The sequence below is a fragment of the Coptis chinensis genome, chromosome 1, assembly GCF_015680905.1.
Source record: "Coptis chinensis isolate HL-2020 chromosome 1, ASM1568090v1, whole genome shotgun sequence".
NCBI classification, from domain to species: domain Eukaryota; kingdom Viridiplantae; phylum Streptophyta; class Magnoliopsida; order Ranunculales; family Ranunculaceae; genus Coptis; species Coptis chinensis.
The window spans coordinates 26624685-26696330 of NC_141456.1; the positions used below are offsets into that span (position 1 = coordinate 26624685).

General features: G+C 39.3%; 5 protein-coding genes and 1 pseudogene across 10 annotated transcripts; 5 read left to right on the forward strand and 1 right to left on the reverse strand.

Annotated features, from left to right (window-relative positions):
• The first annotated feature begins 6527 nt into the window (after positions 1-6527).
• POL{LAMBDA} (DNA polymerase lambda (POLL)) lies at positions 6528-14146 on the forward strand. 4 transcript variants are annotated; one of them, XM_086597791.1, is made up of 14 exons: positions 6528-6753; positions 7350-7484; positions 7641-7991; positions 8125-8266; positions 8360-8490; positions 8826-8888; positions 9670-9849; positions 9951-10004; positions 10775-10863; positions 11747-11837; positions 12290-12370; positions 13280-13347; positions 13739-13823; positions 13900-14146. In XM_086597791.1, the coding sequence occupies exons 1-14, from the start codon at positions 6622-6624 to the stop codon at positions 13996-13998; spliced, it is 1701 nt and encodes a 566-aa protein (XP_086453917.1). In that variant the 5' UTR covers positions 6528-6621; the 3' UTR covers positions 13999-14146. The 4 variants fall into 4 exon arrangements, with proteins under 4 accessions (XP_086453917.1, XP_086453921.1, XP_086453927.1 ...); XM_086597795.1 differs by having other exon boundaries at positions 8188-8266; XM_086597801.1 differs by having other exon boundaries at positions 7641-7826; positions 8188-8266.
• Positions 14147-21801: 7655 nt separating this feature from the next.
• Positions 21802-23670, forward strand: PRIN2 (Serine/Threonine-kinase). The gene is made up of 3 exons (XM_086597815.1): positions 21802-22177; positions 22248-22343; positions 23190-23670. The coding sequence occupies exons 1-3, from the start codon at positions 21941-21943 to the stop codon at positions 23385-23387; spliced, it is 531 nt and encodes a 176-aa protein (XP_086453941.1). The 5' UTR covers positions 21802-21940; the 3' UTR covers positions 23388-23670.
• Positions 23671-23810: 140 nt separating this feature from the next.
• On the forward strand, positions 23811-28835 carry LOC147523195 (uncharacterized). 2 transcript variants are annotated; one of them, XM_086597820.1, is made up of 3 exons: positions 23811-27391; positions 27538-27717; positions 27982-28835. In XM_086597820.1, the coding sequence occupies exons 1-2, from the start codon at positions 26968-26970 to the stop codon at positions 27606-27608; spliced, it is 495 nt and encodes a 164-aa protein (XP_086453946.1). In that variant the 5' UTR covers positions 23811-26967; the 3' UTR covers positions 27609-27717; positions 27982-28835. The 2 variants fall into 2 exon arrangements, with proteins under 2 accessions (XP_086453946.1, XP_086453951.1); XM_086597825.1 differs by having other exon boundaries at positions 28417-28835.
• Positions 28836-29376: 541 nt separating this feature from the next.
• On the reverse strand, positions 29377-31761 carry LOC147523196 (Putative thiol-disulfide oxidoreductase DCC). The gene is made up of 3 exons (XM_086597810.1): positions 31452-31761; positions 30583-30750; positions 29377-29783 (listed from the first exon to the last, which is right to left on the reverse strand). Exons 1-3 carry the CDS (start codon positions 31720-31722, stop codon positions 29560-29562), a joined length of 663 nt encoding a protein of 220 aa, XP_086453936.1. The 5' UTR covers positions 31723-31761; the 3' UTR covers positions 29377-29559.
• A 37-nt stretch (positions 31762-31798) lies between these two features.
• LOC147523197 (putative methylesterase 11, chloroplastic) lies at positions 31799-41573 on the forward strand (annotated as a pseudogene). The gene is made up of 8 exons (XR_015200694.1): positions 31799-31858; positions 32318-32401; positions 34630-34766; positions 34950-34992; positions 36673-36909; positions 37803-37946; positions 38495-38621; positions 40809-41573. The product of XR_015200694.1 is annotated as a putative methylesterase 11, chloroplastic (transcript).
• An 8658-nt stretch (positions 41574-50231) lies between these two features.
• LOC147523198 (uncharacterized) lies at positions 50232-50864 on the forward strand. Its single transcript, XM_086569769.1, has one exon. The coding sequence runs from the start codon at positions 50232-50234 to the stop codon at positions 50862-50864; it is 633 nt and encodes a 210-aa protein (XP_086425895.1).
• Positions 50865-71646: the final 20782 nt, after the last annotated feature.

A 71646-nucleotide genomic window follows, 5' to 3' on the forward strand; every position in this document is an offset into this window, starting at 1 on the left:
AGCTTTCTCACAATCATTAGTCCACATAAACTTCACATCTTTCCTAGTTAACTTGGTGGCCGGAGCTGCAATAAGTGAGAACTTCTCAATAAATCTCCGATAATATCCATTTAACCCCAAGAAATTTCTAATCTCTCGTAGCGGTGGTTGGTTGTTTCCATTCTTTCAACTGCAAAGAACCTTCTCGGTCTACAGACAATCCCTTCACTAGATACCACGTGTCCCAAGAAACAAATTTCTTCTTCCCAAAATGGCACTTGCTAAACTTAGCATACAACTTCGTTCTAACGCCACGCATCACTATCTTCAAATGTATCTTATGTTCTTACGTGTTTTGTGAATACACTAAAATGTCATCAATGAAAACAATCACAAATTTATCCAAAAAGGGCCTGAAAATACGATTCATCAGGTCCATAAAGAATGCAGTGCATTACAACCCAAAAGGCATCCACGAGAAAACTCATACAACCCATACCGAAGTTCTAAATGCGATCAAAGGAATACTCTTCTCTTCAACTCCCATCGATAATAACCGGTCCTTAAATCAAACTTTGAAAATATTTTAGCCCCTTTCAACCGGGTCCAACAAATCATCAATCCTAGGAAGCGGATACTTATTTTTATAGTCACTGGTTCAAATCCACGAAGTCAATACACATCCTCAAAGTACCATCCTTCTTTGAAACAAAAATAGCGGCACCCCATGGTGAGTTGCTCGGTTATTATGAACCTAGTCATACACACCTTAAAAGATTCAAACCCATATACTCAAAAAGATATGGTTAAGCCAAAAAACAAAATCATTAAACATTAAACTCTTACCCCTTTTGAGTAATTCCTCGACTTGCACTTTCATTTTAGATCAATAGCTTAGGTGCCAACTGTAAGCCCGACTTTGAAACCAGTGCGGTCCCCGGTAACAAGTCTATCGAAACTCCACCTCCTCTTGGGTGGCAACCACGGAATCTCCGAAAAACATCTTGAAGTCTCTCACTACTTCCACATCAGCGATATCCCTCGTGGGTATCTCATAAAGCACGTGAAACTAGACATCACCGAAGTCCTCCTTACTAACACAGGTGTGAATCAACCTTGGCATGCCAGGTGTATTCACTATAACCTCCCTCCTCGCACAATCCAAGGTAACATGATAACGCGTCAACCAATCTATACCAAGTATGAAATGGAAACCCTCAAACCCCAAAACGATCAAGTCTACCATAAAGACACGTTCTAAGAAACATAACTTAAAACCTTTGCACTCGTCATACAAGGTAACAGAACCTCCTAACGGTGTCTCAACACACAAGGGCTTAGATAAAAGGGTAGTTTTAAAACTTTCTTTCTCAACATACTGACGAGATATAAAGGAATGTGAAGCACCTGAATCAAACAAAACTCTGAATGTAAACTGAGATGAACTAAAGGTACCTTCAACATTCCCAGGTCCTGGCATAGCTGCATAGGCTCTAAAGACGAGTGACCGTCTTTGGTGCTCGATTCTGCGATTTCCACTGCTTGGTAGGGCAATAACGAGATAAATGCCCCACTGCTTACACTCGAGGAAGCCCTTTCAGCGGGAACTATGGCTCGAGCATTGGTCTTTGGTGCGGGGTAAAAGTAATCTTCTTCGGTCGATCACGGAAGAAGCGGAGCTCGACCAAGCCGGGACCCCGCCACGCCATCGATTCCCCTCGAAGTCTATAGCCTCGATCCGCCCGGTGGCCTATAACCATCCTGGCGATGAAATCCTCCCGGGGTCGATATACCCTGGCGATGAAATCCTCCCCGAAACCCCGGGATGGTGGTCTGCGAAACGGACCCCCGAGGTATATTATAAGGCATAAACCTATTCGGTTTTTTTGCTCTCAAAAGGCCTAGGACCAACAACCGGTATCTCACCAAACTTCCTCTTCCCCTCGACTCTCTTGGGGCTGCATTCTCGCTCCTCATATCTCAAGGCCAAGTCCAACACACGATCAAAAGTGTCCCCATCAAAAGGAATCAACTTGCTTGGGACAAGTGACTCTCTAACCCACGATGAACTTTTGGGTTTTCTTCTTGTCGAAGATCCACAAGATAGGGAGCAAACCTCGATAACTCATTAAACTTGGTCACATACCGGCCACCGACTTCCGTCTTGAGTCAACTCAGAGAACTGTTGAGCCAATTGCTTTTTTCGCCTCCGGAATGAACTTACTCTCAAATCTAATCTTGAAGTCTTCCCAAGTCAAAGTTCTAGTGTCGGACTAGGGGTGAGAGCTTCGCCACCAAAACCTAGCAGCGTCATCAAGTTGGTGAGTCCTTGACTCTCGCTTCGAATCTCAAGAGTGCATGATACGCCAAATACATTTTCACAACTTTGAATCAAGACTCTGCAATCGATGATTCCCAACACCGAGAAATCGGCTGCCCACCAAGAGTACCAAACTCCTTATCAAGGCTTAGCAAAAGGATCTCCTCGAACATGATGGTTATTCGCATAGCCCAGAATAACTGATTAATTTGTCCTCGACATCTATCTTTGGAGTGTTCACTGCAGGTCCAATAGTATTACCATTACGTGTCTCAACCATGATCTACAGTTCAAACAAAACTCCCATTAATATTCACATATATCTAAAACTCTCAATACTATAATCCATATTCCACATCCGAGGATCACTTAGACTTTCCAACACTAAGCTAACCTAGGCTCTGATACCAAAATGTCACAGCCCGAATTTCTAAACAATAACAAAGTGAATATTTGAAATATAAATATCTCAAACATCACTAGGTTCACTTGTTTAAAAACCCAGACTATGACGGAGGATACTACACATACAAACCCTAATAGCCATGTCATAAAAGAAACAACTTAAAATAAAATAATCCTAATAATTATCCGCAACTTCTTTATTAAGATAACATCCTTCCAAATAAAATATCAAACAAACTCTCAGAATAAAATTCTTCACTACCATGTTCTCATGCCATGAAAAAGGCAAAACTACGTTATTACATCATTCCAATAGGAATCAGACCTAAAAGAAAACTAACGGACTGCTCCAGGGAAGAATCCCAATCACACGCCACGGTTCCACTGCCTTCCACCTATGTTCCCAAGAACACACCCACGTTGCCAAAACAAAGCAAACATGGGTCAGCAAAATGGAATTTGCTGGTATGAGTAGACTAACTACATGTAAACATTTCAAACTTTACTTATCCAACTAACACTTTAAATCTATCATAACCTAATCATTCTCAGCTTGGAAGACAGGTAGTTCCGTCATCTCAACCGGCATAGTTTCTTCCCAAGCAAAATTTCCATTTTATTAACTTCCATTTTATTAACTCATTCTAATAACTCATTTTAATATTTAAATAATTGAATTACACTTATCGATGTCCGCCGCTGTATAAGGGTAGGACCGCGTCCCTGCAAAAATATTATTAAGTCCTACCCTCCTGCAAAAGAAAGTTAGAACTTGTATATAACATATGTAGATATCCTATATGGATTCAAAAGTAAGCCCAAACACACTCGCATAATCAAATCAATTTCTCTTGTCAATTAATCAATTACTTTTCTTATACACCCACCCTTTAATACCTACTCCACGATTTGCACTCCACACATTTGCCAAATCACACATTCCTGTGTGCCTCTATCCCACCAAATACCACAATATCATAGCCATCTCTGGGCTTTCATACACATATTTCACAGCCTCTTTGGGCACGAAAACTCAGGTCATTCATGGCACATTCAATGAACACCTTAGGTCATTCCCGCCACATTCAAGGAATACCTATCATATCACTAACGGGCCATTCATGACACATTCAATGAATGCCCTGGGTCATTCCTGCCACATTCAAGGAATACCCAATCCTACATTCCCGTACACTCAAGGAATACAACTAACCCGCAAGGCGAATACCTTAGTTCCGCTTTAGGGCAGTCCAAACCATCTGGTCATTCACGGCACATTCAATGAATACCTAGGTCATTTATGGCACATTCAATGAATACCCTTATATAACGTTAACGGGCCATTTATGACACATTCAATAATTGCCCACCTAACATATGACTTCATCAGTCATAAACTCAATTCCAAAACTTGAGGCGTGGAGAGTTCTAAAAGGGTGCGGTAAGTTTTGTTTACGCATTATTGAAATTTATTGTATTTATTATTTCAGAGAACGAAAGAATATCTTGATTCAAGTATTTTTTGTTTACGCGTTATTAATTTCATGGATGTATAAGTGTCATAACGTGTGTATCGTAAAAGACTGAAAAATCACAAAGTAGTAAATACACGTACACAAGTATATTTACAAAGGTCCTAGCCTAAGTCAAACATGCTAATTGTCCTAGACTTATCCTAATAGACCGAATCATAATTTTAGGAAAAAGTCAAATTTTCGAGTCAACTGGTCAAAGTCAACTCTGGTCAACTGTCAAAGTCAACCATGGTCAAACTTTTCTAACCCCAAAAGCCCAAAGCCTAAAGCCCATAGTCTAACTTAAGCCAAAAATAAAAATCCAAAAGTAAAAAGATATTAGCACACCACGATTTTGGCCCAAGCCCAAAGTCGTTTTTACTACTGTTCATCTCATTCCTCTCAAATTTCCACCAACGCCTCCACCACCGATGCAGCCACCACCGGCCATCGATAACTAAAACAAACCCAGCGGTTTTCATCCCCACAAAAACCCCTACACACCTATCCTAACAATTCATGATTTCGTTATAATGCAAAAATCGCATCCCACGCCATTAACAAAGCTTTGGAGCTTCGACAGCTCCTCTCCAGCACCCAATCCACTGCCAACCCATTCACCTCAACCCAACAACAATGTCCCAACAAAATCCAAACAACAAAACATTCAAATAACACATTAAAAATCGGAACGGTTTGGATCTTGGTCGAACGCCATTACTGGCTGTTTCAAGGCTTCCCCTCACCCAATCAACCCAAACACCAATTCAATACCCAACTCTTCACTACCACAACCAAACATCATCAATAAACATTCAAAGTTTACAATTCAACATTACCACAAATCAAATAAAAAACCATACTTTAAAAAAAACAAAGAACGGTTTGGTGCTGCTGATGGCGACGCCATTAGCCACCGGTGTCCAGACTTCGACAGTTTAAATGCCATTAACAGAGTCGTCCTAGTTTATCTACTGCAGTGGTTCAAAATGGTATCTAACCATTAACAGAGTCGGCAATATTGCAATTAGAGAAAACGGCATTACTGATATGATTAATCGAAACCAATAAAAGAAATATAACATATTATGACTACTCACCGATTTAAAACCGAACTGCTTTCCGAAAGCGAAACCCCGAAAGCCCGACGTCTATTGTCACACGAAAAAATAATCTTCCTCGTTCAAAACTTTTCAGTAAAACTCTCATTTTTTTTTTTTATAAACCCTCGCTGTGTTTTTCCCCCAGAAACTCTCGTGAGAAAACTCTATTTTTTTTTCTAGTTTGTAAAACCTCCCAGAAAACAAGGGTTTTAGACTTATCTACTTACTTACGGGCTTTTATCCAAAACTACTGGATATCTTATCTCTGTTTTATTTATTTACATTATTATTATTATTATTAATATTAATATTATTATAGAAAAAGAAATTAAAAGACGGGGTGTTATAATATACACACCTTAAAAGGATCTTGTCTCGAGATTCAAGGTAGAGTGTCAGAGAAGAGCTCAGGGTGCATCTGTCTTATCTTATCTTCAAGTTCCCAGGTCACGTCATTTTCCCTTTCACTCCACTGCACTTTTACCAAGTTTACAATCGTCCTCCTAAGGTGTTTCACATCCCTATCTACTATCGTGATAGGCCTCACTGTAAAAGTTACATCATCGTTCAACTCTAGCTCACGGGTGAACAACCTCGATGGGATCTTTCACATTTTTCCGTAGCATAGACGTGGAAGACATCATGAATCATCGCTAAGTTAGGCGGCAAAGCAAGACGATACGCCAAACTACCAACGGAGGCTACTATCTCATATGGTCCAATATATCGTGGACTCAACTTTCCTTTCATGCCAAACCTCATAACTCCTCTCATAGGGAAACCTTCAAAAACACAAAATCGCTTCTACGAAAACTCTACCCGTTTTTCTCTTCAAATCTGCATAACTTTTTCGCCGCCTACTGTGTCTTAATCTTTAAATCCTTTCTAATGACTTTAATCTGTTCAGATGTCCCTCTCACTATCTCAGGCCCAAGCAATACTCGGTCTCCCACATCTGCCCAACAAGCAGGTGATTGACATAGACGCCCATACAAGGCCTCAAAGGGTGCCATACCAATGCTCGACTGAAAACTGTTATTATATGCAAACTCCACCAAAGGTAAATGCTCCTCCCATCCTCCACCAAAATCCATTACACAAGAGCGTAATATATCTACTTACTTACGGGCTTTTATCCAAAACTACTGGATATCTTATATCTGTTTTATTTATTTACATTATTATTATTATTATTAATGTTAATATTATTATAGGAAAAGAAATTAAAAGACGTGAAATATCGGAGTAGTTTGTTTTTTCAGTTAACAGAAAATGAGAAATAGTTTTGTTTGAAGTAGAAATGGCACCGAAGAAGAAGGGAAGAAAGAAGGAAGCAGCTAAGAACCCAAGTTTAGAAACAGATGAACATGGCATGTTTGAGGGTATGCTCGTTTACTTTGTTGAAAATGGTGTACAATCTCGAAGACTACAGGTCATTTTCTTACCCCCACCCAAATATGAAAATATCCACACTCATTTTTGGATGAAATTTGTTACCTTTGACTTGTTTCCATGTTTTTTCTACACTTTTGGACATTTGACTCAATTCATCTTGCATTCTTAACATGTATGAAAGCAATGCTTTACCACTTTTTTTTATGGTGTTTTTTTAGATTTTTAGAGGAGGGTGGATAAAGTTGGAAATGTATTGCGTTGTAGAGTTGTGTTGCTTATAGGCATTCTGATTAGAAATTTGGTCATAGGTTGAGTGTTCAGAAGATGATAATTTTGAGATGAATCATGTCAAAAGGTGTTGTAAAAAGAGAACCTAAATAAGTTTTGAAATTCATGTTCTAGGGAAGTGGCCAGGTTGTATTGACTGATCAATGAAGTGCGTAAAAGACTTGAAATTAGTGAGGATAAACACTTGTCACTGTGAGTCTGAAAACTAAAGTTTCTAAAAGAGCGAGTAGAAAGTTGAGATCAGGTGTAAAAGACACAATTTAGAAATAGAGAAGATAAAAACCATTTTGGCATCAAGACTTTATGTTCTTGAGTTTCACGAATTATCCTATTGTTTTTCTTTAGATTTGGAAAGAGAAGTTGGTGCTAATGGGAGCTACTGTTGAAGACCAAATCTCAAAGGTAGTTACTCATATTTTTGTTTTGGACTTAAAGACCCTTCTCCAAGTCGGTAACGAGCACCTGATGCGCTTCAAAGGAGTGAGTTTGCGTTCTTTCTTATGTAAGCTGATTCAAGTTTTTTAGTTGATCTTAAAATGTTTTTTGAGAAGTTAATGAAACACTGTTCAGTTTAGTAGCACATAGAGAAATTACGTCAAAATTGTATTCATGACTAGCACTTGATGGACAACGCAGAGCATTCTACTTTACCAATGGTTGGAAGAGAGCTTGAAATCAGGAGAAAAGGTCTCCGAGGGTTTATACAATCTAAAAACACAGATGGGAGGAGTTGATGAGCGAGGCAAATCATTGAAATATTTTTCTTCTGGACAGTTAAAGGAAAACCAATTTGATGATGATGAACTACCACATGTAAAAAAGGTCAGAATGTTTCCTGAGACATCACAAGTTGCATGTGCATCGCAAGGGGATGATAACAGTAGTAGCGCTGGAGATGAAGCACCAAATACTGGTACAGGATTTTGTGACTCTATCAGCAGTCACGACAAATCTAATCCAAATAACCAGAATTCTTTAGATAACAATGTACGGTTCGGCTACTAATGAATCATAATTATATCCTAAGGTTTTAAGTGCCATGTTCATTTCAATTTTTCACAATTCACAGTGTAGCATCTACTCTGGCAATGATTGACTGGTTTATTACTTTATTTGATAGGAGGTTTTAAATGCCTTTAAAATTTACTTTACTCATTTTGTTGACGGAGTACGCAATTTACAGCAATGCATGGCGTACAATCCACCTGACTTAAACAGCAATTTAACAGAAATATTTGGGAAGCTTGTTGGTATATATAGGGGTGAGAATGTATTTTCAGTTATTTAAATTCATAAATTTCTTAGTTTAGATTTCTAATCTAGATCTGATATCCATTATTATTTTTCAACAACAGCTTTAGGAGATGACCGTCGGTCATTTAGCTATTACAAGGCTATTCAGGTGATTGAAAAGTTGTCTTTCGAAATCAAAAGTGTGGATCAAGTCAAATGCCTACCTACAATTGGGAAATCGATGCAAGATCATGTAAGCTCCTCTAGACTTCCATCTCTCAGCGTAAGCTCTACATTGAATAAGTCACGTTTGGTAATGGCTGATTCTCACCTGATCCCCTGTTCTTATTACAATTGTATTGTACAGAGAGATTTCGTGATATCTATCTAGTGTTGTGCACTAAGGGTTTGATTCTTCTGTTGGTAACTTTTTGCTTTTCTCATGATATACCATGGGGATAGAACAAAGAGCTATATATTTACTTGATTAATTTGCAGCAAAGATTTAACTCTTAAAGTGATAAAGTCTGTGAAGTGTGAGAATGAAGGTTCTTCACAAGACTAACGATGCTAATGAATTTGTTTTAGATACACGAGATAGTGACTACTGGGAAATTATCAAAGTTGGAGCACTTTGAGACTGATGAAAAGGTGCATTCCTAAAATCTTTTACCAACATTTAATTTTCGGCATATAATATAACTTTAATGACCGGACATTTTACATCCTCTTCTTTCCTTTTATCTTATGCACAAATTGGATATTATTTTGGATCAACTAGAGCCTCAAACTCTCTGGTCACTTCAAACTGAAAGAAGTCTGGCTTACCTTTGTTTCAAGATAACAGTATGATTAATCTGTTCTTCGAAGCTTGTAGATGATAGATGTTGGATATATCCAATCTGGTGTGTCTAAGACCGCCTGGAACAACTCATTGAAATGTAGCTAAAGTTATAGTCCATATCACCATTTAGTGGTGATACTTGGATGCTTGGTCTTAATTTCTTAGGGAATATAGTGAATACATTTCGGACAGACTTTCTGCCGAATCATTGACTGTGCTACTGTAACCAATTGTAGAATGATTGTGGTATTTTAAGCGGAATAGAACAGAAGGTCCTGGATCCCCGATTAATATATGACAAGAACTGCCAGGTTTTCTAAGAAAATAACCCTGGCCGTGATTGAATCTAACATGCTCTAGATGTGAGGTTGATATTTGCATATGATCTCGATTTATTTCTCCCAGCTAAGTACGTACAGTTGATTCTACACTACCTCAACCGCTATCTCATTTTAGGGAAAATGAACACAATACTCTTAAAAAATAAGTTCGTTACATGCTGTGGATTCCCCTCCCCTCGTAATGTTCAATAATATGAACCTGTTCCATAATCATCTAATGTCTACTTCTTGTATACAAATTCTGAAGGTTCGGACTATATCCTTATTTGGAGAAGTTTGGGGGATTGGTCCTGCCACAGCACTGAAATTATATGAAAAAGGTCATCGGACATTGGATGATCTGAAGAGCGAAGACTCTTTAACAAGCCCACAGAGGGTGGGGTTGAAATATTTTGAAGATATCAAAGAAAGGATTCCACGTGATGAGGTTTGGCAACTTCTTTTCCATGGGCGTTTATACTTCAGATTTTAAATGCATAATACTTATTGTTTCTCCCAAGCAATTTATGCACTTTCTGGTGGGCGTAGGTTCGGCTTATGGAGATTCTTCTACAGAAAGCCGGAGAAGATATTTTGCCTGGGGTGAGTTCAGCATTTGAATTGCCTATAATGGTGAAATTAAACTATTAAGTCTGTGTTTGGAGGGAACTTCAAGAAATTATCACATCTGTCGAGTTTAAACTCATTTAGGCATATCTGTATATTACAATTCTATATTATTTTTGAAATCCTACTCAAGTCCTTGACCTCCCACTCTCAGGTTTTGTGATGTTTAGGTGGGTCATAAACTGAACTCCTTTCATAAATTTTTCGGGAAATTTCTTAATATGCATAGTTGAAATTAATTAGAAGTGAACTCCCTATTAATACAACTTATAACTACCAGAGTTAGTCCCAAAGACAGCTTTGGTAAGGCTGTTGCTTTCCATTCTTATTAAAATCTAACATCAAACGTAATTAGGATGACCCAATCATAGAGAAGAAAACAAGGTTGTTCGGGTGAGTAGCAGTTATATTATATGCCACTAATGGATTTAAGATGAAAGAGACCATAGTCATTGTTTTCTTGCCAAGTCTACTTTTAGATTTGGCTTGGGTTACGTAGCTTTTATATCTGTTTAGACCCACCTGGTCAACTTTGATCTCCTCTTGGAGATGCATGTCCTAAAAAGTCCTAGAACAATGAACAGAGAGCCTTGGACTCTTTGCTGTGAAAGTAGAAATCATAGAGGAAATAACAGTAATGTTATGCTTTTTGTTCTTGTTGTTTGGGGATTGACTATTCTTTTTGTTTGCAATTTGAGTCTCTCTTGTTGTATTTGCCTGAATATAATCTTTGCTTCTTCTTATAGGTAGTTATTGTATGTGGAGGTTCGTACAGACGTGGAAAATCTACTTGTGGGGACCTGGATATCATAATTACTCACCCCGATGGAGAAAGGTAGAAATTTATTCACATTGATACATGCTCAATTTCTTTTTAGTGGTGTACCCTTGTTAGGTTCCATATTGGTTGTGTTGCATACAATCATACAGATGGAGTGTGATATCTTTGTTATGTATATATTTTTTCTAGTTATTTATTGTTCTGTCTTCACTAATGGTGGTAGAATTAGAAGGCGTCCTGTGACCTACTGATCTGATCAAGCCTTGTGAGGTTGGCCCAAATGTCTTGGCATCAGATCCCACCTTCACCGGGGAAAACGTGTGTGTGTGTGGGGGGGATGTTGTGACAGTTAGAGGGGCGGAGGCAGGGTGAGAGATTGTGGAAAATAGTGATAGAAATGTAACCCCAGCCACTTGGATATTCGTCCCATTATGTACCCCCAAACTTCAAGTTCTTTCAGATAATTGATGAGACACGAAATTCTCTTATCACTAAGAATTCTTCGTGCATCTTTTTTGACATAGTAATGATGATCTATACTGAGATCAGCTTTTTAGTGCTACTGTTACTTTTTCAGGAATGACCATCCTTTAAAGTGTGTTTTAAGGTTCAAATACTTCAATATCTAAGTGCCCTTTTCTTCATCCCTAACTTCTTTATCTGTATAATATGTTAATGTTACAGATGACACAAAGAATAAGATGGAGATGCAATATGAATACTTTCACCATCTTAAAACGTGTGTGCACTTGATCTATCTTATGTCTTTGCATGATTTGTCTCCGCCTTGTTCTTGCTTGCATAGTTTTATTGGATGTTCGATTTCCTGTTGTAGTTTCTTTTTCTTTCTTATCGTAGTCCTTCCTTTTTTTCTCCTGACATGGGTTTAGGATGGTTAACCGACATTTTTTTTTGTTTTCTTTTTAATTTCCTCCAGCCATAAGGGTTTTCTAGCTCGATACCTGAAGCACCTAAAAGATATTATGTTTTTGAGGGAGGATCTGATAATCAGTACCCACAGTGAAGAGGTAATAACATTCTCAAGTGTTTTAAAGTTGTTCCTATAGGTTTCCTAGTATCATTTATTATTTTGAAGAAGTGTGATACATGTATGAATTCTTGATGAAGAGCAGTGCGTTCTCTTGATTTTAAGCAATCATAGCTGCATCGACATGGATATTTGGTTGAGCTACAAACAAGTTCTAATTGTTATATGTTGTATATATTCATATTATAACTTATTATACACTAAGCGGATTTCTTCTTACAAACTGAACATCTGCTAAGGCCAAACTTCTACATGTTTGATCTATGTTTTGTAATCCTTAGAGGTTTTTCTTTATTAATTATAATACTTATTATTCTTTGCAGCAGTTTTTAATATTTCACTAATTACCTCTCATACAAGTAGTTTTCATTCTATTGAGCCCATTATGAGTCATGGCTATTATCACAATTTACTCCTAGCGACTTTTTACAGGGTGCTGAGTCTGTAGTTGACACATATTTTGGTCTTTGCACCTATCCTGGTCGAGAGCTACGGCGTCGTATAGATTTGAAGGTGTTACTTTTTCTCTTTTATATTCTCTCTTGTTTATGTGCGCTTTCCTTTTCATTTTTCTCAGTCTTTCATGATTGAGTATCTCTATTGACTGTTAGATGAATCATTTTTTAGTTGTTGCCTTCTCTCTCTTAATGGTAAATCCAGTATATAAAATCTATAAACATGCCTCCCACAGATTTAATATCCCACTCAAAGCATGTCTAGTCCGAAAAATATGCCTGAGGGAGAAACTATCATTGCTTCCACTTGACCACTTCTACCTTTATGTTTTTTTAATATTATTTTCTGAACATTTCTGTGAGCATACTACTAATCAGTGTGGGTGCTAATTATAGTTTTTTTAGAATGTTATTACCTCTCAATTGTGAGCTGTGGGTATACATCCTCCCTCAAAAACATGATATCGTATAGGTGCTTTAGGTATATAGTGTCTTAGGTTCAACTCCCACTTTCATGGGGGAAAGGGATTTAAGGGGTTATGAAATAAAAGTTCCAATTATCAAAGGAAAAATATAGTAAGGAACATTTTAATGAATTGTTTATATTAACTTCAAGGAGATTAAAGACCTAAGCTGGTGCCACCTTGAACATGCTTTATGTTCTTAAAACTCATATAGATGTGTATTAGATAGAGCACTATGGAAGAACAGACTATGATGTTTTATTTGCTTTAGCTTTTTATGATCAACTGCAAGGTCTCTTTTTTGGAGAAGTAAAAATTGTGCAGTGTATACAGTAGCAGAAGATTTGTTTTTTTGGAATCAGTTACGTCTAATGATGGTTTCATCTTCCTTTCTCCCTACTCCAACTTCAGCCCCATCAGATGTTGACAAAGAACAATGGATATCACATCTACATCTGATTATTGCAATTGTGCTCTGACATATTATGATTCGTCTTTCCTAGGTATATCCAATGAGTATATTTGCGTTTGGTCTAATACATTGGACGGGAAATGATGTACTAAATCGGAGGTAGGTTTCTTTGTTACAATATAGCATTTCACCCTAGTGTTTCCTTGCATGATATTTACTTTCATTATATAAATGGCGAAAAGATGCAGAAAGCACTTGCTAGCATTAAAATTATTTACATAGGTGAGTTTTTTCATGGTTAGGTTTGTTTCATAAAATAATGATGTTGGTAAGGTTGGCAGACTACAATCTGAGATATGACTAGATCTTTGAATATTGTGGCATTGGTAAAGGAAGACTTGTTGTTGCTTAAAAACATGTAATGCAAACCATTAATTAGTCCTTGTGCCAAGGGGCAATCAAATTTCAGTTTTCTCCCCAGTTATTGCATGCTCTAAAAGGCTAGTGTATGAAAGAAGATGATATATATGCATATTCTCGTTGGTTTCAGGTTGAGGATACTTGCAGGATCCAAAGGTTACCGACTTGACGACACAGGGCTATATCTGGCTACTCAAAGTTCAGGCGGGAAACGGGTATATTTAAAACTATAGGTGCATTATTTCTGTTATTCTTTCCTCACTCGTTACTGAAATCTGTATTTGATTGCAGGGTTCTATAGCTAGTACAAGTTTGAGCTTTAAGACTGAAAAGGAGGTTTTTGATTTCTTGGGATTTCCTTGGTTTGAACCTCATGAGAGGAATTTGTGACAACATAATATACGTTTGTACTTGACTAGTTCTGTCTATTTTCAACGAACCATACCAAATTGTGGAGGTGTACTCGAAACCTGTTAGCTCTACTGCGGCTAAAAGCAGCTCTCTTATTTCTCTTTTATCTTTACTGCTTTCCGAACCCTTTCCACCTCTCTTCTTCTGATTCTTTCCTTGTCTTTTCTCATATAGGGCTCAACTGCCTACTGGTTGAGTCTGAGTAGAGGGGGTTTTTTTTTTTTTTTTTGAATCCCTGATAGTCTTCCTGTTTTTTTCTAGTTGTGTCTCCTATCATGGGGTCTCCACAGGTTGAAAGGGAGAGCCCCTCGAAACAAGATAGTTCTATTAAAACAAGAGTAGAAAAATTACAAGCTGAAATGCAAAATCTGTTCTGCACCAAAGAGAAAAGGGTGGTGACAATTGAAGGTAAGAATATGGAAGAAAGTACCTATGAAAAAACTACTCTGATGGGTAAGTTGTATGGGAGCAAAACCATAGCACTACAAGATCTTGCAGACGAACTACATCGATGCTGGCAAACAAGGGGCAACACAAAGGTAGAGCTGATCTCAAGGGGTTATTACAGACTGGAATTTGAATTAAAGGAGGAATACGAGCATGTGAGGAAAAATGGCCCATGGGTAATACAAGGGTTTATTTTCTCTGTGAAGAAAGGGATTCAGCCAACAGAAGTGAACACAACGCAGAAGTTCGACTTGGTAGACTTCTGGATTCAAATGTATGGAATCCCACGAGAACGCATAAATGAGGAAAACATTCGAAGAGTGGGGACTAGCTTAGGCAAAGTCACTATGGTCGATCTGTGTTGTAGAGCGGAGTTTAGAGTTCCAGTAGCCAGGGCGAGAGTTAGAATGGATATAAAAGAAAGGTTATTGAAAGAAATCGAGCTCCGAACTGAGGTAGGGGAAATGATCCCAGTTACGTTCAAATACGAAAAATTGGACATTTTCTGCTACTTTTGTGGGTGCATAGGCCACGATATCCACTACTGCAACCAGAGAGAAGCTTACAGCTTAGAGATGCGCAAGTGTGGAGGATCCCCCAATACCATTAAAAACAATTTTTCCTTTACCTTAAGAGCCACGGTGTTCTTCAATGGAGTTGCCAGCTCCGGACCAGACACAGTAACTTTTTCGGGTACCCCAAAGAAACCCAGGCCTGACCAAATTCCAGCCAGGAATAGGGGATCACCGATCAAAAGGGTATGGAAAGGGGCGGGGTTGGTGGCTACACCGATAAGCGAGGCTGGGGAGAGTGGAGCTGGCGACAGGCCTAGGAGTATGGAGGAAAGAGAGGGCTTTGTGTCAGGATTCAGAACGGCTAGTACAGAGGATGCGGATAGTGGCTCAGTGACCGTTGGAAATTCAAACTTGATGATAGAGGGGCTGGGCTCTCTAGATGGGTCGCAGAAAGGGAGGACTAAAGCCCACCAGAATCTAGCCCATAGGAAACAATCAGATGAAGGTGATGGGCCTGAGGCCCATGTGGGGGCAATGGTGGTTTGGACCTTAGTAACAGAGCCTGTGGGCATGGTGTTGGACGAAAGACCAAGGGCCTTGGACGAAAGACAAGGCCCGTCACAAGATAATTTGTCGGAAATAGAACAAGATAAGATAAAGGAAAAGGTAGGATGCTGCGCTGGAGAGCTAGAGTGGATAGCTGGGGTGGGTGGCTGCTTGGGGACTAGGGGAGATCTGAAGGAGGATCACGCCTCGCCGTTTCTTGGACTCCCAACCACCAACGCTGTCATTACCAGCCTTGAAAATATCAAGAGGGATGGGAGAGAGCAGACGCACCCAACAGGAGAGATTGCATCGTCTGTGTTTCGATTTAAGGGTTTATCGACGCGTGGAAGAGGTTACAAAACAAGTATGTTTAGAGGGTCGAGGAAAAGGAAAGCAAGGAGAGATAAACAAGGGCTACAGGTGGGAAACAAAAGAAAGAGCTCAACTTTGGAGGTTGACAAAGGCACAAGCATGGACGATGATAGAGAGAGTAGCCAGAGTTGGAGGAAGGCGGCAAGACAGTCAAAAAAAGTAAAGAGAGAGGCTGATGAGCTAAGGGCAAAGGGATTGGGACATTTGCTAATTCCATAAGACGCACCGATCATATCGATCTCCAGTGAGGCGCTGGAATCAGAAGAACCATCTTTTTCAAACCACTCCATGGACTCAAGTGTATATTCAGAGGGGAGGTGGGGGCCAGAAATACCAGAGGAGGAGATCCCTTCGGATGTATTCACTGATGAGGAAGAGGAATATCAGTCTGAAGAGGAAGATCTGAAAATGGCAGTGTTTAACATGGAGTCCCAAGAAGAGGTCTCAGTGGGTACTGCACCTTTGGACCTGAAACAAGGAAGCCAGGAGGAAGATGGTTATGAGTCTGAAAAAAGTAAGGCTTTGATATATCATGATCAGCCACAGCCTTTGGCCATCGATGATTCAACAGTAGCACGACCACCAGCTGGGAAAGGCAAGCAATCCAGTAAGGGGGGAAAGTGTAAGAATAAAGGAAGTGTGTCTAGTGGATACAGTGGGGATGCCAGTTCTAATGGAGAGAGTGTTAGCCAAGGGAGCAAAAGAAGGGGCAAACAAGGGGAAGAGTCCCCAGCCAAAGGTATGAAAGAAGTAGCTAGAACTGAAGAAGCAATTGGGGAATCAGATTTGTCTCCCTCTAGGGTTCGCGGGTACCGCCCCTTCAGTTGCCTTTGTCCCCATGACGATACAAGTCTGGAATTGCCGGGGGATAGGTACCACCACGGCGATTCAGCAACTAAAGGACCTGATGGGGAAGTTTGATGTAGATATAGTGTGCCTTTCTGAAACCAAGGCCAGTAAGGAAGGAATAGAGAAGCTTGGCAAGAGCTTGAAGCTAAGTGGTAGGTTTGCAGTTCCAGCAATAGGTATGTGTGGGGGGTTGGCTGTCCTGTGGAAGGAAGGAGTGGATCTGGAGATTCTTGGAGCATCGCGTAACCAAGTGACAGGTAAAATTTCAAATTATTTTTGTAAAGATCCTTGGTATTTCTCGTTCATATATGGGGAGCCAGCTGCCCATAATAGAAACAAAGTGTGGAATGAGCTAAGGGGTGTAGCCCCTCTAGTTCCTGGACCTTGGTGCTTGTTTGGTGATTTTAACGCGATATCCAGCCTAGATGAAAAGATAGGGGGCAGAAGTATTATCACAAAAAGTATGAATGAGTTCAATAGCATGATCACTGATCTGGGCTTGGTGGATTTGGGGTTTAAAGGCCCTAAATACACTTGGAGCAACAACAGGAGAGTTAGTGATCACATTCTGGAAAGGCTTGACAGAGCCTTGGCCACACCTGATTGGTTGACGACTTTCCCCAATGCCCAGATCAGGACATGGGCAAATGCTATCTCTGACCATATATCTCTGATAATCAATCTGAACAAACATGAGGAAAAATTACCTAGACCTTTTAAATTCTTTGATATGTGGCTTAAGAATGAGTCTTGCTTGGATGTTATTGATAGGGCTTGGAATTCGATTACCCATGACCTCCCTGACATTAACTTTGTGCATAAATTAAAAAAAACTAGGAAGGACCTTATGAATTGGAACAAATATGTTTTTGGGAATATTTTTACCAATATCAAGGCCACTCAGACCAAGCTAAATGAGGTGCTGGCCAGGCCTTTTAGTGTTGATAACTATAACAAAGCGAAAGCTTTAAAAAATGATCTTCAAGATTGGTATAGCAAAGAAGGGGATTTTTGGAAACAAAAGTCCTCTAATGATTGGCTGAAGGATGGGGGAAGGAACACCAAATTCTTCCATCTCTCCACTATCTACCGAAGAAGAAGGAACAATATTGACAAGATCAGAGACAATGAGGGGGACTGGAAGGAAGGCAGACATGAGGTGGGGGTCTCTTTAAACCAGTATTTCAAGGAGATCTTCACCTCAGACAGCCCAGAGAGAAATGAACACATACTTGAGTTGTTCCAACCTTGTGTCTCCCAAAGAGAAAATGAGATCCTCACTGCTATCCCCACAAAAGAAGATATCTGGAAAGTGGTGAGGAAGATGGGGAGTTTAAAGGCACTAGGGCCAGATGGTTTCCAGGGCATTTTTTACCAGAAATGCTGGGGTATCATTGGGCCAGTGGTGATAGCTTTTGTTCAAGATTTTTTTCACCAAGGGATCCTGCACCCTGAGCTTAATGAGACTCACTTAGCTTTGATCCCTAAGGTGGATAACCCTGACCATGCTTCTAAGTTCAGGCCCATCAGCTTATGCAACTTTGGATATAAGATTATATCCAAGCTCTTGACCAATAGACTTAAAGCCCTTATAAACAAGATTATTTCCCCTTTCCAAGGGGCCTTTATTAAGGGCAGGAGCATAGGAGACAATGTGGGCTTGGCCTGTGAAGTCTTCCATAATATGAAGAACATGAAAAGCAAGAAGGAGGGATGGATAGCCCCTGTCGACATGGCAAAAGCTTATGACAGGTGGAATGACCTTTTCCTCGACAAAGATCTTTTGAGAAACTTGGTTTCAATGCCAAGTGGAGACGGATGATACACCAATGTGTCTCTACCGTCTCATTTCAAGTTATGTTGAATGGATCTCCTCCGACAAGTTTGTCCCTCGAAAAGAGGGATCGATAAGGGGATCCCATATCCCCTACCGCTCATCTTGGTCTCGAGGCCTTGTCAAGGATGGTGGCTAGAGTCGAAAGCAAGAGGGTCGATGCATGGTATTAAGATTAAAAGGAATTCCCCGCTTCTAACCCACTTGCTTTATCGCCGATGATCTCATTCTCTTTACCAAAGCTAATGTGGGGAAAGTGGGCAACTGAAAAAGATACTGGATGATTACTGTGAGGCCTCTGGTCAAAAGATCAATTATGAAAAATCCAGTATCTTCTTCAGTAGGAATGTCAATTACAGACAAAAACTTAAGCTAAAGAGGTTCTGGAGGATTAGGAACTTTGCCCCTAAAGAAAAATATCTTGGTGTCCCTATCATGCTATCTAGGAAGAAGTCTGAGGACTTTGACTACTTAGTGGATAAGATACATCAAAAGATTAAGCGGTCGGAAAGCTAAGGTGCTATCCAGTTTGGGAGAACCACTATGATCCAAGCCGTGATCCGTGCCACCCTCTATATGCTATGTCAACCTATTTACTTCTCGCTCTACATGCAATAAGATTGACATGGCCCGTAGGATTTCGGTGGTCCGGATCGAAAAAAGAAAGCGGATCCATACCAAAGGGTGGGATCACATCCGCCAACCCAAACAAGCCGGGAGGGTCGGGTTGAGAAAGACTAGAGATATGAATTTGGCCATGTTAGCTAAGCTACCATGGAAAGTCAGAATCGATGTCCAACCACTTTGGACTAGAACTCTTTTACAAAGATATACGGGAAACACCGGATTGGTGATGTGAAGAAACCACCGTGATAAGGCCTCTTTCTTCCGAAAGGTATTCATAAAACCTTTAATGCCATTAGTAAGGGGCCCGATTTGGGGCATGGGATCGGGATACTACCTCTCGTTCTTCAAGATCCTTGGATCAAATGCAATGAGCAACCAATGACCTTGACAGAGTGGGGTGATTGATCCACTCCTACGTAACCCGATGGTGTCGATCCGTTCTTGCCGGATAAGAGTGGGTGGGATGAGGCTAAGATCAAAGCCCCATTTAACCCTCTCTCATATGTCATCCATCTTAGAGATCAAGGTGAGACACGAGAATGCTCCAAACTGATAAGATGAGATGGAATAAGGACAAACATGGAGTCCTCACCGCCAAATCTACTTATAGTTTTCTTAAGTCCGACGAGGAATCGGGCCAAAGTTCAACCCGCAACCCCCCCACTCAAGCACATTTGAAGACTCCCATTCCCCGCATACATCCAAATGTTTCTCTCGAAGATGTATACGCAGATCTTCGCCAATGGGAGATGTGATGGCGAGAGGAAGTTGCAGGAGAGTTCTCCGCCTCTTTTCGCTATAAGGAAATCGAGTCTGCAGAACACCTGTTTTTTAGTTGTGACTGGATTAGAAGTCTGTGGTTCAGCTCACATATAGGAATGAGGATGCAGAAGCTACCATACCAAACTCTGAGAGAAAGAGTGGATAACTTTGTAGCCTGGAGTTGCAGCTCCAACACAGACAAGAGTATGGTAGGTATACAATCTGCATTCTTGCTAAATCAGATCTGGAAGGCGAGGAATGAATGCAAGTTTGAGAATAGAAAACCCAACAGAGAAAGGATGCTCAGAGACAGCAGAAAACTGGCGGACAACTGCCTTCAGGCACACAGAGAAGAACATCTCAATTCTAACCCATCTTTAAGTTTATTAGACAAATGTTTTGGGAAAGTTTTTCCAAATATACCAAATGAGTGTATAATCATTAGATTTGATGTGTCATATCACAAAAGCGCATGTGGTGGGTCGGAGTCGGAGCTATAGCAAAGAGATAGTGAGGGAAGAATAGTGGGAGCAAATTTATCCGGAAGGTTCGTGGCCTTGGATGCAAAGCAGGAGCCGAGCTTGAAGCGGTGAAGTTTGCGGTTTTGTCGGCACAACATCTTAGAGTGAAACATTTTGTTTTGAAGGAGACAATCTTTGAAGTAATCCAAGCCTTACAAGGCAACTCATACCGTTGGGGATGGACAGCTTTAATAGCTAACATTACCTCCTTGTTATCTAGTTTTAACTCTTCTGTTTTTAGATGGATTAGTAGACTGTTGAACGGGATGCAGATTTCTCGGCAGCTTTGGGCTTACCACCACCTACTAAGTCCGAGTTGCCAAGTTGTATGATTCAGTCAAACTGTGTACCTCTAGTAGTTTGATGATATATATCCTACCTATATTAATATCCGTTTCTCCCAAGATGCTCATAGTAAGCCACGTCAGCAAAGTTTTTAAAATAGTCCCTATTTGAAAAATAATTACTTGCCTTCTTACCAAACTAACCCTCGAATTTGGCCGCTCTAATTTAATATAAATTAAAATTGTCCTTTCATGTGTTATGCTAAAACAAAAAAATAAATCTACGATTATTTCATTATTTCAAATGTACTGGGATAAAAAACAAATTCTAAAAAACAATGGATTAGTTAATTGATATGTATTAGTTATTGGATATGGATATGGATATGTATTAGTTAATAGATATGGATATGTATTAGTTAATAGATATGGATATGGATATTAATATCCGTTTCTCCCAAGATGCTCATAGTGAGCCACGTCAGCAAAGTTTTTAAAATAGTTCCTATTTGAAAAATAATTACTTGCCTTCTTACCAAACTAACCCTGAATTTGGCCTGCTCTCTAATTTAATATAAATTAAATTTGTCCTTTCATGTGTTATGCTAAAACAAAAAACAAATCTACGCATTATTTCATTATTTCAAATGTACGCATGGGATAAAAAAAAACAAATTCTAAAAAACAATGGATTAGTTTAGTTATTGGATATGGATATGGATATGTATTAGTTAATAGATATGGATATGGATTACTCATTATTTCATTATTTCAAATGTACGCATGGGATAAAAAAAAACAAATTCTAAAACACAATGGATTAGTTAATTGATATGTATTAGTTATTGGATATAGATATGGATATGTATTAGTGGATATGGATTACTTATTGGATATGGATATATTAAACTTCCAAGTGCTTCCCTTAAATATAGGCCCAGACATGATGGGTTTAAGAATAACAGGCCCGGCCACAGGTCGGGATGCATGGCTAGTATATATAAGAGTATGATTTGCACCCAAAAAAAAAAAATACCAAATTACCAACGACATCTCGGCACACGATATATGCAATTCCAATCTCCTAAAATCCTACGGAGCAGCTATAAATCTGTGTAAAAGATAAGACACGTACTACATTTTGTTGTTTGTTAACAGAGAGAGATGGCAATGAGCAAAGCTTTGATAACTTGTCAATTCTCACTTAAACACTCTTCTCCTCTTTTCTACTCTTCTTCCTTAACTTATTCCCTTCTTTCAACTCTTAAACGAAAACAACAACCACTGTTATTCTCACCTTGTCTTCTCTTCTCAACTTCCTTACGAATGAGTAAACACCACTTATGTAGAGCAGAAGCTGAGTATCAGTTTCCAGACCCCATTCCAGACTTTGCTGAGGCTGTAAGTTTTGTTTTTCTCACCCCATCACTTGCTTTCATGAAAAGATTAAAACTTTTTTTTATTGGTTCAGGAAACTGACAAGTTTAAGAACCATCTACTTGAAAAGCTGCCAAAGAAAGAAATATATGGAGGTTCTGTTCAAGATGTTGTTGGAATCTGTACTGAGGTATTCGAACTCATATGTTTTTAATGCATTTTAAAATGTTAGCTAATGAATCTGGAGTCTGTAATTATGTATAGTGCTGTTGATACAAACTTTAGAGTTTGAGAAGGATGAGTGGGAAATTTTTGCTAAATAAGCCTACTTTGCACATATGGCTGAGAGAAAATTTAAGTGCAAATAAGCAGATAGCTAGAAATGTGAAACTAATACTCAAAATTTGAAATCTCACTCGCAATTACGTAATTAACAGATATAGAGTGTTACCCAGCTCTACTAAAGTGAACTTGTTGACGGTATAGTTAGTGCTTGCTTGTATCTGTATGGTAATAAGATATAAGTGATTTTAGATTCAAATTTAAGACATAAATGAAGTATTGAAATCAAAAGAATTATGGTTGAGGAAAGGAGCTAATCTTTGTTATCGAAATTTAAGACAACTTATTTGCTAATCTGAAAATGACTTATTTATTTTTGGTTTTTCCAATACCATGTTATTTGTGATAGTGTGATGTTTATGCTTATACATGCTGTGGCTAAGAAACTTCCAACAGTTGACATTGTAATCCGGCAGGCTTGTATTGATAATCAGAATTATTCTTACACTGATACACAATGTCAAAAACTAGCAGACATAACATTCATGCTCTACGAGATTTAGACCTTATGTTGTTCTTGCATATATCTATATCCTGAAAACATATAACTTTTTGACTGAAAATTCTTTATCCTTGCAACGTATGAACCAATAAGATTACAACTATTTTGTTAGTTTAAGTGAGTCTACCACTGTTTTATATCTAGTTTAGCATTGCAACATGCTGAATGTGCTTGCTATCATGTTTTAAACAGATCTTCAGTACTTTCCTACACACTGAATATGGAGGTCCAGGAACGCTATTAGTAGTTCCTTTCATTGATATGGCTGACACCATTAATGAAAGAGGACTACCTGGGGGTCCACAAGCTGCGAGAACAGCCGTAGTTTGGGCGCAGAAGCATGTTGACAAAGACTGGAATGAGTGGACTGGTGACGAAGATAACAAGTAGCAAAGCTTCTTTAAGTGTCCAATTCTCTGTGAGCATCTTGGTTCAAGTAAAGAATGAGTTAATCAAGCATGGATGACCAAATTAAATTGTGCCCTTTGTCCGTTCTGCCGTAATAGTTTCTTCTGGCACCATGCTGCAGGGATAAGGGATGGTGGAATTGTGTCAGGTTCTGACTGAACTAGTGTAGCAAATTGAAGCGAAATTGTTGTTGTGAGATGTGTAGTTCTTGCAAGTTGCAATGTTTAGAGAAAATTGAAAGCAGATAAGAGTATTTGGAACTCAATTATTTCCATTTTTTTCTGTCTATTTTTAACCTTTTTACTCTTTTGGTTCTCCCTGAATCGTCTTTCAAATTATATCAGTCAGCAATGCATCAGGCCATCAGCCCGTGTACTGTCTTGAGCAGATAGATGAAAGCGGATATTGTTTTCCTTCTTACCAGAGCCTTATAAAACTGGTACGGTTTGAGGATCTTGATAACCGAAAAACCATATCAAGGTGGGGTTGGGTTTTGGGGAGGAGGGGGAGGGGAGAGGATGTAAATACACTGTTTGTCAGAACTCCAGAAGGGTTTGAATAGATTTGAATAGATTTTGTATCACACTGCCTCCCGGTCCCTTTCAATTGTCTCAAGTCTTCTTACTGTAGAAGCTCCGTGACATCATGAGAGAAATAGAAGGCGATGACTCCATCACTTAAAATAAGCCTCTTTTTCCCTCCCTTTTATGGTAAGTTTCTATCGGAATACTCTGATCAATGCCTTTTTTCACCAAAGAAAGCTTTGATTCTATCTCCTTCTTACTGTTAGTTTGCTGCTAACAACGTTGGGTGAATAGAATCCTTGCAGTCTTAGTGAGCAATACCCCTTCCCTAGCAGAGAGAATTGCATACATCTTCTTAGGTGTGAGTTCGGGCACAAAGTGTAGTTTTCATCGTTAGTATGATCGGGATCTTAAATGCTCTCTTTGGGTTGTAGTTTGTAGATGCAAAAAAGTGATTAACTTGCTTGTTTCTATTATGGCTTCTGGGTCACAACCACAAAACCCTGTAAGCTGGAGCTCCCTGTTTTCAAATCCAGAAACTAATTTCTCTGAAGGTCAGCTTGAATGGATTGAGACTGATCTGGATCTAGATGTTATTGATGTTCCAGAAGATATATTAGAAGAGGGAAAAGAGAAATGGAAGGAACACTTAGTGCGGTTTTTTGTGGATAAAAGGCTACCCTTTCCAGTAGTTAAGAGAGTTCTAGAGAGAACTTGGAAAACTAAAGCAGAATATGAAATAGCAACAGACAAGGAACTCTTTTATTTCAAATTTCGAGAAGTAGAAGATAGACAAATGGTACTAGAGAAAGGTTCCACTGTTCATAGCTGGAAGAGTTTTTATGGTAAGACCATGGACTGAGGATCTGGAAGCTCAGAGGAAGAATATGACAACTCTGCCTATTTGGGTGAAGCTATGGGGAGTTCCAACACAGATGTGGACAAAGAGAGGAATGAGTTTTATATCAAGTAGAATTGGAAAACGCCATTGCTGGGATGATGCAACACAGAGGAATCTGAGGTTGGATTTTGCGAAGTGCTGTATCGAGGCCCCTATTAATGCCAAATTTCCAGATTCCTTGAGCTTCAACCTTGGAAGAGGCAATAGAGTCGTAGTTGGTGTGGAATACATGTGGTTGCCTACCATATGTAGATTATGCAACAAACTTGGTCACCAAGAAGCGAAATGGCCATTAAAGGATGTAGGTTCACCTAGTGATGAAGGAACTAGACAGAATACTGGTGAAGCTCGAGAAGAGGTAACACCAACTACTGTTGTAATTGCTGAAGTAGATCTTCAAGCAATGGTGACTTATCAAGAAGCAAGGGGAGAGGAGATGGTACAGGTGGAAGTACAGGCAGTACAACAGTCAAATGTAGTGGTGAATAATCAATTGACCCTACATGAGAGTGTAGAATTGGCACTAGATAACCCCATTGATCTAGCAAATGTCGCGACTGAACAAGAACATAGGTTAACAGAGTTTTGCATCTTGTTACCTAATATTACTCAGCAGTTGAAGAGTCTCAACAGCTGCAAGTTCAAGCTAGAGTAGAATCTAGAGTGGATAACTTGCATTCAACTAGTCCTGCTAGTAATAACTCAAATACTGGAAATGCAGGAAAGAGGAAAGACAAGGAGAAGTCTATACAATGCCAAGTTGAGAGAAACCAATTCGAAGCTTTAGCAAACAATGAAGAGAAACTAGAAGATGACATTTCTGAAAATGAGGAGGAAATCTTCTCTGACCATGAAGTGGAAGCTATTAGCAATGAACAACACACTTTAAGAAGTGGCAAAGTGAGAAGTACAAGTTCAGCAGCAACGGCTAGCTCTACTAGTGATCAAGCAAGAGTGAAAGCAAAAACTAGAGCACAGAGAAGAGGTTCAGATGAGGTTACATCACCAATGACAGAGAAAAGTGGCAAAGGAAGGTCAAAGAATTCTAACAAGAAATCCAACTCTAAATGGAAGTAAACATGTGTGCATGGAATGTGAGGGGGACGAATCAAATAACTAAAGCAAAGGAAATTAATTGCTTTAAGGATAAGAATAGATTAAGTTTATTAGGCTTACTTGAGACTAAAGTTAGACAAGTTAACTGTAGGGATATAAGGAGATGGTGTTGTCTCTCGTGGCAGTAAATGGATAACTATTCAAGTGATGTTAGTGGTAGAATATGGCTACTATGGGATGAACAGATAGTAGATGTTCAGAAGTTGAAGGAATCCTCACAGTTTTTACACTGTATGGTAACATTCATTGCCAATGATCAAAGTTTTACAATGACAATGGTGTATGCAAGCAATAGCAAGAGAGAAAGACTTGAGCTATGGAGTGATCTTAGGAACCTGTATACCAGTATAAGTGGACCTTGGTGCCTATGGGGTGATTTTAACAATGTATTATTTTCCCATGAGAGAATAGGGGGTGAGATTGTGCAGCCGAGAGAAACTATTCCTTTTGCAAATCTTGTAGCTGCAATTGGACTCACAGATCTTAAAGCTACGTGGAGTTTTTTTTACATGAACTAATTTTGGGGAAGATGTAAGGAGATGGTCCAAGATAGATAGAGTGTTAGTTAACTCTCTTTGGTTAGATACTTTCAACAACTTTATAGTAGATTTCCACACTCCAGGAATCTCTGACCACTCTTCGATGGTCATCAGTTTGTATGAAAGGCCTAAAGGATTTTTTCCTTTCAGATTCTGTAACTACTGGTCATTACATCCAGATTTCTTACAAACTGTTCAACTGTGTTGGGATGAAGAGGTATATGGGAGCCATTCTTATGTACTAACACAAACACTCAAGATTGTTAAATCCAAGTTGAAAGGTTGGGCAAGAGTAAATCTCTCTGATTTACAGAAGAGAGTGGAGCCTGCAAATAATGACCTTCAAGAGATACAAAGGAGATTACAGGTAAGGCCACTTGATCAAGCTCTGTGGCAGAAGGAGAGAGAAGCTATAACCATCTTTAGTAGGTTACTAGAGATGGAAGAGATGAACTTTTAGACAGAGAACAGAGTGTGACTGGATGCAGTACGCTGATAAATGTAATGCCTTTTTCTTTGAATCTATAAAAGAGAAGAAAAATCTGAATTTTATTTGGAATGTTGAGGATTTAAATGGAGTGAAACAGCAAGGTCAACAACAATTTTCTCAAGCTTTTGTAAGCTATTATGAAGGAATTCTAGGTGAACCATCAGCAGCAGAGTGTGATGCAGACCTTTTGGAGGAGTTAAATGTAAGAGAAGAGGTAACAGTTGAAGATGCTACAAAGTTACAAGAGGAGATTACTAATGCAGAAATCAAAGAAACACTATTCTCCATGCAAGACAACAAATCGCCTGGACCAGATGGCTTTAATGCTTTCTTGTTTAAGAAAGTATGGCCTATTGTTGAGCATGACTTTACACAAGCAGTTAAGTCTGCTTTTGAGCTTCAAAGCATTCATAGAGGTATCAATGCAACTTTCTTATGCCTTATACCTAAGAAGCTTAAACCCTTTAGAATAGATGAGTTCAGACCTATATCTTGCTGCAATGTAAATTACAAATGTATTTCTAAAGTCATTAGTAATCGTTTGAAGTTATGCATCTCTCAGGTGATAGAATTGAATCAATCAGCCTTTGTACCTCAAAGAAACATACAGGACAACTTGCTACTGGCACATGAAATGTTAAGAGGTTACAAGAGAGTACATGGTGCTCCAAGATGCTATATCAAGATAGACATTCAGAAGGCTTATGATTCTCTGAGTTGGGATGCTTTGGGGAAGATTCCGGTAAGATTTAAGTTTCCTACAACTTTTATCTCATGGATTAAAATATGTTATTTTTCTCCAAGTTACTCTGTCTTGGTAAATGGATTCCCACAAGGATACTTTAATGGCAAAAAAGGTCTCAAACAAGGAGATCCTCTCTCCTTACCTATTTGTTCTTGTGATGGAGATTCTTGGGGGTCTTTTGAAGAAGGTTATCTCTTAAAAAAATGATTCACTATCATTCTAGATGCAAGAGATTACAGTTAACTCATTTGTGCTTTGCAGATGATGTTTTGCTCTTTTGTAGAGGTGATGCAATATCTCTAAGAGGAGTAAAGGAAGTTATAGAAAGTGTTTCTATCTTGACAGGTTTGAAAATTAATGTCAACAAGACAACACTGTTGATAGGAAGTTTAAGTGCACAAGCAAGTGATGATCTAGCTGGTATCTTGGGTGTTTCTCTTGCTTCCCTTCCTATTTAGTACCTTGGGCTTCCCTTGACTGCTTCTAGACTAGGGATAGCTGACTGTTTGCCCCTTATAGAGATGATAACTACAAGGATTACTAACTAGAAAAATAGGTTGTTGACCTTTGCAGGAAGGATTCAACTTATTAAATCAGTTCTTGCTTCTTTCCACACCTACTGGGCTAAAACTTTCATCTTACCTATGGGAGTAGTGGACAAAGTTTCAAAGTTAACTAACATTTTTCTATGGTCAGGTCCTAGTTTGAAGAGGAAAATACATAAAGCAAGTCATGCAACTTTGAGATATAGTCAGATGGAAGGAGGGTTAAATATAGTAGACCCCAAAATATGGAACATTGCTGCTTACTGTGGGTTAGTTTTCAAGGTAGCAAAGCTTCTTTAAGTGTCCAATTCTCTGTGAGCATCTTGGTTCAATTAAAGAATGAATTAATCAAGCATGGATGACCAAATTAAATTGTTCCCTTCGCCCCTTCTGCCGTAATAGTTTCTTCTGGCACCATGCTGCAGGGATAAGGGATGCTGGAAGTGTGTCAGGTTCTGACTGAACTAGTGTAGCAAATGAAGCGAAATTGTTGTTGTGAGATATGTACTTTTTGCAAGTTGCAATGTTTAGAGAAAATTGAAAGCAGATATAAGAGTATTTGGAACTCAATTATTTCCATTTTTTCGCCCTCTATTTTCCACCTTTGTACTCTTTTGGTTCTCCCCAAATCCTCTTTCAAATTATATCAGTCTGCAATGCATGAGGCCATCAGCGCCGAAAAACCATATCATCCTTCGGTTCATATTTGATACTAAACTTGTGAAAAGAGGTGGGGTGGGGGGAATGTAAATATACTGTTTGTCAGAACTCCAGAAGGGTTTGAGTGAATCAGTCAAATATATTTTGTATCACACTGCCTCACGTATGTTAAGTGCTTATTTTCCCCCAAGATAGTAGGTGCATTGATCGGGCATATGCATTCCTCAAATTATTATTCACTGAATTGCTTGGGGATATTTTTCACTGAATTCCATGTGAGGCCCCAAAATTATATGAAATCCCATAGCACTGCCTCGATACGTCGATGGATGGTCCAAAAAGGTACTTTGCAAGGCTGCCTGTCAATCCTTTTGCAACATCAATATGTTCAATGGCGTACGAACCAGACATTGTAAAATTATGTACATATATCTGGACTTGCACAAGGTACTGAGAAAAGCAATGACAAAGATCTTACAAAGCAATTTAGTTTGTAAATATCTTCCTCAAAAGTGTAAAGAAACATGGTCTTTCTCCGACATTCTTTCCTGTAGTTACCATATACAATGTAAAAGAACAAAAGAACTGTGTTTTTCTCTTTCAGTCATACTAATGAGCATCTAAAACAAGCTCATTAATCCTTCCGTCGGCTCTTCTCTACAATTTCTTCCCTGTCAATGAAACGCTCTAGCATCTCCATTTCCTGCAGAACGATGCAATCATCATCTTTGCCAAACCACTTGTAGCGATTCTCGGCGACATAGTCATAGACAGCATCCCTCAAAGGAGTTGGTAATATTAGAAGACTGCTTAGAGCTGAGTAGGGTAATGGTAGATATGACGCAACTTTCAGTGCAGCTGAAAAATCACAACATCCCACAATAGTTACAAATTAATTTATTTAAGCAAGATAAAACAAGAGATATCTTTTGATGAACTTTAGTATATACATGGAATGAAGTTATGAAATACAAGTCAAAGATGACTGAATGACACCTGACACTATTCCTTCAAACGATTGCCAGTTAACCATAACTATACAAACTGTAACGGGTCATAACATAAACACTACGAACAAAAATGTCAGTTTATTTATTGTCTTCATGTTAAGAGAAAATATAATGTATATATACATTGTTGTTTCTTTCAACTAATCATACATAAAGAACATTCCACCTTTTAAGAATTTGCTGTATCATGCCTCCACATATTGTAAGTTTATCAAGGACCTGTTTCCTCTGTAAGATACAATTTATATTATTGACTATACAAGTCTGCTAGCAGTAAAAGTGTAGAACCATTTGAACTATCAACTCTATGATTCAGTATAATGTCTTTCTCTATGCCATAACTCTGACATGTTTAACATGAAGTCGTGATTGAAGTTTCATGGACCCAAAATTTAAATATTATTTTCACCTTTTCTTCTTAAAGAAATATGTTGTTGGAAAGAAAACCTGTTTCTTGATGTCATGAGACAACATAGCTTCAAAGGGGGTTCTTGTTTTCTTCTTTTTATAGAGCATTACTGAAAACTGAGGTTACTATTTTTTATGAGCCACAAAATCATGAACCAGAAATACAGGAACTTTCCAAAAGAAAAATTAACTACAAACTTAGAGAGAAATATTTGTGTTAACAAGATGGTCCATTGTACCTGTGGATGCTTGGTGGTATACACCTGGACCTTCAACAAATAAGAAGCGACGAAGAACATCTTCTCGATCAAGACCACAGGCCCTCAAATAGGGTTCAGCAGCTCTAGACTGAAGGCAACAAAACTTTATTTTATCATGCTTGTCTGCATTGATCACCCACTTCACCCCTGCATCATCATTAAAAGATTTAAGTATCAACAAATTACAAGTTAAAGCCACAAACTACTAAAATACTCGAGCCTCAAGCAAAACAACATGAGAAAATATACTAGAGGGAACTGAAAAAGCCTTTTCCAGAGAAGAAGGCTATGGAACGAGATTTCTCTTCTCCCTTTACGTTTTCCTCAATGATGAAAACTTCTCTTATTCTTAGACATTTCCTCATTTCTTTCTCTCTGACAGTCATTGCCTGTTTTCCTTCTCTTATTGATACACTACTTCCTCTCCTCATTTTCCCCACTGCATTGTGGTATTCCACAAGTAATGACACAATGACAGCTAAGGCAAAGCAACAAATGAAAACCCCCCCACTTGCTCTCAGTCAAAAAATAGTAATCTGAAACACAAAAAATCCCTACCCACTAGTGCCAAATCAGGAACAAAAATATATTATCGAGTTTAACCATAATCCCCTTGCTTTCCACATTGGTGTAAGCAAAAAAAAAAAACTAGTCCTTAAATGCACCATTCAATTCCTATCTCTTACAATGTTACAACCTCTCCAAACCCAACCACATTTACAACATTTCAATCTAACATGACAAAACTGCATTTAAAATAAACAAAGAGGGCATTCAGTTTTGTCCTTAAATCAAACAAAAAATATAAGACGCAAACACCCTCCATTTCAATGGGTCAAACATGGTACCTGAGTGGCAAAGATGGCAAACCCCATCATAAACAACAACTCTAGGTTGAAGAACAGATGGAAACACCACTGGTTTTGAACTTTCTTCTTCTTCTTCAGTGAAAATAATATCTTCTCCTCCCCCTGGTATAACTTCTGCTGCAGCAGAAGCATTTGCTATTGACTTTGACGAAGAAGAAAACAGGTGCGAGAATGTGGAAGAAGAAGAAGAAGAAAAGTGGTTTTTCCTTGTTGGTGCTGACGTGATCACTCTTCTTAATGCCACCGCCATTTTTTTTTTCTTTCTTTCTTTCTATGCTGTGATTTTTAGCGATCGATATGTCGTTCAAATATCAGAAAGTTTCGGAATGTTGGCATTGTGTAAATTTCACCAACTTTTAAGGGTTAAAAACAAACTCAATGCCTTGGTAAGCACGGAACATCTAGAAAAGAAAACCTCTCTTTTTACGGCAACTGCTGCCTCCGGCTGAGTCCAATGGCTCTCTATCCGGAGAGCTAAAGTCAACAGATTTTACTCTCTATCATTAATTTCCTCTCTATATATAGAGAATAAAATAGAGATAGAGAGTAGAATCCTTTGTATATATACATAGAAAAATAATGATAGAGAGTAAAATATGTTGACTTTAGATAAAGCTCTATTTTGTTGACTTTAGCTCTACTTTATTGACTTTAACACTACTTTTAAAGGGATAGGGAGCCATTGGACTCAGCCTAAGGAACTATCTACAAGAAAGTAAATCATCTAAGATATTGTTCACTTTTTTCACTTGCACTAAGATATGAGTTTAAGAATGTTTTTTTTTTTTTTTTGTTGAATTGTTGTGATTCTACTTGTGACGTATATTTTTTCATTGTGTTTGCAGGTTATGTCTTCCATTGCTGCTTCTCCTCTTCTTTCAGACTTCTTTGATATAAGTTGCCTCTATCTCCCAAATCATTCAATGCAGGTAAATTATTGCTTCCTTTGGTAATGATTTCCTGCATAAATGATTTGGGGACACTTGTATCAAATATAGGTTTTGTTTTTCATTCTATGAGAAAACCACACTGGTATGGGGGGGTGTCCATTTTGTTGATAAAAAAATATAGGTGAAAATTCATTACTAGATGGAAGCATTTTCGTTACAATGCAAACCAAAGATTTGTTTAGAGTGTCATATATAGGAGTAGTATTATATTTAGATTCAAAACACGATCTTGTAATTATTAGTGTAGAAAATTGTCCAGTGTTGCTAGTGGCAACTCTTGCCCCTCATTGCTCTTTTCCTCCAGCGTCTTTATCAAGTGAACATGAGCTCTCCATATGTTGTTTAGATTTGTTTGATTTTATTAGTGAATATCGAGTCTACATGCACACTTTCGATAAATCAGAAATCACAAATTGGTGTGGAGAGCTACTTCACTTTAAATGGAACTCTCAGGTAAATAATGTATTTTTTTTTTCTTATCATTGAATTTTCCATTATAATTATACTTATATCCAGGGGCGGCTCAAGGCAATCGGGGGCCCTAAGCAAAGTTCCAATAAAATTGTTACATCTTATAGATCGATATGATTTATTTACGTTATTTCATATGAATGCAAATGCTTAGTTTATTTAACAAAAAATTTAAAAGATAACAATTATTGTAAAAATTGATCATAACATTTTCTTTTTTTCTTTCTTGAATAGTCACCCCCACAAACATTTTTTTTTATAACAAAAAATTTAGAAGATAACAATTATTGTAAAAATTGATCCTAACATTTTTTTTTTCTTTCTTGAATAGTCTCCCCACAAACATTTTTTTTTTATAACAAGAAATTTAAAAGATAACAATTATTGTCAAAATTTATCCTAATATTTTCTTTATTCTTTCTTGAATAGTCTCCCCCACAAACATTTTTTTTTTTAATAACAAAAAATTTAGAAGATAACAATTATTGTAAAAATTGATCCTAACATTTTCTTTTTTCCTTCTTGAATAGTCTCCCCCACAAATTTTTTTTTATAACAAAAAATTTAGAAGATAACAATTATTGTAAAAAATGATCGTAACATTTTATTTTTTCTTTCTTGAATAATCTCCCCCTCAAACATTTTTTTTTTATAACAAAGAAATTTAAAAGATAACAATTATTGTCACAATTGATCTTAACATTTTCTTTATTCTTTCTTGAATAGTCTCTCCACAAACTTTTTTTTTTAATTGAATTTTATTAATAAAAAGAACAGAAATACAAAGTGAAGTAGAAACATAGGAGTGTTGTTAGGGAGATCCTCACATACAGAGAGATCTAAGACAAAACACCATAAATACATGAGGAATAGTGGAAGAATAAAAAAATGTCCTACACCTATAACATTATAGCAGATCATGGCCAAACAACAATGTCACAAACTTGAAATTTCAATATATTTATTTATTTTTTTTTTTTTTTTTTTTTTTTTGAAACGTTTATGAGGGGTTTGGCAGACCCCAACCTGTATTAATCAAACTCTCTGGTACAACTTACCAATAGCATCTTCCTCTACTATAACATTAAGCTCATACGTAAGAGGAGGAATGCTTACAAAAGTAACTCCAGGATTTATAATTCTATCCCGAGTAGTACTAGTCTTAGCCATTAGGTCTGCCGCTCTATTCTTTTCCCTATACACATGGGACACACTAACCGACCCACATTGGCTCTATTTAATAAAGAATTACACAAAAGAAGAGAGAGAGAGAGATTAGAGAGAGAAATTAAACAATATAGAAAAATCAAATAGAGAGAGAAAGAATGATAGAAATAATATTGGAGTGTTGGAATTATTCAAATTAAACAATAAATTGTCATATAAGGCAAAAAGGGTGTTGAAGTTGGCTTCAATTTTAATTTGTTAGGAAGAAGTTTAATTAGTTTATTTATTTATTGGAGAAGGCAAAAACGCTAGGGAAACGAAGAGGTTTAATGCAATTTTCTAATTTCCAATTTTCCAATGGAAAATCGTTTATCTAACGGATTAAAATAAATGAAAAACAAATAGTGAGCTTTTTTTTCACAATAAAACAATAATAGACTTAGAACTGTAGGTGGGTTAGGATATATTGGGCCCTTTGGACAGCGGGCCCTAAGCGGCTGCTTATTTTGCTATAGGGTAGAACCGGCCCTGCTTATATCTTAATGCAAAATTTGGTTGTTTTTGTGTAGTCTTGTTCAGGGGTTTTGCTCAATCTTCAAGATCAAGTTGTCAGATTCAAAGGGAGTAGGTGCCAATTTATCAACAGGTGTTTGCATGTCTTGCCAATTGACACAATCGTTAAAAGTTTAGACTCACAGACACAGAGGTACGTATTTTTTGAAGTTTGTGCACTTTGAAGTTTTCATTTTCACTTAGATTATTCTAGTTCTATGGCCTTGTATATTTTCAGTACGTCCCAAGTTATTTTAGATAAATTATTTATTGGTGTTGTTGTACAATTCTTTTAGAAGAAATTTCATGTAAAGACTCTTTCTTGGTTAAATTGTAGATTGCTACAGAAATCTCATCACATTGATATTCGGCATCCCCAGGTGAATTTTTGTTCTTTTCCCAATTGTTTATTTTTTTCCCCCATTGTTAGACATGGTTTATTTTACATTTGCATTTGTAATTGAATATTACTTATTAAAGTTTCTAGATTAAAGATGCATTTTATAAGATCTTCCTGATTGTCACGTTGTATTGTGCCCTTTTTAATCTTACCTGGTTTTCTCTTTTCTATCGACTTGCCCACATGTCTCTTCTGAAATTTGGCCGTATACATTTATGACTTATTAGTAGACCCTGAGGAACAAATTGCGTCCCTCATTCTTAAAATTAGTAGTAGAAAGGTGAACTAATGGTAAAATCCTTTTCTATACATATTGTTACACCATATTTGAAACATATGTTCCTTGGATTTTCATGATATTAAACTGGCTATGAAATTTATCAGTTATGAGTCATGACACGGCGGTATAATTTCATTTTGAGCATCTGTGTTGTCTCCACCTTGATGACATACAAGTTTTGCCTTTGATAACAAACCATTGGCATACCGCTTTGTCTCTAACCAAGATTTGCTAGTAATTTTGTATTGTCAAGTAGGCTTCTTCTTACACGTTAGTAATCCGTTTTTTGGTAAATAAAACTTCATTTTACAAGGAGTAAAATTTTCCAGTGAAGGAGCATTTCACTAGTTTACAGCATAAAGGGGGTTGCACCCACAAGTACACACGCATCTTACCTTGCATATAGTGTACAAAGGTATAAGAAGCCAGAAAGGTCAACTTTTATACATTAGCAAAACACTTACTGCAATTTCAGCTACTCGATGTGATGATTGATTTCCAATTTATCATAAGCTCCTCGAGTCTTCATTATTTGGGGGGCGATACAAATATTTTATTCCCTTCAATCTATTTAAACAGCGATATGATGTCGTTTGGCTTTGGTTCTTTTTCTTACATTTCTTGGATCTGTTTTTTCTACGTGTCCATGTCAATAATCATGCCTCGTATTTTTTCCCCCCCAAATAGTTTGTGCTGATGTAGAGACGTGAGAAATGAGTCCAAATTGTTTTTTTTTATACTTAAGTTATGTGGATTAGAGTTCTATACTTCTATTGCTCACGTACAAAAGTTCCTAGTGGTATTGAGTAATTAAAGCTAATAAGTTTCACAAAAAACAAAAGAGTTAAAAACTTAAAACTCATACTAGCAGTGGTAAACAAATGAGTGGTATTTTTTGTGTAATAGAATGGTTAGATTTTTACATTTTATTTGCTATTTGCTATTTTTTTAGTGGTATTTAGTTTTGATTTATTAAAAATTCAGTGTGCTAAATATCACTAATATTTGTTTTTGACAACAAAAACTATAGTCTCATATGTACCATGTATAACAAACATATGCATTTGGTGGGTTTGGGGACTGTGTATATAGAAAAAACTAAGGGTGTTGGGTTTGTTCTTCTTGTTATGTTTGTTTCAAGTAAAGCTATGCTAGACATTGTTGTGATATTTGTTCTTTGATTTTAAACTCATGGTATGTTTTTGTGTTCCTTTTTTTTACAAGTAATAGTATAGTAGTTTATTAACCAATTATGGTTGGTACTGCTAAAGTCATTTGTTTCTTGTCATCATTGTGATATTAGAGATCTTTCACGTTAAATACTTATCGCATATTGCAGTGGTGAATCATTCATAGCAATGTTTTTTTTTTTTGAGACAGGAACTGAATATTGAAGAATTGGAGACCAACTAATTTGTCCTTGTACATGGAGGAGGTTTTGGTGATTGGTGTTGGTACAAAACCATAACACTTTTAGAGGAAGGAGGATTCAGAGTTGATGCTATAAATTTAACTGGATCCGGAGTTCATTCATGTGATACAAACAACATTACTAGTCTTGCTGAATATGCAAAGCCACTTACTGATTTCCTAAAAAATCTTGGAAATGGGGAAAAGGTTCATTCTGTTCTTTTAAGTTATTTATTGCTTTCTTATTATTGTTGGTTTTTCACTTTCTGTGACATGCATATACTTCGAGAAACCTGCTATCATGCAATTTTAGTGTCTCGAGTTTAGGAATCTACCATCTTTTTTTATATTCACTACCCAATTCTCTAGAGCTTCACTTTCACCTAATAAAAAAATTGAAAACATATGATGTTATCATCAAGGGGGTACATTTAAAATTCCATCTTTTAAGGTAACATGTAGTCCTATACTAACCATTAAAGGCTTTTCTTTCAATATCTATGCTATTGCAAACTAGTAATGTTTCTTTTGGCCGTGTAGGTTTCTGCTAAAATTTCTTTTGTGATGCCTTTGTGATAAATTGATTGTGTGTAACGTGTCCTGAAAGTGCTTGTATTTAAATTGTTCTCTGAGAGTAAATGGTCAGCAAGCTTTCTAACACGATGATTCTCATATTTCTTGGCTATGGTATCATTAATCAGTTGAGAAAATCATAGAGAAGTATTACCTTTGCATGAGATTTGCCGTCCAAACTATAAAGTGTGAAGAGACCAACTTTTCATAATTCACCCCAAACTCACATGCCTGCTAGGCCGAGTAATCTTTCCCATCACTTTTTATTTTTATTTTCCTGAATATTGTCCATCCCATAAAGGCCTTCTGAAAATAAATGTGTCCAAGTACAATATCAGGAAGCCAAGAACTGATTATTTTTGTCTTAAATGTGCTCATGTATAGTGTTTTACGAACACACATATTAGGTAATTCTAAAGTTGAATTTGTTCACAGTGGCAGTTGGAGTGCTTCTTAATTTGGTAGGGTAATTTTTTTTAGAGAAAGTTTCACTTTTGTGATAATCATATATATAAATGTTGGTGCAGGTGATTTTGGTGGGGCATGATTTGGGTGGTGCATGTATATTGTATGCCATGGAGTTGTTCCCATCCAAGGTTGCAAAAGGTGTTTTTATTGCTGCAGCAATGTTGCTTGATGGACAGAGTACTAATGATATGTTCTCCCAACAGGTTTGGCATCACTACTTATTGATAATGTGCTATTTGGCTAGGTTTCAAGTTGCTTTAGAATGTTACGAGAATGTCTAACATTATTTTTTGGTAAATGCATGGTTCCGTGTATCAAGTTACTCATACATGATTATTAATCTGCTTGAAATCAGTTTAGAGATTAACTTAAAACTAGTTGTGGCATTATAATTTCCATTTAGACCCCTTTCTTGTTTGTGGCTTGAAACTAAATTTCTTGGGTGATCTCAACAACGCGTGGATTGAATAGTTAAATTGATTTATGTACAAATGCTTGTGAATTTATTAATCAGTGGATATATACTGGTTCTTTGCCTTCCAATTTAGAAAAACATACCCACTGATAGCATTGATATCCTATTGAAAAGTCCAAGGAGATGATTATGGTAAGTATGGTTGTATGTTTGTTGATTTGCTTAGTGTTTTGACTTGCTATAAGATTTTGAACATATTTGTATGTTAAGGTAGTGAGGAAGTGGAGACACAATGTAATTGTTATAACTGACTTTTGTATTCTATTCATTTTACAGGCAGGTTCGAATGATCTGAGGAAGGCTCAGATACTTCATTATGCAAATGGAAATGACCGTCCTCCCACTGCTATTTCTCTCAGCAAGCCATTATTAAAGGACTTACTATTTAATCAAAGTCCTATTAAGATATGTTTTATTTTTTCCATTTGCTTAGACAAGGTAGTGGTTGCTCAAAGCCTGCAATGTTCATAAGATTTTATTTGTATATCAGATTCAGGCTGAGCTGCTTAACAAATTATAAATGGGCACTCTCTACTGTTCTTTGTTTGCTATTTATCCATAATTAATATACCAATTCTGGACTATTGTATGGGAGCAGATTCATCTACCCAATGTTAGATGCAGAGGCGCACAATAGATCCCATCATGAGTTGTCAGTTTACTTTAGATTGAAAACCTCATATATATATAGTAATTCTCTAAAAAGTAGCTACTTAAGGTAACTTAAAATAAGTATGTACCTACAACTTCACCTACAAAATAAATTCAAATCTAATTTTTTGTGGTTATGAAACACTCACCATAATGATTATCTTCCCAAAATTTCAGCTTATTTGGAAACCTCTAATATAGATAAAAATTGTTGTTATTTTTAAAAAAAAATCTAACGGTCCAGAAATGTTGAATTTTTGTAATCGTTTTTTGCCAATGTTAAAGGTTTCTAAATGAGCTGAAATTTTGTAGAGATGATCTTAATATTTAGTATATCATATCCACAAAAAAATAGATTTAAATTTATTTTGTAGGTGAAGTTTTACTTACGTACTTATTTTAAAGTTAACTTAAGTAGCTACTTTTATATATATGCCAGATTTTAGAAGTACATACTTATTTTAAGTTAAAATAAGTACGTAAGTAAAACTTTAGCTAGAAAATGAATTCAAACCTAATTTTTGTGGATATCATCTATTCACCATAAATATCATCTCTACAAAATTTCAACTCATTTGGAAATCTCTAACTTAGGCAAAAGATGATTGCAAAAATATTATTTTTTGGACCGTTAGATTTCTTTTTGAAGATGACAACAATTTTTAGTTAGGTTAGAGGTTTCCAAATGAGCTCAAATTTTGTGGAGATGATCTTTATGGTATGTAGGTAATACCCACAAAAAATTAGAATTGAATTAATTTTCTAGGTGATCTTATAAGTACATACTTATTTTTTGGTATGTAGGTAATACCCACAAAAAATTAGAATTGAATTAATTTTCTAGGTGATGTTTTACTTACGTACTTATTTTAACTTTAAAATAAGTATGTACTTATAAGATCGGGCCTGTATATATATACAACAATTCTCTAAAAAGTAGCTACTTGAGTTAACTTAAAATAAGTACGTAAGTAAAACTTCACCTAGAAAATGAATTCAACCCTAATTTTTTGTAGATATGATATACTCAACATTAAGATCATTTCCACAAAATTTCAGCTCATTTGGAAACCTCCAACATTAGCAAAAAATTATTGTAAAAACTCAACATTTCTAGACTGTTAGATTTATTTTTAAAGATAACAATAATTTTTATATATATTAGAGGTTTCCAAATGAGTTGAAATTTTGTGGGGATGATCTTTATGATGAGTGTTTTATAACCACAAATAATTAGCTTTGAATTCATTTTATAGGTGAAGTTTTACTTACGTACTTATTTTAAGTTAACTTAATTAGTTACTTTTTAGAGAACGACTGTATAACTTAAAGTCTTTCTCTAAAAAGTAACTACTTAAGTTAACTTAAAATAAGTACGTAAGTAAAACTCCACCTATAAAATGATTAGTGCCATTGTGGTTTCGAAATATATGTCTTCATATATATATATATGTCCTTGATGGTTATGAAATATTATATATTGTCTTCCATTTGTGGCAACTAGTGTGTACAATCGTGATTGGTGCAGCCTATTCCTTATTTACAGCGACTGTCATTTAAGAATACAGGGGACCCTAGGTTTTGTTAAGATGATCTGGAAGATGCACATTTTGGTTGTGGGCGAAAAACCTTTTTGGCACTTTGTAAATGGAAATTAAAGTAAAGAAAATGGGATGTAATGTGATAGGGAAAATCACACAACACCTAAACCCAAAAGATTACGTCATTAATTAACCAATACACGGTTTACCCACCTAAAGCACAATGGAACACTCAAACCTCCAGCCTTTCTCTGCACCTGTGTAATGCAGCTCCTTGTGAGGTGAAATGTCCTGTTTTTGGAAATACCCAACTTTTGGTTGATATTTTAGTTTTTATTTCTTCCCTTTAATGATACTTATACTCACGTTATAGTGATCAACTCTTTTCTTTTTTTGTTAGGATGTTGCATTGGCTTCAGTTTCGATGAGGCCGATCCCGTTTGCGCCAGTTTTAGAGACGCTTTCTCTTTCTGATGAGAACTATGGTTCTGTCAGGAAATTTTATATAAAGACTACTGATGATGGTGTCATACCGCTACCTCTACAACAGAGCATGATAAATGCAAATCCTCCAGAACGGGTCTTCCTGCTAAAAGGCTCCGATCACTCACCTTTCTTTTCAAAGCCAAAATCCCTGTACAAACTCTTGGTGGAGATCTCTAAGATCTGATAACATGAAATTTTAGGACTCACTGGTATATGTGCAAGCAGAATGATGCTGCTTTTGTGATTCAGTCCGCTTAATGCATATTCCGTACAAGCACGAGATTGTATATATGTTGCAACCATGCCTCACCGAGGATACATGCATGTGATATACTTCCATGTATGGAATTTCCGTTGATTTTTGTCTAGAAATGTTGCATCCTCTTTGAATCAGGTGTTTCTTCTGGTTATGGAAGTGTTGTTGTTCGAACTGACTGAAGTGTAGCTTTCCCTTTAGATCGACAGCTCCGCTGGTGGGAAGTTGGAAATTGTCATTTAGGCATTGTTCATGAATTGTCCGTATCTAAAATCTAAAAACAAGTATTTAGACTGGTTCACAATAAGCCAGGGACAGAAAAACGTCTCTTTGGTTCTCGAGGGGAAAACATATGCTAATGCTACTCGGGTTTTGCACTTTGGCTTAGTTGGAGACAAAACATATAAATCTTTGTTGTTGGTCATGGCGTTAGCGTTTCTGACAAAAAGATACATGAAAATTTTCCGAGACTCTGGTATAAGTATCAAAGCTGTCTATACTCTATAGTAATTATACTGAGCTTTGCTTTTGTTACTTGGGAACGTGACCAGCCAACAACACCTTTTAATTGAATATATATATACTTTTACTCATCGATCTTGCTTTTCATCCCTTTCCATATCTTCATTACATCTTTTCTTTTGCTGTGGCAGTGATATTTTAAAGGGTTAACTAGTATTACCCCCACTAGATGAGCCAATTAGGATATTTCTCCCACTAAATGGGACATTAGGGTCTTTCCCCAAATACACACAAAAAAACACGGTCAACTTAGTTAAATGAGCAGGATATTGCTATCTAGTGGTCATCTGTAAACACGATCCATCTAGTGGGGGAGAAATCCTAATTGGCTCATCGGGGGGGACACTAACTAACCCTATTTTAAATGAGCAGGATATTGCTACGCCTATGCGTATGCACTACCAAAAAAAAAGACTTAATGAGTCACTTTTAAAGTGCCTTAAAAAGTGATTTGTGTCGGTTCTAGGTTCAATATAAAAGGCGTCTTATCTGTTGGCATCACTAAAAGTAGGTAAAAGCGTCTCAAAAAATATACTTACGTGTCGGTTTCTAGTTTATAAGTGACATAGAAGGCAGGTTACTTGTGTCACTTTTTGTAAAAAACTGACATTGAAGTAGTTTAAAAGCGTCACTACAAGGTAGCTGTGTTGTGTCGATTTTTAGAAGCAAGGATTTAAAAGGAGCTTTCGGCATAAAAAGTGACACATATGGTCATCTGTTCTGATGGTTTGCTTAGAAGCAGGATAACCTCTTTGTTTTTTCTTTAAAAAAGAAAGAATATATACTGAATATGGATTATATTACCAATAAACCTGCAATATATATGAATCAGTTGCAAAAGACTATAGCATTACCATCACTAGACCTGCTATATAAAAGCTCCAATACAATAGAGGTAGCAACAACAGGTAAAAATCATTTCATTAATTACAAAATAATCACCATTCGAACTTTGGTACATTAAAAACAATACTCGTCCAAAAAACATTACAAGCTAGTTACGTCATTCATCAATAATAACATATCAACATGCAAAAATAATTTCACAGTAGCCCAAACGAAACCAAATCAACCTATCCATCTGTGCGCACTTGACAAAAGATCTTGCCATCTCCATTTTGAGTTCCTTAGTACCTACAAAATACAAAATGATAACAATAAGATGGTCAATAAGAGATTATTTAAATTAAAACAACCAAAGGTAGTACATGTTCAGAATTCCATCTAAGAGCTTAAATAAAGGCACGTGTTCAAGTCAGATCTCCTCAATGCAAGATTCAGTGGAAGGAAGAGCTCTAAGTCGCTTAGCATACTAGTCCAATTAACAAAACCTATTGTGTACTTGGATGCCACATGAACCAACAAGAGCTCAACTGAACACAAATGGATCCTTGAGCAGCAATGGTGTATGTCGATCATGGGGAAAATCTAAATGGCTTTCACTGGGAAAGGGTGGGTTGTTGTCAGTGCTCTACTAATCACTCTAAGTCGCGTCCCACACGTTTAACAGTGCACATTTCTATATATGGGACTGAATTTAAGTGTATATATTCTAAGGAACCATAGTCCTAGGTAAATTATGGAAGCACATCACATTTAATCAAATGACTACCCGGAACCACAACGTAACAATGACCAAAAGGGTGACTAAATTTAGGTTCCAAACATACAATTTTACATAAGGGCTAACAATATGAAATTCAGTGGCAACTAAGTAGACTAACAAATCACTCTAAGTACGGACTAACAAATTCTAGAATCAGTATTCACACAAAATAAAGATGAAAGCAACACCAAATCATAAACAAAATCAGTGAGCTACAAATAAATATTTAATGAGGGTCAAAAGTAGATTAAAACTTGTTACCATGGTAAAAAAATAAAAATAGTACCAAAAAATGGGTAGCACGTTAATTATACAACTAGCACACAGATAAAACAAGTAACAAAAGTCAAACAATGCCCCAAGGTCCTAGTTACAGATACAAGTATTAAACAATTTAGACCCTAGTTATAAATGCAAATAAAGAAATCCGGAGAAGAGAACCTGAATGAGTGTTCAAGGGAGACATACACCTCGTGTTATGTTTACACCACCGTCCCCTGCCAATAGCCAATTATCCACTTGCACCTCAGTTGGCTAGATTTCTGTCCAATGCAGCCACATTACAACACAAGTGTTGTACGGCACTCAATAGAAGCAAACGTTAGTAATTGAGATTATTATAGAAGTCAACTAGTAACAATTGAGAAGACCCCAAGAATTTGACTTCTATATAAGCCCTAGAACAAAGCATGTAATTGAATGCTATATCAACAAGATAGAAGACCCCCCCCCCTTGGTGCTGCCAAGAATGGTTAAGGCCGCTCAAAGCAGATATAGAAGTCACCAAGAAGGAAAAATCATTGAGTGCACCAAAGGATCGGAAACTAGCTACTACATCATTAAAAGGACCAATAACCAGAAAAGAAGTCTGAACTGGAAAGAGTTTTATAAAATAAAGAGCAAGATGTCTACAAAAAAAAAGCATCTAAGAGCATCTTTAGGAGAGCAACAAAAAAAACACCAAAATTTTAAACCAAAAAAACACCAAACCAAAAAAACACCAAGCAACTTTAGGAGCAACATCAAAAAAATACCAAGTAACTACGCGGTTTTGTCAAAACCGTGCCATATAGCCCACGCGGTTTTGACAAAACCGCGCTACTAAAGCCCAACTAACAGGCCCAGGACCACGCAGTTTTGAGAAAACCGCGTCATATAAGCCCAATTAAAAGCCCAAGCCCACGCGGTGTTGGCAAAACCGCGTAAGTGATTTGATACAGCACCAAACCTGGAACCAAATATTGGTCGATTTGGTGTTTGGTTTGGTGTTTTTTTGGTGTTTTCATCAACATGTAGTTCTCCTGAAGTTGAAAAAACACCGCTAGGTTGATATCACTGCTAAAGATGCTCTAATGGGCATAGCTACATTTCAGATAAGACGTAATAAACTTGAAAATCCGTCCACCTCGTTCAAACTCAATTAGATAAAAATCATAAAAGAGAAGAAGGGATAAATAGATAGTGTACTATTAATTATGCCACATTTCAATAATTCACTAACGCGTCTAAAGCTTTGTTACGTTTCAATAATTATGCCACGTTTAAATGACTTTCCCACGTCAACAAACACAACAAGAATGAATCAGAAGCCAAAACTAAGCGTATATGAAAAAAGAAAGACAAAACATAGCTGCGTTTCATAGAAGACGTGATCAAATTTGATAATCCATCCAACTTATTCGAACACAACTTGGAAAGAAAATAAAAGAAAGGATCAAGCAATTAGTCTACCATTGAAACTTCCACATCTTAATCAATTTATGAACGAATCTAAAGCTTTAGTTAAAGGAGGTAACGAGAATAAACATAGAAATTGTTTAAAAGTAGAGCATGTCTTCAGTGCGCGAGATGTATGGTGCGCAGGTAATGTGGGCCTTTGGATCAGTACTTTTGCCATGCAATACACACGCACCCTTTGGTATGAGTGGCCCAGATTTGATAGCATACCATACGACCTGCACACCATAGATTTAGCCTTAAAAGTAACCTACAAGTACTTACAAAGAGGACACACAAAATCAGTAGAATAAGACTCCAAACATATAAGCTTGTGTTTTATTTAATGCCTATACCTATTGATATGATATATATAGTAATGTCTTGTTGTGGGTAAGGTAGCTTGGAGTTAAAAGCACGGGTGAGCCTAGGGGGTGGTTAATCCGCCCAGGCGACACTAGGTTCTTCTAGACGTGAGCCTCAGGATGCCTAAACTGTTAGGACCATATACATCCAAGCTGATGAACCCATGCAAGATTTTAACTGCATAGAGATGGGGTTGTGGCAAAACCCACTTAGTGAGGCATTTCTCCTGTAGCTGACTCTAGTAAAATGTATCTCAAAAAGAAGAAAAAGAGGTAAATTAAGTTCCCGATTACTAATGAGTCTGATATACATCTCTTTTCAGAAAAAAAAATAAAATAAATAACACCGGATATTGAATATTGATAGACAACTCATTTCAGCAACATTTAACAATCGCACTCCAGTAAAAATAAACAAGCCATTTTTCACAAGTAAATGCAATACCTCTGTCCTCTACTACAACCGTGCATTGGGACAATGGCATCAGGCACAAAATGAATTCCATGCCTCAAATAAAAGCATGATTCAGAAATTTACTTTCGTAAGGATAGGCATAGAAACTTAATGGCATTCATTCACAATAACCAGCTCAAACGCGCACTACCAAATCAGTAGAACACAATGGAACAATTTAATCTCCCAGAATAACTACATAGGTTGCGATCATCATTATTAAAACTTGACCCTTCCCCATACTCCTCATTTATGAAGAATATAACTCCTTATACTAGATTGTTTAGATTTAAAATAAAACTAGGCAAAACAATAACCATTAGAATATGTCCTATATATCAAGTTCCACATTTCTATAAGTGTGGACATCCGTATCTAGTAAGTAGTTTCTATTCTTATGTTTTAGGTTAGTATAAATATGTAACTCTGGGTAGAGAACAACAACTCAACAACTCTGAACTCCAACCCTAATCAATCTCTATTCTTTTCTATTGTTCTTCTTCTTGGTTTCTCTTAATATATCAATATCACAACTCTCCTAGCATCACCACTAATATGGAATTTAACATGGTATCAGAGCATCAGGTTCAAATCAAAGTTTAGTAGTATGTTAGGAGATGAATTTTTCACCAACAATCAAAATCAAAATCAATTTTTTTTTTTCAATTTTCAGTATTCAATTCAAGTTTCAATCTTTCTCACAAGAAGAAGTATTCAAGGTTCCGCAATCTCTCTGTCTCATTATTCTCTATGGTTCGGAGTCAGTATTAAGGTTCCGAAATCTCTCTATTTCATTATTCTCCATGGTTCGAAGTCAGTATTTAAAATCTGCAATCTCTCTGTCTCCATAATCTATCTATTTCGAAGTAAGTGATATAGGGCGCGCACGCGCTTTAGAGTGCCTTCATCAAGGCATGCACACCCTCTTCAGTATTCAAAGTTCGTTGAATCTCGTAGTTTCTAGTGGAATGAAGGCGTGCACGCGCTCAGTCTAAGCCTTCTGCTAGGTGCGCATGTGCTATGGGTTGTTCGTCTCTGTATCTCGCAGTTATTATTTCCAGTACTTTCCTCTATTTCCAGCACTGTCAGAAGTTATCCACCTTCGTATCTTGATTGGAAGCTTCTGTGTCATTTTGGTTTTCTCAACAACTTGCACGTTTTAGAAACTTTCATTTATAAGGGTTTGACTCTCTTTTCATGTCATGGTTCTGAGTTCTATGGTGTTTCACCAGCTTTATATTTTAGCCTTCTTATTGAGGAGCTTATTATATGCTGCTGTCGTTGCATGATGGTTCAGCTTTTCAGGTTTTGATTCTTTTTATGCCGCAGTGGTGCCAAGTACTCAGGTGTTTTCACTGACTTTTACTATCTCTTGTTGAACTCTTTGGCTAAAAAGCACGAGATTTCTATTCATCTCTCATATTGCAGTCACATCATAAAATGCACTATTCAGTATTAATCTCTCAGGTTGCAGTCACATCATCACTGCCCTATTCAGTTTTTATCGATATCTCAGGTTGTAATCACATCATCACTGTATTATTCAGATTCATCTCTTAGGTTACAGTAGTCATCACACAGGTGTTCTATTTCCAGTTTGTGCCTGTGGTACAACTTCAGTATTAAGGTTAGGTCATTGTCTACACCGACAATTTCACTTTCCAGAACGTCTCGTCTCAACAGTTGTTTGAGTTCTTCAACTAAAGGCTATGTGAAAGGGGGAATTGTATTCTTATCTTTTCTTTATACCATTCAAGCTATAATTTGCATAATTTACAAAGCATTACTGGCTTAAAAGGGGTATTAGTATATCTATATGTCAAGTCCCACGTTTTTATAAGTGTGGACATCCATATCTAGTAGTTTCCATTCTCATGTTTTATGTTAGTATAAATATGTAACTCTGGGTAGTGAACAACAACTCTGAACTCCAACCCTAATCAAGCTCTCAATCAATTAATCTCTATTATTTTCCATTGTTCTTCTTTTTGGCTTCTCTCAATATATCAATGTCACAACTCTCCTAGCATCACCACTAATATGAAATTTAACAGTAACAAACACAAAATGAAGTGAAACCCTAAATTATCTACTGCCAAACCAAAACCAAATATAGGTAGAGGAAGTAAATCTATTCATTGGCAAACACACAAGTTCAATCTAACATAAAAGATGGATTATACACAACAAGAGTGCAGACATAATAATTTACCTAAGAAGCACACTAATAGGTACGACCAGCCACTAATTCGTGCTTGTGGGACCCTATAAGAGATCATTGGCATATAGCCAATGGGTGAGGGGTGATCGAGTGAAGATGGGGAATTAGGCCCAAAAGATTGGTTGCGAAAACAAACCTTACTAAAACTCCATTCACCAAATCTGCACGTTGTATTGTGCCCTTTTTAATCTTACCTCCTTTTTTTTTCCTATCACTACTTCCCCATACATCTCTTATAAAATTTGGTAGCATAATTCTCCCCATATATCTCTTATAAAATTTGGTAGCATAATTTTTTCCCCCCATACATCTCTTATAAAATTTGGTAGCATATATATATATAGTGGGGACATGTAAATGTCTAAAATTATCATAAATGGATTAATAAGACATTATACTTATAGTGGCAGGATGTAGCACCGGAATATCAATGGTGAGATGGGCCGGGTCAGCATAACACATAAGTCCGCGATCCACCGGATCGGGCTGACAGCGTGGGGTTGCGGTACGGAAACCCTACACATGGAGCTAAGAGGACCGCGAGATGGAGGGACAGGTGGAGGGCCATGATGGATGGAAAGAAAGGTATAAAGAGTAATAGTGGGTGAGAAGAAAGGAGAGATCCATTAACCTAAAGAGAGGAAGACCTAAGAGAGAGGAGGGGAGTGAGAGGGCTGAGAAGGAGAATATTGCTTAAGGGCTAGGGAATAGTGCTCATAAGAGAAAGAGGGTTGTAACATTTGGCGCCGTCTGTGGGGAACGAAGTAGAAATAGCACCAAAGAAGGCGGCGGGTAGGCCCCGAAAGATAAGGGTTCCAGAACAGATGCCAGAAGCGGTGGTAGAAGAAGGGGAAGGACGAGAGGAGGAAAGAGCAGAAGAAGAAGAGCGGCTTATGCGGGAAGAGATTGAAAGGCTGAGGGAGGAAAATGAGGAGCTGAGACGAGAGAAGGAGAGGGTGGAGGAGGAGACCGAGGAAGAAACAGGGGAGGAAGCAGAGAATGAAAAGGCGGAGGACGAAGAGGAACAAGGACCGACTCTAGTGGATAATCCGGTGACCGGGTTAACGGCTGAACAAGTGCAACAAATGATTAACAGTGACCGAGTGGCGAATCTTCAACAAACAAGGGTCCAAACAGGCGCGGCCAACCAAGTGGTGGTGGGGCTGAACCGCAACCCACTTGCAGATGCGATATGGACTTCGGAGGTACCAAAGCGCTTTATTAATCAGCCGAGATTCGAGAGGTATGATGGAACGAGTGACCCGGCAGATCACATCCATCATTTTAGACAGCAGATGCCTCTTTAGCAAGAGGTGAGGTATGATGGTCTGCAGTGCATGATGTTCCCGGCCAGTCTTAAGGGTGGGGCTTCTGACTGGTACTACCGATTGCCTTCGAAGAGCATAACCAATTTTCAAGAGTTAGAGCAGGCGTTTGTTGACCACTTTATACATCAGAAGAGGAGGGTTGTGGACATCGTGGCCCTATTTAACGTTAGACAGAGATCCGCGAAATCGGTCAGAGAGTACCTGTGTCGCTTCAAGGCAGAGACCCTAAAGGTAGAGAATTTGGATGAGAGGACAGCGGTAATAGCATTCGAAAGGGGGCTGCGACCTGGAACGGCAGTTCATCAGTCCGTGGCGAAGAACGAGATAGCAACATTGCACGAGTTATATCCGCGGGTAGAGAAGTATATAAGATATGAAGACACCATGCAGAAGGAGTCGAAGAAAGGAGCCAAGACAGTATCGGCGGTAGAGAAAGGGGGTGAACGTAGAAAGACCGAGGGAAGTAGCCGAGGCGGGGAGAGGTACCGTGGACAGTCCTCAAGGCCGGAAAGAGGGAGGGAGATAGCGCAGAGAGAGCAAAGGGAGCGGAAGCCATACCGCGAGGTGGAACATGTTCCGTTGGCGAAACCGTTAAGTGAGATACCACCGATTAAAATGTGCAAGGATATGAAGGGCCGCGAACCATTCCGGCCGAAATGCCCAACAAGCCATACTGTGAGTATCACCAAGTGCGCAATCACGAAACCAATGATTGTTATGCCTTGAAATGGTTAGTCCAGAGATTAATAGAAAAGGGGATGCTGAGGGAATTCGTTGGGGAAACCCCAAATCGGGAGCCCGGGCCTGCCGCGGGACGAATATTGGGAACCATAAATGTTATCTTCAGCGGAGAAACGTTGAGTCACAATGCCCACCGGGATAAGGTCAGGAGGACAGCGAGTATTCAGCAGTCAACGAGTCCCACAGCAGGCGAGATACATAGCAGATTCAATGAGCGGGGAGGAGAAAATCACGTTCTCCAAGGCAGACCTCCGAGGCGTGGATACGCCACACGAGGATGCGTTGGTTATTACAGTGGCGATGGGCAATTATGTGGTCAAAAGGCAACTGATAGACTGTGGTAGCGCCGTGGATTTGCTATTCAGAGGAACTCTTGAGGAGATGGGGATCAACCCGGGGCAACTGAGGCCTCCGCAGACAAATTTGTATGGATTCAATGGGAGTGTGACAGAGCCTATGGGGGAACTTCTGCTGCCAGTAACAATGGGGCCCGTGACATTGTTCTCAAGGTTCATGGTGGTCGACTCCAATTCCCAATACAACGCAATCCTGGGGAGGAGATGGATACATGAGATGAGGGCGGTGCCGTCGACTTACTATCAAGTTATCCGATTCTCTACCCCAACGGGAACATATGAGGTCCACGGAGATCAGGTGGCATCCAAGAACAGTCACCAGAATACAATCAAAAGGATGTCCCGCGAACCAGAAGAGGAGTCGACGAAGCTAGGAGGAAGAGGCCGCCATAGCAATTACTGATCTTGGGCCGTGGAGGAAGGAGAGGAGGTCGCGGAGGATCCCAAGACTTTAGACGAGATAGAGATAGTAAACTTGGGGGAGGGCGAAGAGGAGAAGTTCACATCGATAGGGTCGAGTCTTACAGAAGAATGGAAGGACAGGTTGGTCCAATGCTTGGTGAAGAATAGAGACGCCTTTTGCGCGTGGGGATAGAGGATGTCACGGGTTAGATCCGGAGTTTGCGGTCATCGCTTGCATGAGGGAGGGACGACAAAGCCGGTGAGACGTAAGATGAGAAACATGAGACCCAAATATGTAGAAGGAACTGGAAGAGGTTGCGAGGCTAAAGGGTGCGGGATAATAAGGGAGGTGGAGTTCACGACCGGTTGTCCAATGTGGTCGCGGTCCGAAGAAAAATGGAAAGGTAATGCGGATGTGTGTGGACTTCACGGACGAATTTAGAATGTCCGGCGACGCTTATCCGATGCCGCTGAAATGGATGAGTTGGTAGACGCGGGGCGGTGGGGTTCGGCTTTCTTTTCATTTATGGATGCGTCTATGGGGTACAATCAGGTGGCAATGTATGGACCTGATCAGGAAAAAATTGCCTTCGTAGTGGAGGGGGGCACATACTGCTATACTAGAATGCCATTTTGATTAAAAAATGCGGGAGCCACCTTCCAGCGCTTGGGAAAGAAGATGTTCGAGGGCAAGATCCGAAAAGGCATTGAGATATACATCGATGATATGGTGGAAAAGAGTATGTCAGAACAGGAGCACTTGGGAGGGTTGGAGGAGACATTTCAGATACTGCGAACACACAATTTGAAACTCAACCCCAAGAAGGGCACATTTGGAGTCACCACAGGGAAATTTCTGGGGTATATTGTGACACAGCGAGGAATAGAGGCCAACCCAGAGCAGATAAGATCGTTGGTGGAGATGCCATCACCAAAGACAGTGAAGGAGGTGCGCCGGGTTCGGAAGGGTCGCGGCTCTCAACAGGTTCATCTCAAAATCATCCGACAAATGTAGGCCGCTGTACAGACTATTGAGAAACACCACAGATTTCACATGGACGGCAGAATGTGAACAGGCATTCTAGGGGCTTAAAAGGTATTTAGAGGGTACGCCGTTGTCGCTAAATTCAAGAGGGAGAAAAATTATATTTATACAGGGGTCACAGATTATGCAATCATTTCGGTCCTCGCTCGAAAGTAGTGGATAAGATAGAAAGGCCAAGATACTTTTCAGAGTAAGACGTTGTTGGATGCGAAACCGTGATATACCGAGTGGAGAAGTACCGCCTTGATATTTTTCAGCTCAAGTTGAAGCCCTATTTTGAAGCCCACGCAGATGATCGTGGTCACTTAACTTGCCTCTTAAGCGCGGGCTTTTTGAGAGCAGAGAAGTCGGAAGAATGTTGAAACGGGCCGCGGATGCTAAGTTCGTGATGACATTCAATATCGTGAGGACAACGGAGAAGGCTTCAGCAAAGGCGGAGTTCTTGGCGAGTTCCCCGCAGAGGATCCTACATGGGGAGGAGATGGTTTTGGAACCAGAGAGGGAAGAGGAGTGGATAGCTTGAACCCATGGGACTAATGAAACGGTTGGAGAAGTGTTTGCGGATGGGTCAGCTTACGGACGCCGGCTTGTGAATTGGTGTAGTATTGGTCACGCCGCACAACAACAAGGCTAGAGTCGACAATGAAATTGGGGTTCGCAAAGCATCCAACAACGAAGCGGAGTATGAGGCGGTAATCGCCGGCATGAGAATGGCAGAGGGCCTGGGGGTGAAGGAACTCACTGTATACTCCGACTCCAATTTGGTAGTGTGTCAAGCAAATGGAGGGTTCACGGCGAGGTGCCCCGGGATGGCAAGATATTTGGGAGTCCCGCTGGTTGGCGCCGGGTTCGCGACAAACCGCTTTGTACATTTGAACCGAGGGGAGAATCGCCACGCAGATGCTCCGCTTATGTAGCGCTGCCATGCCGTGGTCCGAGGAAAGGACCCTCGAAGTGAGGAAGTTGGACAAGCCGGCATCGAGGAAGCATTGGGAGTGATGAATACCGCGGAGAGGGTGACGAAGGATGGGTGATGCCAATCAAGCAGTTTTTGATGGGGAGGGAGGGATTTGTCCCGAGAGAAAGACGAAGGTTGGAAACGACATCACGTAAGATACTGTGTTGGTGGGAGGGGAATTATATCGGAGGAATTTCAATGGACCGTTGTTAAGATGCTTGGGGCCGAAACTGGCTCAAGAGGTGCTCAGTGAGTTGCACAAAGGGGATTGTGGGAGCCACTTGGCGGGTAGAACAACGGTACACAGGTTGCTAACACAAGGCTACTTCTGGACTCACATGAAAAGAGACGCCGTGGAATTCGCCAAAAAATGTGAGAAGTGTCAGAGATTTTCTCAATTGATATTGGCCCCAGCCGAGCCGTTGCACAGTGTGTCTAGCCCGAGGCCGTTCGCGATGTGGGCCCTTGACATAGTGGGACCGCTGCCCATGGCTCGCGGTAAAAGGAGATTCTTATTGGCCGCGACTGACTATTTTACAAAGTGGATCGAAGCCGTACCGTTGCAGCAGGTGAAAGAGGTGCAAGTGATCAAGTTCTTGTGGGAAAACATCATATGCCGTTTCGGGGTGCCCTATTCTATCATTGCGGATAATGGAACCCAGTTCATGGGATCAAGGGTTAAGAATTTTCTGCAAACATATCACATCAAACAGGGATTCTCGGCCCCCTACAACCCCAAGGGAAACGGACAAGCGGAGTCTTCTAACAAAACCATACTTAACAATCTCAAGAGGAAACTGGAGGGCAAGAAAGGGACCTGGGCCAACGAACTAAATTGGGTGCTTTGGGCTTATCGGACAACCCCACCTAACCTTGACCAAGGAGACCCTTTGCATTGGCGATGGATGGAGAGAGGCGCGGATACCGCACAGAAATGGTGGCGCAACCACCAGGACCGCTGGCCTGTCAATGATGGGTCAAAACCGGGCATTCGCCAAAGACATGAATCTAGCGTAAGAAAGGAGAGACACAGCCACAAGATCAAACCGAAGACTATCGCCGGCCCGCAAAGCGCAAGACAACAAGAAACTGAGAGTGAGGAAATTTAAGGTGGGAGACAAGGTGCTTCGACGAGTGACACCCAGCACCAAGAAAGCCAGCGAGGGGAAATTGGGTCCGACATGGGAAGGGCCTTACGTGGTGGTCGAGGTGGGGGGAACAGGCACCTACAGGTTACAAACTGTGGAGGGCACAATGGTGGATAGGCCGTGGAATGTGAGGTTGCTGAAAAAATTTCACGAGTAAATGTAATAGGAGAAACTGGAAATGGCATGAGCTATCTTACATATATAAAACCGTAGCACTTTTGAGTTAAATATTATTGCATGAGTTTTCATTGCCCCTCAGAGTGAAGGGAAGGGAGGGGGTGAGCCCTCAAAGGACGAGAGGTCCAAACTTTAGTGGGGCAAAACGAGTTGCCATGCGAAGATGAGGTCTCACAGTGCCGGGGTGAGAGGAGTTGCCCCGGACCTATGTGAGATAGAGGCAAACGGAAGCGAAGAGGCTTCCGCGCGCCGCATGCAGAGTGCCTGCCAGAGGTAGAGAGAGTGGCGGAGGCCTGGTCTGGGCGTGGGGCAAGCAAATCAAATATTCCCAACCAATGAGGGTAAATACACTAATAGGGGCCGGTTATTGCTGGATTCATACACGAGTAAGAGTATCAACAGAAACAATCCAGACAAACAAGCAAAACATAATATGAACATCCCAACTAGAGGGGGTGAAAATACAACAAAAGGTAGCAAAAATAGTATGACAAAGTAACATCAAAGGAAGCCTAGCTAGGGCATAAACAAGTTATTTTCAAGCCGCAGCACTTTCGTGGATCACGGACTCAGTGGCTTCTGCTATAATTTCATCCGCAGCCTCATCTATCGCCCCGGAGACCAACGCAGCGACCTCTTGCATTTCAGGAGTGGAGTCCGGAATGGGCACAGAGACCTTGGATAGGGGAGCAGCGGCAGGGGCTTCAGGAAGGAGACGACCTTCTTTGGTGAGCCGGTCAAACTCCTCCTTGACCTTCTTGGCCACCCTCTTCTCGGCTTGGGCCCGAAAGCTGGTCCGGAGCTCGTCCATATCGGCCTCATGTTGGTTAAGGAGAGCCGATACCTCTTCCTGATGCTTCTGAGAGAGGGCGTCTAGAGCGGCGGCGTGTTTTCTTTGGAGGGTCTCGCTACTGATTACTCAGCGGTCATTAACCTTGTTCATGTAAGCAAGGTGGCTGCCTCTACAGTTTTAAGCTCGCCCCGGCCCCGAGCTTGTCCATGTCATGGACGTCGCGATTCTCTTCCAAATGGGCTTAACTTCCTTTGTCCAACTCATCGATCCGTGCCCTCGCACCAAAGAGGCCGCGGATCATGAAGGAGATATCCAAACTCATCTGGAAAAGGGAGTAGGAGTTAGAATACTCGGAGAAAGGGAAGAAAGATACTTGAATGAAAAGAAAGGGTTACCTTCTTCCAGCCGGTGTAGAACGAAGTCCGGTGGGACTCAAAGGTGCCCCCCTCAGCGTATGCCATATCTTTGGGGAGATGAGACCCAAAGAATAGGGAGGAAGCCACTGCCGGATTTTCCAAGGCAGAGTCATTGACGGTTAGAATGCGGTTGCGAAGTTTGAACGCGGGGCAAAAGGGAGGAACGGGTCCAGCGACCCCCTTATCAGTCCAGGGCGCTACCTCCTTCCCGGGCCGCTGTTCCGCATGGGGAGGCGCGGTAGGTGGAGATGTGTTTTTAGCTGGGGGACCCTCTTCAGGAGCTGAGGGCCGTGGACGTTTGGAGGCTGGGGGAGGAGAGGAATGAGCAGCGGCGAGGGGGGCAGCAATGGGGACGACATCCTCATCCGAGTCACTGTCGAAGAGTTTGCGTTTATTAACACCCATGTCTGAAGCCTGAGAGGTGGTGGAAGGGAAATGAGAGGATGAGTATTGATCTTCCCAAGTGGTCAGAGATCGGTAGGGAGTAGGGGCTGCGGAGGGAGAAATGTTCTTGCGAACAGGCTTGGGACGGAGTGGGTTTCGTGGTATGGCGCTTTCCCTTAGGAGGTGGAGTGTCACGTGGCTTTCTTTCTTTGGGGGGAGGAGGACGGAAAAATGGGGAGCAGTATTTTCCTATGGATTTCAATTCAGGATCGGACAATAGGGGAGTGGCGGTTGCAGGGTCAATCCCAAGTATCACGGCTTGAGCAGGTCCCAGGTCGCGAATCTTCTGGAAAGTGGTGGAGGAAATGTGGTCGTAAGGTCGCGACTTTGAGTCGGGGCGCCAACCTGAAAAAGAGAGCCGTCAAGTCAGATGAGAAACCAAAAGATATACATCAAGGGGTGTAGATAAAGAGAGAGACTCACCACTAGGAAGAAAAGCCAAGTGGTTAAGATTCAGCCGGATGGAAGATCTGCGCGGAAAGGAAATTGCCCGAGATATAAAGAGGGTAGTGATGCCACAATTTGTCCGGAGGAAGTGACACGAAGAATAAAATGCCGCTTTCTAGGACGGACACAAAAAGAGTGATAGCCATTAATCGACATCCTTGGTGCTCTTTTTGATGAAGAAGTGAGCGGTCATGTCGCGAACCGTTATCTTGGGTACTTCGGAACGGTTGTAGTGGTTCGCGGCTTACATGACCCTCCAAAAGTTGCCGATGCCTTGGCAAGAGGGGATGTTAAAGTGATTACACACCTCGACATCAAGACGGGTGAGGGGCAAACGCAGGTCGGCAACAATCTGGTCTCTACCGGGCTACAAGGCACCCCGGCCTGTAGGGAACTAGATGCGGGAAATGAGTTAGGTCAGGCACATGCTCTAAGATGACGTCAGCGGGTATCCCATAAGCCGCTTTAACAACCTCAAGGTTAGGTCTACGGCTGCGTGGTGGGGGCGGCGGGAGGGCAAAAGCTTGCCCAGAGGTTGAAAGGGCCTCGGTCTGGTCGGGGAGAGGTGGGGAAGCACGGCTATGGGACTGGGAAGAGGAAGAAGTGGCGGATCTCGGAGCTGACATCGTGGTCGGAGTGGAAGACACACAGCCACAACAAGGCGGAGAAGGAAGGGAAGATGAACAGATTCTAATACCAAGGACAAAGGAGAAATGCGTAATATAGCAATTAAACGGAGCTAGAGAGAAGAGGAGACCAACCTGAGGTAAAAGGAAAGCAGTCGGAGCAAGAATTTCCGCGGAAGAAATCAGAGAAGACGACCGTGAGAGCGACCGGTGCTGGAAAACAAGAAGAAAGGTAGAGGGAGAGGTTGAGAGGAACTAAAAGGCAAAAGAAAAGCTAGGTGAGAGAGGAAAAATCAAGCGGGCTTTTTATAAGAGGAGGGGGTAAAAAAGTAATTTGAGGGGAGCTGAAATCGAGGGGACACCAAAAGGAACCAGCCAGTGATGGACGCGTGGATGCACAAGAAACGAGGGGGCGCCAACTGATAAGAGTGAAATGAATAGTTTACCTACGAAATGAACGATTAATTCACAACGTAAGTAAACTAAACTATCTTTTGTTAGAGCGTTTATCAAAGTTTTCTACTCTCGATCCTATGAGATAAAGTGGAGTAGGAAGTTCGTTCCACTCTTAGTCCTTCCGTATGCTTGTATTCTAGTCTCAATACTCTACTTAAAGCCAATGAGAGCTTTACGAAGGGGCAACTAAACTATGGTGCAACTACCCACAAGATGCAACTAGTCGATTATCAGACAACTATGGGAATGCTACGGTGATTCTATGATAAGGAGTTAGAGGGGATTGATTCCACCTTAACTCAACTTAATCCACTAACGACGAAGTCGTCAGAATCCGAATTGAATCGCTACGCAGAAACAAGCGGTTCTTCCTAATCCCTAATTACACATGGCATTTCTACCAATTAATAACTAGCATGTGAACAATTAAACCCATTCTCATGGTGAACTAATTATTTCGGGCGTGGAATAGAAATTACTTATTTTAATTTTACGATAAACGGAATCAAGCTTTCATCAAGGCTTCTCAACCCCTCTAATGGAGGTTTAGCCTTGAATCATTCGCAATCATTTCCATTTAAATTAAAACTACACATAATAATAAGCATTAAAATTTACTAATTTAAACAATAATGAAATCTAAATTAATGACTAAAATGACATAAGAACAAGAATTGAAATTAGATCTAGAAATGGAAATGACAAAATCGAAATTGATAAAAAATACTACTTTATTGATCTAATCAAATGAAGAACAAGATCCAAAGGTTTAATCTAATAAAGGATTTGAAACTAATTAAATAAAACAATTAAATCTAGATCTAGAAGCTATTTTAATGGCTACTTTCTATTCTAAGCTATCTACCTAACCTAACTGCCATTGACTGCCTTTAACCCGAGGTCAACTTTTGTTTTTATACATCCAGATCCAAAAATCGTGCATGGGCTTGGAGCCATTTTTTGGGCCAGAGAATCAGGCCCAAAACCCAATTCTTTCAGTCCAAAAAGGCCTCTTCAGCTGCAGTTGGCTTCCACAGACTTTTCGTCCACTTCTGCTCCTCTGATTAGGTCAAGGCTTAGACCATTGAAAATCTCTTTCCGAGCAGGTCGTTTTGACATAAGGTAGGCCTCAATCCGAGGTCTGAGTCCAAAGATATGGCATTCGAAGTTCTCACGACTTTTGCTCCTTTATCTCGCTAAAGTGGCACATTTTCGCACATAATGGACTTTGAAGCCCGAAATGCATAAAACACGAATCAGATTAACTCTTACTTATTATTCACATAATTGGTCTAACAAAGATGATTATTAAGGGGTTAAAACTACAGTTTTGGGCTCTTATCAAACCACCCCTAAACAAAGATTTTGCTTGTCCTCAAGCAAAGATGAGAAATTAGAATAAGTGACCAAAAATGGAGTTCTACCTAATCTCGTTTCATTTGAGTGCGATTGCATTGACCATATGCAACAAGGCTTTAAACCACTAGGAATTCCCTAGTGGACGAAGTTATAGCCTCGCGGAGAGTTTTCCAAATGAAGGTACTCACAAACTTCATCTATACTACAACGACTAAGAAAATAAAACTATTGTTTCCTTTATTCATGCTCCAAATTATCTATCGCCTCACTAGCTATGAACAAGAATAACCAAGTCAAAACCTAAGCTAATATATGCATAATAATCTATCATCTACAATAAACATATACACAATGAGTAGTACTATAAAATGTTTAGCAGGTTTGTTTCTCGAGAACGGAATAGGGTCCTTAAGTAGGTTCTCACAATAATAGTCAAGAAACAACACTGATTTTTTCACTCAAGTTTCGCTATAAAGGTGTACAAGTGGGCACACTTTACCTTACAATCTCAATGACACACAGAAGTTCGGAGTCGATCAAACACATCCGCCACTTACTATCACACTAACCTATTCCTAATTGAGCTAGAGGTCTTTATTAGGTGTTACGGGATTAGGAGATGGTTTAAGAAGGAAGGAAATGGATATTCTAAAGGACAAGTCTGAGAGATAATAGAGTCTTCATATTATGTAACTAGAGAAAACCTTGTTATTTACTTTTTGCTTCTACACTTTGTTTCCATCCTTAGCCATATTTTTTTTTTTTTTCTTTGGCTTTTGACTCCCCTTTTATTCTATTTTGGAGTTTTATTTTATTTCTTTTTTTTTTCTTGGATGGAAACTTATTTTCTTTATTTTCTCAAGCACTAACTAACTTTTGTTTACACAAGGTGTTTTCTCTTCTTCTTTCTCCATTCATTCTATTCTCGGACTTATTCTAAATTGGGTAGGTTGATTTTTTTATATATATATATATATATTTTTTTATTTTGTTTTTGTTTTTGTAACAGGGTAAAGGAATTGTGGTTTATGGAAGGGCTAATGAAAGGCTCAAAGGGCTTAATTAGCGGAAAATAATTCATAGGTTTGAATTTCTGGCTATATCGATCCAAAGAGGGCCTAAATTCTCGCTTTTAGGATATGGTTTAGTGATCAAGCAAGTGGACGCGTGTGATTTTCTATCCGGATTTTACTTCTCCCTTGTGTTATTTCTCAATTGTTTCACTCATATAAGGCTTTAGGCTATATTCTCACAGGATTTGTAGAATAAGTACTCTAGCCTAGATTTTAAACTTATCGCCAAACAATCATAGATACTCATGTAATATATTTATAGATAGATGCAAAGGTTATTACCTACATATTAACCTAAGTTTCTAACAATTATTCGATGCAAAAGCTATGTGAGACTTCTAGATTGTTAAGAGCATAGAGAAAGAAACAATACCAATATTCCTAAGTGTATAGCATAACTTATTTATTTATATTTATAAATTTTGAAATTTTTACTAGAAAACAAATGCATATTATACATATTTATATCCTAGCAGATGTCTTAATTACACGTGTTTCTATGCCCCCCAAACAAAAAGCATGCTTTGTCCTCAAAGCATTTAAATAAAGAGGGTAGTAAAAATACCATTGAAGCGTGAAATTCGTGAACATCCGCAAAAGAAGGTTAGAACGCATACTAATATAGGAAATAAACCGACTCAACTCTATAACGAAGTTCTACCCATTATGGGGTTAAAAGAATGAAATTGCTTGGGACATGTCGACACTCAACGTAAACTAAAACTTACCTCCACTCCCGTTGTTATTCGCCATCTCTCATCATCCTCCACTTCTATAAAGAAGTGAGGTTCCTTCAAGCCCCGCCATGCTATGATAATTTGCCGTGCTTCACGCCATTTATCATCTATGGTTGCTAACCTATTAAGTGCCACTTGGTCCGATGGGGTGTAGGGTGCAACCTGGTGAGGTTGTATCCGCCACCCTTGCCAAGTCATTGCACGGAAAGATCGAATAATACTATTGGTGGGTCGACCGCGGTCTACCCTAATCCAATCCGTGAAACGTGTACAAAAACAGAAAGAAACATAGCATAATACGTGAAACTAGAACAGGCATAAGAAGGTACTTATGCCTCATGGTATAGGCTCGTGCTAAACTAGACATCAAAGTTCGGGAAGGTCATAGAACCGGGCGCCCATTGGCTAAAGCAAGGAAAACGCCGCAAGTGGCGCCATTCACGTAAGAAAACGCCATTCCCTAAAATGTTTAGCATAATCCAAAACATAACAGTTCCTATGTTCATGGACAGGGCTACCAAGGGCAACGTTATAGTCCCCTTTGGTCCTCAATACGGAAAATGCCTGCCCCATAAGCCTCGCGGCAAAAGACTCATAAGTGTAGACATGCATATTATCGTAATCCAATAGCACCATGGGGTCTTGTATCTCTCCGGGCATAGCAAGTCCAAGAACAAATGCTAGCAAGAACCGGTAATTTCCATTGGTTCATCGTCAATGTTGATGGAGAACACTTGTTCTCCATCCGGTCTCTCAAAGAAAATGCAGTTATTATAAAAATAAGATGCAAGTCTTTGGAGAATAAAGTTCACCGGTCTTACCATAAGAGGTTCCTACCAACGATGTGATCACCTCACAAAAAACACCGTAAAGTAGTGCTTTGGAACAAATCTTCAAAAGATCGTTCGTATCAATGTTGGAGATGTCATCTCAAAATTACGCTTTGGAATAGCTCGCGAAAAGATCCGGATACTACGCGAAAAACTGGAAAATTTCTGGTCCACGGAAGTCAGCGCTGAAGGCATTAACTAGGGCGAATCGCTTTTTGTAATTTGGAATTCCGAAGAAGTAGGGTGGTGGTCGCTTTTGACTTGATGCTGGCCGCTTCTTAGTATTTTGAATTCCAGTGTTTTTAGCCGAAGTCGCGGCGTTGCTGGGGCCGAAAGTAAAATTTTTGTGGCCGAAGTGTAGGTATGGCCGAAAGCTTACTACGGGAACACGGCGCCCGAAGTTTGCGATTTGCAAAAATGAAGTCTAAACGTGGGAATCGCGGGTGTGAAGGGTGAGTGATGGAGTTTAGGTGTAGTGTGAGTTGTGAGAATAGTTTGTATCAAGTTTATATAGGTTTAAAGTTGCTAAAAAGGATCGGAAAGTTGCCAAAACTAATTACGGCAGTTTCCGGAAATCCTAAAATTTCCAAACTCGAAAACGGAAACAACTCATAACCTGGATTCTAATTCAAACCCAGTATCTTTTAGGTTGATTTTATGATAGAATGTACCTATTTAATCTAGATTTCATCCTACAATGATACTTGATCATATTTCTGCCTAAACAACCATATTTTCACCTTGACTCGCGAATTAATTCTAATACGAGGGTTATACAAAAATCATGCTTGAATTGATAAAACCACCCCCAAACAAGTTGGGAAGGTGGGGTCAATATGAAACAACCATGCATCATGAAAATAGGCCCTTATATTAAAATTTCATTCGGAGTACCACTACAAAATTCAAATTACGGAAATAAAAGTTACATTACAATAAAACAACAAAAATAAATAAAACAACAACTACTATCAATCCTCGGACTTCTAAACAGCCTCGCCATCGGTGGCGGAGGGCACACTCTCTAGTGGTGGCTCCCGGGCTCCGTAGAAGGTCCAGAAGCAGCCGTCCTTCGCCGACGACGCCATGCCTCAGAGCTGTGTCCTCGAAGCCGAAGTCCAGATGAGGTGGGAAGCGGCAAGCATATCCACTCTAAACCGGCGGGCCGGGCTTCCATCAGCCCCGCCGCTCCCATCTCTCATCCCTCTATGGGTGCGGATCTCGGTTGTGATGAATAGTCACCGTCGAGTCCGGAGGAGGTGCGGCAGATAGTGTTTAGTGAACGATGCCCCTATGAAGCATAGCCATGCGTGCTCGCGTCACCAACACCTCCGAAGGCATCTACATCAAAGCAGTCACGCCCTCCTCATCCCCGGAGGCATCCTCATCCTCCTCCTCTTCATTCTCAGCTCCTCCATCCTCTTCTTCTTCTTCTCTATCCTCAACCCTCCTCCAAACTTGTTGGACACACTCCCTATAGACGCGCTGTTACGGTGCGGGGTAATGTAAATCCTCTCCGCATACCGGAGTCGCTTCATCATCAAAGATGATCTTGGTGATTAACACGGGGAAGAGGTGCCAAAGACCTTCCGACCCCTAATCATGTTTCAAAAAAACTCCGGTGATACGTAAATCGCATTTCGCCCTCGAGTACCCATAGTATCGATGGGAGGCAGGTCGACCGATGTCGCCGACCTTGTCCTTCCCTAGGACATTCCGACCAATCCATCGGTCAGTAGAAATACCGGGTTGGTCCCGAGGGATGCCATTTAAACAATGGGAGTTTGTATTGTAGCTCCCATTGATGACAGTAACGCCCATCAATGGCTCTACCCCGTCAAACTGGGGCTCCTGTAAAGTAGCCTCCAGATGGATTCTAGGCGGAATGCCTAGAATCTCAGCCAACAGTCCCGTAGTCAACTCCCTTCTCTTCTTCCTTACCATCACAAAAATCCTACTCCCCTCCAACTCCCTGGTGTTGTAGAACCGTCGGACCAAGTCTTCGTGGTAGAAGGCTTCGGTCGAGTACCAGAGACTATTCCAGTCTCTACTAGCCATTTCGTCACCGCAGTAAAAACGGAGCGAAATGGTCGGCAAAGGAAAACTTGCTCCGGTGATAATTCGGCGTTGTTGAGCCATTTAGTGTTTGAAATGGATGAGGGGTTTAAATATGATGTGGTGGTGGTGGTTTGACTTGACCGACTGAAAGAACAGTGGTGGTGGTGGAGTGGTGGTGGCGCAAAGACCAAATTTGTGAATTTTTGGTGGTTTTAGGTATTTAAATCGGTGGGGGGTTTGGTTGTTTGGTTTTAAAAAAAATTTTGGGTTAGGATTTGAATTTTTGGCGTGGGTTTATGGTATTTTCTTTTTAATTTTTATTTTTCTAGGTTTGGAGCTTGTTAATGGCGGTGGAAGATGAAAAACGATGAACTGTTGCTGAAGAAGGTAAGGGCGCGAGCGCGCTGGTCGTGGGCGCGGGTTGGGCCCAAGCCCAAAATCGAAATTTTTGATTTTTTCGATTTTTTTCGCGAATTTCAAATCAAAATTGCCGCTTCGTTACCGGTCCGATTTTTGTGAATGAGATATGGAAATGATCAGGAGGGAATTTCCTATCCAATGATCCATAAAACACTCTATTCCGACTTCGGATGACATACGAGATAGTGGAAAACGCCTCGGCGCGTGCATGACGTAAGTTATGCTTAACGAATGAACTCTAAATTAATAGATTATGTCAATCCGAATCGTAATACAATAAAACGGCCTAAGCAACTCTAATGGGACATAAAACATTTATTACGGAAACACGAACACCCCACCCCCAAACAAATTTTTTACAACGAAGCTTAGAAAATTTGTTTTTAGCAGTGGGTCTTTTAAAGTCAGATTCCCGAGACTTCCTAGATTACTATGTTTATTTTTATTTTTTTTTTTTTTATTTTTATTTTTATTTTATTTTTAGAAGGAAAAACGATAAGCAATAAAGACATAATTCACACCATAGAGAAACATGACTCAAAAATCCGAGAAAAACATGCAAGAGTGGAAAACGTGAACTATGTGAACCGTGGACTTAGGATCCGGTACTTACAGCCACACACTCCATCGGGAGGGCCCGGTTACCTTAATGGTGCACTCACTAATATATTAAAGTGAAAGAAAATGCACTAAACACAGAAATTGAGTCGTTTATAGTCAGATACTCGAGACTTTATCTAAAACATATGTATGAACATGAAGTTGATCATATATCAACAATCGAAATAGTTGTGGATCATTCCATAAATAAATATCACATAAAACATATCCAAACACAATGAAACACCATTTTTCCCTATGACTCAACCTAGTGAAATGAAAGCGAAGTCGGATTACCCTATTGTGTAACCTATCATGCACCTTATTTTTCATTTTTGAATGAGTGGGTGTTCTAGTAAATAAGTGTGGAAAAGTGAATGGTTGTGGAGAATATGGTAGATATGGATAAGTTCTAGAAAGACAGCTTGTACACAATGAGGATGTGGTTTTAGTACCGAACTCATTCATTGTGTGTGTAGGGACTGTCTCAATTCTCAAGATGAAGGTGTCAAATAGTTTGTCCTTCCAAGTATCTGTTTTCTAGGAGGATTTAAAAATTATGAAGCAATGGGAGAAACAAAAGGATCGAGTGCAAACTCGAGGTTCCTTTGAAAGGGTGGAAGGAGGGGAATCGAGGTGGATGTTGTGCAAGTTAGTTCTTGATAGGGTGAATTGTCACCTACCGAAAGAAACTCATCTAATTCCTCATCTAGATTGGTCATATCCACATTACTATGGTAGTCCTCTACATCTTTGAGAAAGTCATCTATCCCGCCCTCATCAATAATATGTGTATCGACTAGTGTAGGGATGAAAATGTTTGAGTCCGACTTTCCAAAGGAAAGAATTTTGGGCATATGACTATCGTGGAACGTGTTGTTGAAATAATCTTGAGCTTAAGCTCTCGATCATGCTAACCTCTCCATCCATAGATCTAATCGGGTAACGCGGTCCTTGTTTTAAAAACATTGACTTCAAAGCAAGATGGCCAAAAGACATGGACATTGAACCATCACGGCAATTAATGAGCGCATTGGCGGTTTGCCAAGAACGGGCCTCCCCTAAAATAATCGGACAGAGTCGTTAGCGATTTCAGATCGAGGACTACAAAATCAGCCGGATAGTAGAAATCCGAACTTTTACCAAAGACATTTTCGACTACACCCTTAGGATACTTAATAGACCGATCACTAATTGCAACGCCATTTTAGTGGGTTGCATCTTGTCTAGAGACCTATTTGTCTATACAAATAAAATGGGAGTAAGTTAACACTAGGCCCCGTGTCTAATAACGGTCGTCAGATAGGAATCTCCTAAGGTGCATTTTACAGTAGGACGACCAGGGTCCTTGTACTTAACAATTCCATTATGTTCAGATAAGGTTGGGAATTGTTCTGTTAAAAAGGCGTCTTTTGGTATATTTGTCTTACGCCTAGTAGTACACAATTCCTTAAGAAACTTAGCATGATGTGGTAGCTTTTAATAGCTTCGAGGAAGGGAAGGTTTATAGTTAGATTCTTGAAAACGCCCCTAATCTCCTCGTAATTTGTATCCCTAGTTAACATGGCTAATTTTTGTGGAAACGGTGGTTTCGTCTATATTTAGCAATGGTATCACCGGATGTTTAACCGTGGCTTTCTCGTTTTTAGGTTGTGTTGTAACCGGTACCTCTACGCTGGTAGGCTCTTGGTTTCTATTTCGGGTATCTAGTAAAATAGTAGGTGTAGTGGTTATCTTGGTGGGGTAACTATAGGCATAGTTACCTTGTTATCAACCACTCTGCCTGAAACGGAGAGTGGTGATGGCATTTATCTCACCTACTTTTCAAATTCATTACTAGTATTATCCGTTACCTCAAAGGTGTGTTTGTTGTTTTAGGATTATGTATTCGCGGACTTGGCAACACACCTTTGGTTTGGGCTTTATCTTGAGCCAACCGTTGGGTTAAATTATTAACGGATTGTAGAAGCCGTTGGTTAGATTGAGCCATAGTTTGAAAAGTTTTTGGCTCACTTGTATGAAGGTGTCAAGGCGATCCGATTGTGTGGGTGTAGTAGTCACGGGTGGTGTGGATGGAACTATTTCACGTGAATTATTTATAGGTGGATTCCCGATAATTATTATTGACCGAACGATACCTCTATTAGCATTATAATTATTATAATTACCTTGACCTTGTGCTTGACCTTGTCGAGGTTGCACTTGGTTGTTATAATTATTAAAATTACCCCGACCGCCCTTGTCGTAGTGGAGCTTGGTTAAAGCCGCGGCGTTGGCCTAACATATTGATTATTGTACCCTTGAGGTGTGACTTGTTGGTTATTTCTCCAACGAAGTTGGGATTTTGTCTCCAAGGGCGTTAGGTTCACTATTAATGGAAGAAGCCCTGCTCATAGGCTATAGGACGATGGAGCTCGGGATGCTCGGGACTCCAACAGAAACTACATGGGTTTGAATTTACATTCATGACGGGATAGGCTTTTATTGTACGTAAATGGCCTCTACCTTTTAGTGAGTGATTCGATTAGAGTTTTAAGCTCGAATCGTGTTTAATTTCAAACATACCGGGCGGCCTTAAGCGTATTAGTAGAACTAGCTGGAGGGGATATCATCACTACCCCCATTATTATTTCGCTTAGTTTGGTCCTCTAAAATTTATAAGCCTCCGAGGCTCCTTTACTTAAGAAACTACCCCATTCATAATGTCAAGGACTTCTTTATGGTGATGTTGAAGTCCTTTGAAAAAGGCAACTAACTAACGTGTCTTTTGCTAGGTTATGGTGTGGACACTCTATAAGCAGATCGGTGAAACGATTCCAAGCCTCACGAAAATGATTCATGAGGATTTTGTCGAAAAGAAATGAATCTTGGAAAGCATCTCATCCGCCTTTAGGGGTGGGTAAAAATGTTCCATAAACAAGTGAACAAGTTTAGCCCACGAGTCCCATTGTAATTAGCTTTGGGCGCTTAACCAAGACGCCTTTATCGCCTAAGGTGAAAGGGAATACCCCTTAATTTAATTTGTTCGCACTCAACCGTAGGATGGTGGAATGTTGTTAAGACTTGTTCAATCCTATGCATAGCCGATAAGGTTTTTCATGGTCTAAACCATGAAAAACGGGTAACAAATTAAAAATATTTGGAGGGATTCTCAAAATCCCTGGTCCTGCTAGAACGATGCAAGATTTGGGGCTATCGCCAAGGCTTTGTAGAAGTCCGAGAGGAGTCTCTTTTTTTCCCCATTATATCGTGGTGGTGTGTGTAAAATAGTAGCTAGAGGTGTAGTGTGTGGTATACTAGATAGATTTGTTTGTTGGTGTTGTTGTGTATTTACGTTAGGTGTTTTGTTCTACCGGACCTTAATCTCATGCAAGACTAAGTCGAGCTTAACTAAACATGCAACACTCCAAACAATTCGATATACTAGTATAAAACCTCTAACAGAGAGATGCGAGGTTTGGAAGAAAGGAATACCGATTACGCCCTTGCTTCGCTTTTATAAATAGCGTCTTGTTTACGCTTTGTTCAAAGTGTATATAGCGGTTAGAACAAAAAATATGAAAGATCAAAGTTCGAATCAAACCGCCGAAATCCGAAAAATTTAAACGCCAAGCCAGATAGCTTCAGGCTCGAGGTATTTTCAATTTATGTGTTTTAGGCAGGGTCGCTCCACATGGGGGCTGGTCGCTCTTGTCCAAGAACATAGGCTGGTCTCAAGGAGGATGCTGCCGCTGTGTAAATTTTGCTCGAATTTTCAATTCTAAAATGGACGACCACGTATGATTCAAACAAGGGTGGGTGGGTGAAATGGGACTTTAAAAACAGTACTAACACTATAAAAATAATACGAAAGTGAACTAAGATGGCAGCGGCGCCATTTGATAAGAGTAAAATGTATAGTATACCTACGAAATGAACGATGAATTCACAACGTAAGTAAACTAAACTATCTTTTGTTAGAGCGTTTATCAAAGTTTTCTACTCTCGATCCTATGAGATAAAGTGGAGTAGGAAGTTCGTTCCACTCTTAGTCCTTCCGTATGCTTGTATTCTAGTCTCAATACTCTACTTAAAGCCAATGAGAGCTTTTACTGAAGGGCAACTAAACTATGGTGCAACTACCCACAAGATGCAACTAGTCGATTATCAGACAACTATGGGAATGCTACGGTGATTCTATGATAAGGAGTTAGAGGGGGATTGATTCCACCTTAACTCAACTTAATCCACTAACGACGAAGTCGTCAGTAATCCGAATTGAATCGCTACGCTGAGAACAAGCGGTTCTTCCTAATCCCTAATTACACATGGCATTTCTACCAATTAATAACTAGCATGTGAACAATTAAACCCATTATCATGGTGAACTAATTATTTCCGGGCGTGGAATAGAAATTACGGCGATTTCTACGATAAACGGAATCAAGCTTTCATCAAGGCTTCTCAACCCCTCTAATGGAGGTTTAGCCTTGAATCATTCATAATCATTTCCATTTAAATTAAAACTACACATAATAATAAGCATTAAAATTTACTAATTTAAACAATAATGAAATCTAAATTAATGACTAAAATGACATAAGAACAAGAATTGAAATTAGATCTAGAAATGGAAATGACAAAATCGAAATTGATAAAAATACTACTTTATTGATCTAATCAAATGAAGAACAAGATCCAAAGGTTTAATCTAATAAAGGATTTGAAACTAATTAAATAAAACAATTAAATCTAGATCTAGAAGCTATTTTAATGGCTACTTTCTATTCTAAGCTATCTACCTAACCTAACCGCCATTGACTGCCTTTAACCACGAGTCAAGCTTTTGTTTTTATACATCCAGATCCAAAAATCGTGCATGGGCTTGGAGCCATGTTTTGGGGCGAGAATCGGGCCCAAAACCCAATTCTTTCAAATCCAAAAGGCCTCTTCAGCTGCAGTTGGCTTCCACAGACTTTTCGTCCACTTTGCTCCTCTGATTAGGTCAAGGCTTAGACCATTGCAAAGCTCTTTCCGAGCCGGTCGTTTTGACATAAGGTAGGCCTCAATCCGGAGGTCCGAGTCCAAAGATATGGCATTCGAAATTCTCACGACTTTTGCTCCTTTATCTCGCTAAAGTGGCACATTTCTCGCATTACATAATGGACTTTGAAGCCCGAAATGCATAAAAACACGTAATCAGATTAACTCTTACTTATTATTCACATAATTGGTCTAACAAGATGATTATTAAGGGTTAAAACTACAGTTTGGGCTCTTATCACCAACTGTAATCACATGGAAACTCGTGAATCCAGTGGTGAAAGGAAGACGGAAGGCTACGGTTGGAAAGGTTAATGTGGAGAACTCTCGACTCCCCGATCGAGATACTATCGCGAACTCGAGAGGGGGCATCTGTAGTGGCAGGATGTAGCACCGGAATATCAATGGTGAGATGGGCCGGGTCAGCATAACACATAAGTCCGCGATCCACCGGATCAGGCTGACAGCGTGGGGTCGCGGTACGGAAACCCTACACATGGAGCTAAGAGGACCGTGAGATGGAGGGACAGGTGGAGGGCCATGATGGATGGAAAGAAAGGTATAAAGAGTAATAGTGGGTGAGAAGAAAGGAGAGATCCATTAGCCTAAAGAGAGGAAGACCTAAGAGAGAGGAAGACCTAAGAGAGAAGAGGGGAGTGAGAGGGCTGAGAAGGAGAATAGTGCTTAAGGGCTAGGGAATAGTGCTCATAAGAGAAAGAGGGTTGTAACAATACTAATAAAAGGACTCTTAGCTCTTAAATTAGGATGAAGAAAGGGGATGGTGACTGCTCTTCATAAGGTAGAAGATGCCTACGTATCCAGTTGGGAGAGATGGAATCTAGAATCTGGAATCAAGTCAATGTAGTTCTGTAGGTGGCTTTTATAGGCATTGGGGATGTACATCTGATGAGACACGTGTATTGATAAGCACAGATGTATGGTCGAGATGAATGACATGTTCGTGTATGAAGCACGTGTATAGTAGCTATAGGTGTTTAGGTCATTTGAGCTGGCGTAGAGTGTAATGATGGTGAGAATATCGTAATGATGATAGGTGGCCGTAATAGTCTGAGTATTACGGCATAAGGAGGCTTAAGGCTAATGATAGCAATGATGAGTTAGGGATGATGTCATGAGCTAGAGTCGTTGATGGGTGTTAACTTGGTCTTGTAGCGAATGCTTGCGCTGTAGGAGTCGTTGTTTGTGTAGGAGTCTCATGTGTGCATCACGTGCATGGTAGGATGTCCATTACAGACCCGTGAGAGTCACAGACTCACGGATACCTAATTCATTCATTACTTAATAATAATTTTTCCAAAATCCTATTACATACTTCCTTTTAGAGGAGAATTGTCTATTTTGCCTTAGCTAGAATCACTACATTTTCTATGGTAAATCTAAAGAAAACAGAATTAAACTTCCTAATATTACGAGAAATACTTAGTAGCACTGGGAGCCAGGTCCAGAAAGATGTTGCATCAATATTTCTACATGCTTGTATTACCTTCTTTGCATCTCCTTCCAGAATGCCCTCCTTCCGAGGAAAAAATATTTATGAATTTGCATTCATTTTGCATCTTTGCATCAATATTTATGACTTCTTAGTAGACCCTGAGGAACAAATTACGTCCCTCATTCTTAAAATTAGCAGCATAAAATTTGAACTAATTTGTGACACCATATATAGTTGAAACATATGATCCTTGGAGTCTAATAATATTAAGGGTTTTTTAGATATTGGTCCTACTATTATTACGGAATTAGACTTTGGTCCATAAATGCTAGAATTAGGTTTTGGTTCTACTTCTGTTACTTGACCGTCAGTCAACTTAGTTGATTGTGGTGATGCTGTTTGCTCTTTTGAGCATGTGTCACACGTACTTACAAGTAGGACTAAACTCTAATATCTAACTTACAGTAAGACTATTCTTTACTTAAGAGTTCTAATTGACCATTCAGATGGAATTTGATTCCCATATTGAGGAAAGTTTTTTTCACGTTCTAGAATAAATTGCCTCGAAATTGGCTAATATGTTGCATAAACCAATTTTCTCAGTGGGGAATAAATTCAAAGCATCGCCTTCAGTGATATCTTTTGCACTAGAAATAGTAATATATATGATAGATAAAAAACTAAATAACATATAACCAGCATCGGACACTATAATTATTTT

Bases quoted from the DNA above. Each gene is read 5' to 3' on its own strand.
- PRIN2 (XM_086597815.1), top strand. From the start codon at position 21,941: ATGGCAATGAGCAAAGCTTTGATAACTTGTCAATTCTCACTTAAACAC. The intron at 22,178-22,247 runs GTAAGTTTTGTT...TTATTGGTTCAG, and splicing joins TTCCAGACTTTGCTGAGGCT to GAAACTGACAAGTTTAAGAA. The intron at 22,344-23,189 runs GTATTCGAACTC...TGTTTTAAACAG, and splicing joins TTGTTGGAATCTGTACTGAG to ATCTTCAGTACTTTCCTACA.
- LOC147523195 (XM_086597820.1), top strand. From the start codon at position 26,968: ATGCAGTACGCTGATAAATGTAATGCCTTTTTCTTTGAATCTATAAAA. The intron at 27,392-27,537 runs GTATCAATGCAA...TGCATCTCTCAG, and splicing joins GCTTCAAAGCATTCATAGAG to GTGATAGAATTGAATCAATC.
- LOC147523196 (XM_086597810.1), bottom strand. From the start codon at position 31,722: ATGGCGGTGGCATTAAGAAGAGTGATCACGTCAGCACCAACAAGGAAA. The intron at 30,751-31,451 runs GTACCATGTTTG...ATGATGATGCAG, and splicing joins TTGCCATCTTTGCCACTCAG to GGGTGAAGTGGGTGATCAAT. The intron at 29,784-30,582 runs GTACAATGGACC...GTGATTTTTCAG, and splicing joins ATACCACCAAGCATCCACAG to CTGCACTGAAAGTTGCGTCA.
- LOC147523198 (XM_086569769.1), top strand. From the start codon at position 50,232: ATGCCCACCGGGATAAGGTCAGGAGGACAGCGAGTATTCAGCAGTCAA.